This window comes from Culex pipiens, chromosome 2 (genome assembly GCF_016801865.2).
Source record: "Culex pipiens pallens isolate TS chromosome 2, TS_CPP_V2, whole genome shotgun sequence".
Taxonomy (NCBI): domain Eukaryota; kingdom Metazoa; phylum Arthropoda; class Insecta; order Diptera; family Culicidae; genus Culex; species Culex pipiens.
In genome coordinates, this window is record NC_068938.1 from 52201751 (window position 1) to 52273839 (window position 72089).

The 72089-nt window shown below is 39.4% G+C and overlaps 5 protein-coding genes across 7 annotated transcripts in view; 3 read left to right on the top strand and 2 right to left on the bottom strand.

Moving 5' to 3' along the window:
• The window catches only part of LOC120419835 (ethanolamine-phosphate cytidylyltransferase), a 21130-nt gene extending 12203 nt beyond the window's left edge, over positions 1–8927 (top strand). Inside the window, exons 2-7 of one of the 3 annotated variants that reach the window (XM_039582669.2) lie at positions 2319–2456; positions 3215–3327; positions 6641–6707; positions 6774–6886; positions 7197–7736; positions 7810–8927. In XM_039582669.2, coding sequence (XP_039438603.1) covers positions 2319–2456; positions 3215–3327; positions 6641–6707; positions 6774–6886; positions 7197–7736; positions 7810–7955 — 1117 coding nt within the window. In that variant the 3' untranslated portion in view covers positions 7956–8927. The remainder of the gene's footprint in view (positions 1–2318; positions 2457–3214; positions 3328–6640; positions 6708–6773; positions 6887–7196; positions 7737–7809) is intronic. The other 2 variants (XM_039582671.2, XM_039582670.2) reach the window with 2 other exon arrangements.
• A 10020-nt stretch (positions 8928–18947) lies between these two features.
• Positions 18948–33134, top strand: LOC120419850 (venom protease). Its single transcript, XM_039582688.2, has 5 exons — positions 18948–19145; positions 23852–24220; positions 25001–25109; positions 25427–25611; positions 32590–33134. The coding sequence occupies exons 1-5, from the start codon at positions 19043–19045 to the stop codon at positions 33015–33017; spliced, it is 1194 nt and encodes a 397-aa protein (XP_039438622.1). The 5' UTR covers positions 18948–19042; the 3' UTR covers positions 33018–33134.
• Positions 33135–36891: 3757 nt separating this feature from the next.
• Positions 36892–38715, bottom strand: LOC120419852 (claw keratin-like). The gene is made up of 2 exons (XM_039582689.2): positions 38577–38715; positions 36892–37527 (listed from the first exon to the last, which is right to left on the bottom strand). The coding sequence occupies exon 2, from the start codon at positions 37518–37520 to the stop codon at positions 36978–36980; it is 543 nt and encodes a 180-aa protein (XP_039438623.1). The 5' UTR covers positions 37521–37527; positions 38577–38715; the 3' UTR covers positions 36892–36977.
• Positions 38716–40968: 2253 nt separating this feature from the next.
• On the bottom strand, positions 40969–41644 carry LOC120419830 (uncharacterized). The gene is made up of 2 exons (XM_039582663.2): positions 41471–41644; positions 40969–41412 (listed from the first exon to the last, which is right to left on the bottom strand). Exons 1-2 carry the CDS (start codon positions 41616–41618, stop codon positions 41051–41053), a joined length of 510 nt encoding a protein of 169 aa, XP_039438597.1. The 5' UTR covers positions 41619–41644; the 3' UTR covers positions 40969–41050.
• Positions 41645–45995: 4351 nt separating this feature from the next.
• LOC120419853 (uncharacterized) lies at positions 45996–51664 on the top strand. Its single transcript, XM_039582690.2, has 2 exons — positions 45996–46000; positions 51014–51664. Exons 1-2 carry the CDS (start codon positions 45996–45998, stop codon positions 51555–51557), a joined length of 549 nt encoding a protein of 182 aa, XP_039438624.2. The 3' UTR covers positions 51558–51664.
• The last annotated feature ends 20425 nt before the right edge of the window (positions 51665–72089 follow it).

Here is a 72089-nt window from a genome sequence, read left to right on the forward strand (position 1 = left end):
CAACAAATTGTTAAAAAATATTTTAATTCATTCTAAATGGCAATTTTTCCAATCAAATTGGCAACTCCAATACTATCAAAAAAAAAATGTTGAAAAGTGTTACTTTTCAAAACAAGTGCTGAAAAGTGTTGCTATTCGATTCTGTTATTTTTGGTACAGAAAAGTAGGCTATTTCGTCGTTCAAGAATGACAGGAAAAGTAAGTAGTTTCACGACGGAATTGCAAAAAAGATATTTTTGCAATTCCATCGTGAAACTACTTACTTTTCCTGTCATTCTTGAACGACGAAATAGCCTACTTTTCTGTACCAAAAATAACAGAATCGAATAGCAACACTTTTCAGCACTTGTTTCGAAAAGTAATACTTTTCAACATTTTTTTAATTTAAACAATTTATTGACAATATACATGAAAATTCGACTTAAAATTTCACTCAAAGGGTGTTTTTCGAAATTGCAAATAATGTTGTATGGAACTCGTTGCAAAACTTGATTTTTTCAGCACTCGTCGTATTTATCCAACTCGGTGAACCTCGTTGGTTAAATGTACGACTCGTGCTGAAAAAATCCTCTTTTTGTAACTTGTTGCATAAACTACTATTGGCAGATATAATGAGTTTTTTTTTGTTCTTTTTGTTCTTTTTTTAGCCCAATAAATATTTAAAAACGCGTCAAATCTCCAGAATCGGTCGATAAATCCAAATCATATCTCATTGAAAATAATCGTTATAGGGTCATCATTAAATAGTTAATTATACGAGTTCTTGACCATTTTGCTGTCGCTTCGTTAGTTTGTCAACTGTACCTGTAGATTGATACAATCCAAATAATGTGTTAAATTTTCACGGTGAAAAACTCATTTCTATAGAATCGTTTATCGAAAAACAAGCTGACATTTAAGATAGACCATTAGCGCGCGTTTTTGAATTTTTGATTCGATTGTGAGCAGTGGGACCTCGTGGTTACTCTGCAACGTGTTTATCGGAGCCTTTTATTTGATATTTTATTTTTTATAAGTCCTTCTTTTATCATTGGTGATTGGAAGGCACGCCACCGGTTTAGTTCGTTTAAGTTATTGTTTTAATTTCATTACAATCGGTTACGTGATGATCTGTTTTCTTTTCGTTTATATTCGTTGATCGTAATAATTTATTCCAGCTGACAGTTTTAGTATTAACTCATCAAACTATCGATTTTATTAAGAGTAAAGCGTCTTTTATTTACTATTTTTGAAATTTGCTCGCGTTATCTAAATTGTACAAACAGTAAAAATATACTGACAAGTCCAGCCCATAGCACTACTGCTCGGTTGGCACGCGTTCGATTTAAAAAAAACTTTTAAATAATCAATTAACTATCTTTCCGCAGCCGGCTGCTTAAGATTTAAAATTTTCAACCGATAAGCAAAATGCTCATGGTCACATCACTGCCACTCGTGAATCCTGACCTCATACCCATCTACTAACCCCCTCAAAACTCATGTGATACTTTGTCGGAGAAGCAGTCGATTGGGCGGTCTCTATCACTCAAGTATCGGACTAACATTCCCATCCACTTCCCCGTGACTCTACCACTGGTCGTGGCCGGCGCCGGTATTGATCAGCATGATAGGGGCCTTTGAGAAGTTGCGAAGCGAGGAAAGATAGCTCCCACTTATCTTCCACGGCTCGTGGATGTAACTTCTGGAGGTCCTGGTCAATAACGGAGTAGCAACTGCGGGTGGGCACCTATGCTTATGCTTATGCTTATAAACTACTATTGGCAAATATAAATAAAACAACACTGCACAAGTATAATTTTCTTAAAATGTGTAAAAATCTTTGATCAAACTTAAGAAACGACGCCGTATACTATTCAGTACAAAAGACGGCATATGAATAATTACAGGTGCAGAAAACCCGCACTAATTTACGTAATTTGCACTTAAAAGTCTACAGCTGTAATCAAGGGTCATTACCACGGCGTTGGAAGGGGGTAGGGGGCCGTTTGTTTGCAAACGTCAACAGAATTATTCTAGCGTCATTTTTAACCAGAACCAGAACCACAATTTGTTTGCGGAAAATTCGACGCTATTATGACTGTGTACGAATGTGACCTTTCCGTTTCTATTTCGTTGTGGTTCTGCTGCAAACAGAACGCCTTATTATGTTATGAGCTTTTCCCGCCCCATCCACACCATCCCGCCTTGCTCGTTCGCACTGCTATTTTAAGTGCACGTGTCTATTAGGTCATGCGTCACAACGTCTCGAACCGATGTGTCGCGCGCCAATCGTCGTAACCTGAGGAACTAACATTTCCCCTTTTTCCCATTCTTTCCAGCTACGACATGGTGCACTTTGGCCACGCAAATTCCCTCCGCCAGGCCAAAGCCCTCGGCCACAAGCTGGTGGTTGGAATTCACAATGACGAGGACATTACCAAGAACAAGGGCCCGCCGGTGTTCACGCAGGAGGAAAGGTAGGTGTGACCCGCTCAATCGGACCACGTCGGCGACCTTATCTTATCAGCATCGCATGACTTGGTGGTTGCACTTGGAATGGGATCTCCCCTCGCGATGACGACGGTGACGCGCTACCCAAGCCGCCGAATCGCTTGGCCAACAAAGGTTAACGACATTCAGCTTCTAGCGTTTCACGCCGCGATCGTACGATCGATGGCCCAATATCGAAGCCGGAACCGAGTTCGTTCGCTAATCAGGCCTTTGTTGAACTCTCGAACTCTTGTGTGCATGGAATTCTAGACATTTCCTACTAACTAACCGGCCGGCCGACCAACTTGGCGATAATGTACCAACCAAGAAGCTCCAACGAGGCTCTATCTCTGACGAAATCGAGCTCGAGCTTGGTTGAGTGCGGACTTTGCCATCGCATCGAACGATGTGTAGAATGAATTGCGCGCGCTCGCGCGCTTTTTCAGCTTATCGAAGATCCGTGTTTTACGAAAACGGACAAGTTGTGTGTTGGCACCTTATCGCCGCCGAGCTCTTGTACGTTTGCTCTGGACGTTAGGGCGACCAAACGAGGGGTGGCGCGTGTTGTTATCTCCGCTTCGAAATGACTTTACGTCTAGCGCGATAACCAATTTTTTTGGGAGCGTAGATTAGTCGAGGTCGAATCGGTTATGCAATTTTACGCAAATCGAGTGATAGCGGGAGACCTTCTGAGGAATCCCGAAAATTGGTTCAACCTTTGATTTGTTTTTGTGTGTGTTTGCAGGTACAAAATGGTGCGCGGAATAAAGTGGGTCGACGAGGTCGTGGAGGATGCACCGTACGTGACGACGCTGGAAACCCTGGACAATAACAACTGCGATTTCTGCGTGCACGGCGGTAAGTGTGTGAATTGGATAAAGAAGCGGGATTGAACGGGTAGCGCGTGGTGGTGAAGCATGACCAGATTGATATCATGTTGGCAGAATTAGTTGCATCTTTTGTGCGTTCATTGAAAACAAAGGCTCTGTGAAAGATAATAAAAGAAAAGCCCGTTTAAGGAAACGATACTAAGTACACTCAACCCCCGGTGGTTGGTCACTTTTTCGTTTGACACTTTTTTAGTTTGTACCCCGTTGGTTGGTCAAAGTCGAACTAAAAAGTCACTTTTTACACGGCGCTCACGCACGGTATCAAAACAAACGTTTGGTAGTGTGTGTGTGTGAACTCCGTGTAAAAGGGGTGTCAAACTAAAAAGTGACCCCGTTCGTTTGACAACAGTTTTTGTCAAACCATCGGGGTTTGAGTGTACTGAGATCGTACGGATAAAATTGGTTTTGGTTATTTTTATTATTATTAGGGCTAGTGATTTTTCACGGCACAAAAATCGAAATTTCGCGGCATGCCAATTACAAAACATAGGAATTTCACGGTACTCTAAAAACTGCTCAAAAATGAATCAAGAATTAGATTAATTTGGGCAAATTTATAAAAAAAAACCGGCGGTGTCATTCGTGTTTCTGCTCTTTTGATTTTATTGAGATTTTAGAAATTGGATTTGCTAAAATATCTTTAAAACAAAGCACATCCTAAACGTCATATTCATGAAAACTAGGATCAGTAAAAAAATGGTGGTAAAATTTTGTTTGTTTTCCTAAATTTCAGCTATAAGAAAATTTGAGTATTTAAATAAAGTTCAGGCAAAACTTCATAAATAGCAGTTTTTACATTTAGTGATACTTCCACAAAATTATTTTTCATTACAAAATGCTTTTCAAATTTTATTGTAAAAACACATAATTCATGATCAAAATATAAAAAAAAATCACATTAAAGGTAACTTGTTCATTGTTATTTTAATCAATTTTACAATAATTTAAAATTTACAAAGTTTAAACTTTTCCGTAATCCTGTAAGGCTGGTACAAATATTTTTAAAAGTTTTTGTCACCCCCCCCCCCCCCCCCCTTCAAAATTGACCCGAAAAATCAGGGGGCAAAAAAAATATTTTTGCAATAAACTTCAAAATTTCCATGAAAATTCAAGGGCAACCAGCTGAAATCAAATTAAAATACATTCTCCTGCGTTTAAAATTATTTTTAGCATGTTTGGGTTTCTTAAAAAATCTTAAGATTTTTTGAAAATTTTCGATGCAAAATCTTTTTTTTTTCGATACAATTTTTGTTTTTGTCAGATCTTAGATTTTTTGAAAACTAATGATTGCAAAACAACTGAACTAGTGTAAAATGCACTTTAAAACACTTTTTTCATTTAAATGTGAAGATTTTGGCTTGTTATTTAAATTTTTATATTTTTTTATTTTTTTGCCCCCTTCCCCCCCCCCCCCCCCCTTGACCTCGACCAGGGCCGAGGGACAAAAACTTTTTTAAATATTTGCATCGGCTTAATTTTATGGAATAAAGGCATTTTGCTGGAAATGTATAATGTATAATCAACTTTCTGCATTTCGTAAAATATTCTTTTTGCAATTCCGTCTTGAAACTACTTACTTTTCCTGTCATTCTTGAACGACGAAATAGCCTACTTTTCTGTACCAAAAATAAAAAAATCGAATAGCAACACTTTTCAAAATAAATGCTGAAAAGTTCTACTTTTCAGCACTGAAATGGGTGCTGAAAAGTTGAACTTTTCAGCACTTGTTTCGAAAAGTAACACTTTTCAACATTTTTTTGATTTGAACGATTTATTGACAAAATACAAGAAAATTTTACTTAAAATTTCACTCAATGGGTGTTTTTCGGAATTGCAAAAAATGTTGTATGGAACTCGTTGCAAAACTTGATTTTTTCAGCACTCGATGTATTTATCCAACTCGGTGAACCTCGTTGGATAAATGTACGACTCGTGCTGAAAAAATCCTCTTTTTGCAACTTGTTGCATAAACTACTATTTAAACATTATCTTCTACAGATAATTTGAATTTGAATCTGCAATAAGCAGCGATGTATACACTAATGTTTTAAATTACGCGGCATTTCCCAAATTTCACGGTCATGGGCAAATTTCGCATTGCCGCTACCGCCAGCGACCACGCCTGGCAAACGATCGCCCCCATCCAGGTGGGAACGCTGAGTTGTCCGCGGGAACCGTACGCTGCCCAGCTGCCGGCACGGTTTCGCTCGTACTTCGCTGAGGAGGGTGGGATGCTGCTGTTTGCTGCTTCCTCTTTTATTGCTCCTCGAGGTAGTCCGTGCGCTGCATCCACGATAGCTGCTGGTATGGTTACCTCCACAGTTAGCGCACTTGATGCGCGCCTTGGTTTGCTCTGCCTTCTCCCCCAGGTGTGATTCACCGCACTTCACGCAGCGGGGCGGGAGGTTGCAGTTCCGCGAGCCGTGGCCGAATTTCTGGCAACGGTGGCATTTTACTGCTTTCTTTTTAAATTAGAATTGAAACAAGTATTCCACTTTATGCCAGCGATTTTCTCGAATCGCGTTTTTTTTTTGTTTTTTGCACTAATGAAATGTTTGGCTTGATAAAATAAGTTAAGAATAAATCAATTTCAAAATCTAAACATTTGATAATTTGAAATTTTAAGAACAATTAAAAAAAGTTGGTAATTAATATTTTTTCAAATTGATTTCAAATTTGATTTATGATTTTTTTTATTTTAAGATTTAGGGTTTTTGAACATTTTAATCATTTTTTTAAACCTCGCTCTTAAACGCTCAAACTGAACTGTAATCTTTTCTTGGGGGCGATAGATCGTCTTTTCGTGTTCATGATTAGTTCTAGGAAATTAGAAATCAGATCAATATTTAATAATTTAAAATACTATCGTTCAATCAATATTTTTATAAATCTATAAACAAAATCAAGATTGTCGATAAGTAGATGAATGTGACTCATTTTCTATCACCTGATGCAGTCATGAACCCCTCGAGAAACTTACTACCAATCCTGGCGAATGGCGTCGTATGGAATTCCATTCACCGGTTTGACTCAAGTCCTGCCCTGCCAGCACCACTATCGGTGAACACTTGTTTACTACATTTAGTACTGCTTATTGCGCTCTATCTCTCTCCCATAATAGTATAAAGTTCTATCAAATATGGCACCACCTCGCGAGCGCGCGCTCACCCGTTCTTATCAACGGCGCCGAACGTCACTCAAAAATAGCCATCTTGACACACGCGGTCAAGATCGATCTGGGTCAATCAAGAAAATTTCTTCAACTTCTTTGCCTTTTCCAGATGACATCACGCTGACAGCCGATGGCGTCGACACCTACCACTTGGTCAAGACCGCGGAACGTTACAAGTGAGTTGATGGAATGACCTGCCGACGGGGTCTTTGCTAACTGATTGGTTTTGTTTTGCGTTACAGGGAAGTTTCGCGCACGGCCGGAGTCTCGACGACGGACCTCGTTGGTCGGATGCTGCTGATGACGCGGAACCACTTCAAACAAGGTGACCAAGAGTATAGCGTCGAAAAAGATGGTAAATATTTTCGTTTGTGTGTGTGAGACTCTATGATTTTGTTTCTGTAAACTTTCCTCTTTCTGCTCTGTTGAAAGTGACAATCTTTTCTCAAAATTTTAACCAGCTTTTGTCGATACTTTCCTTTTTCTGATGCGCTATACTTATTTTCAAACTACTATGTCGCGTTGATGTAATTAACCCCCCATTGATCATTCATGCACTAACGGAACCCGGACCTGCTTGATCCCGAGCCATCCAAATTCCCCCACCAAGACAAATAACCAGCCCCCTCCTTGTTTTCCCTCCCTTTGCCACTAACAAACCATAGAAGCACTGGAAGCTCTTTTCAAGAAAATTCAAACGAAACTTGACCTCCAAACAGGATCCTCCAAGCTGGGCCAAGACCACTCGGCGCGTAGCCCCTGGACCGGTTGCTCCCAGTTCCTGCCCACGACGCAGAAGATTATCCAGTTTAGCGACGGCAAGGCACCGAAGCCAACGGACAAGATTGTGTACGTGGCCGGTGCGTTCGACCTGTTCCACGTTGGCCATTTGGACTTTTTGGAAAAGGCCAAAACGTTCGGCGACTATCTGATTGTGGGACTCCACACTGACCCCGTCGTGAACGTATACAAGGGCGGCAACTATCCGATCATGAACCTGCACGAGCGCGTCCTCAGCGTGCTGGCCTGCAAGTACGTCAACGAGGTCGTCATTGGTGCGCCCTACTCGGTCACCAAGGACCTGATGGAGCACTTTAACGTGGATCTGGTGTGTCACGGGCAGACAACGATCGCGCCGGACGTGGGCAATCTGGACCCGTACGCCGTGCCGAAGCAGATGGGCAAATTCATGCTGATTGACTCTGGTGAGTGCTGGATAGTCGATAGTCGTAAGGTTTCAAAATTAATCACAACTTGACCTCCCCCCCCTCCCCGCAGGCAACCCCATCACGACCGAGGACATTGTCGAGCGGATCATCCGGCATCGGCTGGAGTACGAGGCGCGCAACGTCAAGAAGGAGAAGAAGGAGATTGAGGTGTTTGAGGCCATGCAGCGGGTGAAGCTGGCGGAAAAGTGCGGTTGACTACCGGCGGACGACTAAGCGCGCCCGCGACTAGGATGACGACGATCGCCTGGTGCGCGCCCGAAAAAAACCCGTTACAACATGCCAGCAACAAGCAACACACCCCCCGCGAGCGCAGCAGATGAGAGTCAAATTGTAGACAAATTGATTTTATTTTATTTACGCGTAGCACAGTCACCCCCCGGAAGAGGTCAGGACTTTTTTTCGAGGCGAGGATTGTGCTGAAAGGATTCAATTGTGCATAGGTTATTTTGTTAGTTATATTTGTTTTGTGTTTAGTTTTGTATGCTATTTTCTGCATCTTACACAGAGGAAGTTTATATTAATTTATGTGAGCACGGCGCCGTTTGGCACTGATCGTGGAGTAACAAAACTTTTATCTTTTATAATATACACGCAAAAAATCCCAAATATATCGCTGTAAGAATCTCGAAACTGCAACCGTTTATTGAGGAAAAGGAATTAACCTGTAGGATGAAGCCAAAGTTGCTAAAACAAACGCTAACCGCTATGAATTATCCTTTGAGTTTCTCCCTAACCTTGCTGTCGCATTTTTCTTTTAAACTACTTCCGTTCGCAACTTCGACTAAAACAACTTATTTTGCGCGAACGTGAAGAGTTATGTTAAACTGGGAAAAATTCCCCTTGTTTTCATTTGAGCGAAAACGAGTGAAATTAATACCCAAGAAAAGCAAAAATACAATTAGATAAGCTAGATTTGTGTATCAGTGTACAGATTATTAGATTATTAGAAATCGAGAGAACAAGCAACATTCATTCCCGTGGCGAGAAGAGGCATTACTGGTAATATCTCCCGAAAAAAGAGTTTGTGTGATATTAGGAGCCGGAGGAACGGGGAAACGGGTTAACGTAACCTATTTCCCCCTGAAACGGGTAGGTAGATTCAAATTGAAGAAAAAAAACAACACAAACACACACAGCCACGGTGTCACACGCGTGCATAATCAAAAATTGAGAAGCGCAAAGCCCCTATTACTCTTCTTCTCTTTAACACCTAAACTCCCATCCATAAAAATATCCCGCGGACTACCAAGCAAGCGAAAAAAGGTGGAACTCCAACTTTGAACAGCTATATCTCGGCTCCCTGTGGACGGATTTTCGATATCTAAACAGCAAAAGATGCGGACAGATCTCTAGATAATGTTGCTTTTTTGAAAAGTCAAAAATAGAGGCGTTTACCCTAAGTTATTCCCGAAACCATAGGAGCAACTTTTTTTCAGCCCTCTTTTTACTACATGTTTTACATGCAGTTATAAATATTCAATGATAATCTATGTCAAATCCATGCCAGAATGATAGATAATGCTCATTTATTATACTCAAGACCATTTTCGGTCCAATGTGGCCACTTTGGAACCGGTCCCAGGTACTCCGGTGAAACCCGGATTACGCTATATTGTGGAGCATTTTCGGGAATATTTTGGTCAAGGCAACATGCATATCACAGTTCATCATTTTCAATATCAAGCTCATTGGTGATACTCAAGTCCATTTTTGGACCAATCTGGCCACTTTGAAACCGGTCCCGGGGTCTCCGGTAAAACCCAGAATATGGCAAATTACGGGATTATTGGAGGACAATTTTTGACAGGGCAATATGGATGTCAAAGATTATCATTTGCAAAATCAAGCTCATCCATGATCCTCAAAACCACTTTTGGACCAATCTGGCCACTTTGGGATCGGTTCCCGGTACTCCGGTGAAACCCGGAATAAGGCAAATTACGGGATTATTTCTGAATAATTTTTGACAAGGCAATATGGATGCAAAAGACCATCATTTGCAAAATCAAGCTCATCCATGAACCCCAAAACCACGTTTGGACCAATCTGGCCACTTTAGGACCGGTTCCCGGTGCTCCGGTGAAACCCGGAATATGGCAAATTACGGGATTATTTCTGAATAATTTTTGACAAGGCAATATCAATGTCAAAGATTATCATTTGCAAAATCAAGCTCATCCATGAAATCCCAAAACCACTTTTGGACCAATCTGGCCACTTTAAGACCGGTTCCCGGTACTCCGGTGAAACCCGGAATAAGACAAATTACGGGATTATTTCTTAATAATTTTTGACAAGGCAATATGGATGCAAAAGACCATCATTTGCAAAATCAAGCTCATCCATGATCCTCAAAACCACTTTTGGACCAATCTGGCCACTTTGGGATCGGTTCCCGGTACTCCGGTGAAACCCGGAATAAGGCAAATTACGGGATTATTTCTGAATAATTTTTGACAAGGCAATATGGATGCAAAAGACCATCATTTGCAAAATCAAGCTCATCCATGAACCCCAAAACCACGTTTGGACCAATCTGGCCACTTTGGGACCGGTTCCCGGTACTCCGGTGAAACCCGGAATATGGCAAACTACGGGATTATTTGTAAATAATATTTGACAAGGCAATATGGATGTCAAAGATCATCATTTGCAAAATCACGCTCATCCATGAACCCCAAACCCTCTTTTGGACCAATCTGGCCACTTCAGGACCGGTTCCCGGTGCTCCGGTGAAACCCGGAATATGGCAAATTACGGGATTATTTCTGAATAATTTTTGACAAGGCAATATGGATGTCAAAGATCATCATTTGCAAAATCAAGCTCATCCATGATCCCCAAAACCACTTTTGGACCAATCTGGCCACTTTGGGACCGATTCCCGGTACCCGGTGAAACCCGGAATATGGCAAATTACGGGATTTTTCCGAATTATTATTGACAGGGCAATATGGATGTCAAAGTTCATCATGTTCAAAATTTAGCTCATCCATGATACCCAAACCCTCTTTTGGACCGATCTGGCCACTTTGGGACCGGTTCCCGGTACTGTGGTGAAACCTTGATTACGCTCTATTGTTGAGCATTATTGGGAATATTTTGGTCGAGGCAACATGCATATCAAATTTCAAAATTTTCAAAATCAAGCTCATTCGTGATTCTCAAGACCATTTATCTACCAATCTGGCCACTTTGGAACCGGTCCCGGAATCTCCACTGAAACCCGGAATAAGGCAAATTACGGGATTATTGCAGGTCAATTTTTGACAGGGCAATATGGATGTCATAGTTCATCATAATCAAAATTAAGCTCATCCCTGATCCCCAAACCGGTTTCGGTTCCCAACATTCCGGTGAAACCCGGAATATGGCAAATTAGTGGATTATTTTTAATAATTTTTGACAGGACAATATGGATGTCAAAATGTATAGTTTTCAAGATCAATCTCAACCACGAATGCAATTTCTTTTTTTTTCGATATGGCTATTTTGGCAGATGACTGCGGCAATACCAAGATTTTTTTCAAATAACGGGGCTCTTTCAGCAAAAAAAAAAATTACTAGCCAATGTGGATGTCAAAATGAAATATGATGAACTTGTAAACTCAAATTGGCTGATCAAAAATTGCTCTAAAAAATTGCAACAATCCCGTAATTTGCCATAATCCGGTTTTCACTGGAGTACCGGAAACCGGTCCTGAAGTGGCCAGTTTGTTTTAAAAGTGGTTTTGGAGATCATGGATGAGCTAAATTTTGAATATGATGAACTCTGAAATCCATATTGCCCTGTGTAAAATTATTCAGAAATAATCCCGTAAATTGCCTTATTCCGGGTTTCACAGGAGTACCGGGAACCGGTCCTAAAGTGGCCAGATTGGTCCAAACGTGGTTTTGAGGATCATGGATGAGCTTGATTTTGCAAATGATAATCTTTGACATCCATATTGCCTTGTCAAAAATTATTCAGAAACAATCCCGTAATTTGCAATAGTCCGGGTTTCACAGGAGTACCGGGAACCGGTCCCAAAGTGGCCAGATTGGTCCAAAAGAGGTTTTGGGGATCATGGATGAGCTTGATTTTGCAAATGATGGTCTTTGACATCCATATTGCCTTGTCAAAAATTATTCAGAAATAATCCCGTAATTTGCCTTATTCCGGGTTTCACCGGAGTACCGGGAACCGGTCCCAAAGTGGCCAGATTGGTCCAAAAGTGGTTTTGAGGATCATGGATGAGCTTGATTTTGCAAATGATAATCTTTGACATTGATATTGCCTTGTCAAAAATTATTCAGAAATAATCCCGTAATTTGCCATATTCCGGGTTTCACCGGAGCACCGGGAACCGGTCCTAAAGTGGCCAGATTGGTCCAAACGTGGTTTTGAGGATCATGGATGAGCTTGATTTTGCAAATGATAATCTTTGACATCCATATTGCCTTGTCAAAAATTATTCAGAAACAATCCCGTAATTTGCCATAGTCCGGGTTTCACCGGAGTACCGGGAACCGATCCCAAAGTGGCCAGATTGGTCCAAAATTGGTTTTGAGGATCATGGATGAGCTTGATTTTGCAAATGATAATCTTTGACATCCATATTGCCTTGTCAAAAATTATTCAGAAACAATCTCGTAATTTGCCATAGTCCGGGTTTCACAGGAGTACCGGGAACCGGTCCCAAAGTGGCCAGATTGGTCCAATAGAGGTTTTGGAGATCATGGATGAGCTTGATTTTGCAAATGATAATCTTTTACATCCATATTGCCTTGTCAAAAATTATTCAGAAACAATCTCGTAATTTGCCATAGTCCGGGTTTCACAGGAGTACCGGGAACCGGTCCCAAAGTGGCCAGATTGGTCCAAAAGAGGTTTTGGAGATCATGGATGAGCTTGATTTTGCAAATGATAATCTTTGACATCCATATTGCCTTGTCAAAAATTATTCAGAAATAATCCCGTAATTTGCCATATTCCGGGTTTCACCGGAGCACCGGGAACCGGTCCTAAAGTGGCCAGATTGGTCCAAAAGTGGTTTTGGGGTTCATGGATGAGCGTGATTTTGCAAATGATGGTCTTTTGCATCCATATTGCCTTGTCAAAAATTATTCAGAAACAATCCCGTAATTTGCCATAGTCCGGGTTTCACAGGAGTACCGGGAACCGGTCCCAAAGTGGCCAGATTGGTCCAAAAGAGGTTTTGAGGATCATGGATGAGCTTGATTTTGCAAATGATAATCTTTGACATTGATATTGCCTTGTCAAAAATTATTCAGAAATAATCCCGTAATTTGCCATATTCCGGGTTTCACCGGAGCACCGGGAACCGGTCCTAAAGTGGCCAGATTGGTCCAAACGTGGTTTTGAGGATCATGGATGAGCTTGATTTTGCAAATGATAATCTTTGACATCCATATTGCCTTGTCAAAAGTTATTCAGAAACAATCCCGTAATTTGCCATAGTCCGGGTTTCACCGGAGTACCGGGAACCGGTCCCAAAGTGGCCAGATTGGTCCAAAATTGGTTTTGAGGATCATGGATGAGCTTGATTTTGCAAATGATAATCTTTGACATCCATATTGCCTTGTCAAAAATTATTCAGAAACAATCTCGTAATTTGCCATAGTCCGGGTTTCACAGGAGTACCGGGAACCGGTCCCAAAGTGGCCAGATTGGTCCAAAAGAGGTTTTGGAGATCATGGATGAGCTTGATTTTGCAAATGATAATCTTTTACATCCATATTGCCTTGTCAAAAATTATTCAGAAACAATCTCGTAATTTGCCATAGTCCGGGTTTCACAGGAGTACCGGGAACCGGTCCCAAAGTGGCCAGATTGGTCCAAAAGAGGTTTTGGAGATCATGGATGAGCTTGATTTTGCAAATGATAATCTTTGACATCCATATTGCCTTGTCAAAAATTATTCAGAAATAATCCCGTAATTTGCCATATTCCGGGTTTCACCGGAGCACCGGGAACCGGTCCTAAAGTGGCCAGATTGATCCAAAAGTGGTTTTGGGGTTCATGGATGAGCGTAATTTTGCAAATGATGGTCTTTTGCATCCATATTGCCTTGTCAAAAATTATTCAGAAATAATCCCGTAATTTGCCTTATTCCGGGTTTCACCGGAGTACCGGGAACCGGTCCCAAAGTGGCCAGATTGGTCCAAAAGTGGTTTTGAGGATCATGGATGAGCTTGATTTTGCAAATGATAATCTTTTACATCCATATTGCCTTGTCAAAAATTATTCAGAAACAATCCCGTAATTTGCCATAGTCCGGGTTTCACAGGAGTACCGGGAACCGGTCCCAAAGTGGCCAGATTGGTCCAAAAGAGGTTTTGAGGATCATGGATGAGCTTGATTTTGCAAATGATAATCTTTTACATCCATATTGCCTTGTCAAAAATTATTCAGAAATAATCCCGTAATTTGCCATATTCCGGGTTTCACCGGAGCACCGGGAACCGGTCCTAAAGTGGCCAGATTGGTCCAAACGTGGTTTTGGGGTTCATGGATGAGCTTGATTTTGCAAATGATGGTCTTTTGCATCCATATTGCCTTGTCAAAAATTATTCAGAAATAATCCCGTAATTTGCCTTATTCCGGGTTTCACCGGAGTACCGGGAACCGGTCCCAAAGTGGCCAGATTGGTCCAAAAGTGGTTTTGAGGATCATGGATGAGCTTGATTTTGCAAATGATAATCTTTGACATCCATATTGCCCTGTCAAAAATTGTCCTCCAATAATCCCGTAATTTGCCATATTCTGGGTTTTACCGGAGACCCCGGGACCGGTTTCAAAGTGGCCAGATTGGTCCAAAAATGGACTTGAGTATCACCAATGAGCTTGATATTGAAAATGATGAACTGTGATATGCATGTTGCCTTGACCAAAATATTCCCGAAAATGCTCCACAATATAGCGTAATCCGGGTTTCACCGGAGCACCGGGAACCGGTCCTAAAGTGGCCAGATTGGTCCAAACGTGGTTTTGAGGATCATGGATGAGCTTGATTTTGCAAATGATAATCTTTGACATCCATATTGCCTTGTCAAAAATTATTCAGAAACAATCCCGTAATTTGCCATAGTCCGGGTTTCACAGGAGTACCGGGAACCGGTCCCAAAGTGGCCAGATTGGTCCAAAAGTGGTTTTGGGATTTCATGGATGAGCTTGATTTTGCAAATGATAATCTTTGACATTGATATTGCCTTGTCAAAAATTATTCAGAAATAATCCCGTAATTTGCCATATTCCGGGTTTCACCGGAGTACCGGGAACCGGTCGTAAAGTGGCCAGATCGGTCCAAACGTGGTTTTGGGGTTCATGGATGAGCTTGATTTTGCAAATGATGGTCTTTTGCATCCATATTGCCTTGTCAAAAATTATTCAGAAATAATCCCGTAATTTGCCATATTCCGGGTTTCACCGGAGTACCGGGAACCGGTCCCAAAGTGGCCAGATTGGTCCAAAAGTGGTTTTGAGGATCATGGATGAGCTTGATTTTGCAAATGATAATCTTTGACATCCATATTGCCCTGTCAAAAATTGTCCTCCAATAATCCCGTAATTTGCCATATTCTGGGTTTTACCGGAGACCCCGGGACCGGTTTCAAAGTGGCCAGATTGGTCCAAAAATGGACTTGAGTATCACCAATGAGCTTGATATTGAAAATGATGAACTGTGATATGCATGTTGCCTTGACCAAAATATTCCCGAAAATGCTCCACAATATAGCGTAATCCGGGTTTCACCGGAGTACCTGGGACCGGTTCCAAAGTGGCCACATTGGACCGAAAATGGTCTTGAGTATAATAAATGAGCATTATCTATCATTCTGGCATGGATTTGACATAGATTATCATTGAATATTTATAACTGCATGTAAAACATGTAGTAAAAAGAGGGCTGAAAAAAAGTTGCTCCTATGGTTTCGGGAATAACTTAGGGTAAACGCCTCTATTTTTGACTTTTCAAAAAAGCAACATTATCTAGAGATCTGTCCGCATCTTTTGCTGTTTAGATATCGAAAATCCGTCCACAGGGAGCCGAGATATAGCTGTTCAAAGTTGGAGTTCCACCTTTTCCTCGAGCATGGGAGTTTAGGTGTTAAAAAGTTAACTTTGAAAAAGTAAATGCTAAACTCTCCTTTTAGTCGGCTGAAAAGCAGTAGAAAAAAAACCTCAAATTATGAGCGCGCGGCTTTCGTTGAAACTTTGATCGCTGGGACATGGTCCCAGCGGTTGGAGTTTTAAGGGGGGTCGTGCCGTAGGTTCTTAATCGCGACTACTTAAACTATTGTGTTATCAATCAAGATTTTGTAACGTTTCTTAAGGCAAAAATATAAAACACTTACGCTTCTATGAAAATAATCGACTTTTAGTATGTTTATAAAATTGAGAAATTCTGTTTTTGGTCACGGGTAAGTAGGGAAAATTCTCATATTTTTGGCAGCTTGCTCCTGAATCCATCAAATTAGCTGATTTTCACTATTGAAACAACTTATTTTGCACAACTTTTTATAGAAACTTGCTATCTCACTTCCTATAGAGCTTATTATCACTCGATTGAAAACGCTTTTTATGAGCTGTAATTGAATGTCAAAGTGCTGATATGGCAACATTAAAGGCACGCTGGAATTAGATGCTGTTCCCATACACAGTAAAAAATAGTGTCAATTTGGCAGATGCAATTTTGGAAGGTTGAACACGACCTCTTCAATGTTGTAATTTTACCTCAACTTACTGGAGCGAATCACCCATAGGGTTAAAGTACCACTAATAAAATCAACAGCAACAAAAATTCGAATTTGTTGAGATCGTTCTTATTTGTCTCTAATTATTTTACTGCATTTTAATTTTTATTAAATTTTCGTCGGTGAAGTATGCCATCAAACCCTTTCCCCTTCCAAATCCGGATATCTAGGAGTTCTCAGGCATCTCTATAGGATATCCAATCATCACATCCCTCCCCACTTCCCCTGTCAGTTGCAAAGTAACCGCCGATCTTACAAGTCGCATTCTCAACGCCAGTCCGCAGTTTGTGTGCGCGTTGCCGCTTTTTTAAAATGTGCACCGTAGACAAAAACAGCGTGGTTCTGGTTTTTTGTCAACTCCAAACCCAACCAAGCCCAAAACTTGTAAAAAAAATCCTCACAGACCTTCAAGTAAACCAAGATAACTTGCGAGCATTGCAATTATGCAATAGAAGAAGAATAGCCGTGTTGCAGTTCGCCGACTCAGCAGTGGCCTCGTCCATCATCGACAAACCTCTGGTATATCAGGGTTGCAAAATCCCGATTTACCTGGACAACAACGCTACGGAAGTTCGTGTGCTTGACCTACCTCTAGGCATAAGCAATGACGACGTAGTAAAAGTGATTAGTAAATACGGCGAAATTTTGACCATCGCCAACGACCGCTGGATTAACTTTTCCCAGGAATCCCAAATGGAGTTCGGAACCTGTGGATGTTGCTGAAACAGCCAACGCCGAAATCAATCACTGTAAACAATGCTGCTGTAACAGTGACGATTATAGGCAAAAAATCACTCTGGTAACAATGTTCTACAAAGTTGTAGAGCAGACAATTACAAAAATTTTGATATATAGACATAAGGGGTTTGCTTAAAAACATCACGAGTTATCGCGATTTTACGAAAAAAAAGTTTTGAAAAAGTTGGTCGTCATTGATCATGGCCGTTCATGGTTACCCTTGACAGACACAGACGACAAAACAAAGAAAAACGCAAAAAGTAACTTTTTCAAAACTTTTTTTCGTAAAATCGCGATAACTCGTGATGTTTTAAAGCAAACCCCTTATGTCTATATATCAAAATTTTTGTAATTGTCTGCTCTACAACTTTGTAGAACATTGTTACACTCTAAAAAATAACCCTGCAAAGTTAGAAAAAACACGAAATTTTAAAATGAAAATTTTTGTTCTAAATGAAAAAATGACCCTTCTGGGTCAATGTAGATTCGAAAAGTACATTAAATTTCCCATTTAATGACATGTTCCAAAAATTTTTACAGTCGTGTAACGGAAAATGGGAGAATTGTTAAAACTTTTTTAGTGTTTTTTTTCGATGAAAAATGCGTTTTTTCGGAATTCTGAGTAGGGGAACAGCATCTTATTCCAGCGTGCCTCTAATGTTGGCAGGTCAGAACTTTGACATTCAATTAAAGCTAATTAAAAGCGTTTTCAACAGAAATCGAGTAATAAATAGCTCATTAAGAAGTGAGCAAGCAAGTTTCTATCAAAAGTTTTGCAAAATTAGTTGTTTAAATAGTGAAAATTAGCTAATTAGATGGAGTTAAGAGCGAGTACTTAACCTGCCAAATATACGAGAATTTCCCCTACGCTATCAAATCGGGCATCTAATTTTACATAAAAGTCCCTTTGACACCAAATTTCTATCTCATCACCGTTTCAGGCTGCAAATTATTGAAAAACACCTCTTTTTTCGCATGTTCAAAAATGGAAGGGATCGTACCGCCCCTCCGTCACGAGATATCAAAAAACGGATCTCGGATTCGTGATCAGGGACAAAAGTTACCCCTTAGGACAAAGTTTCACGCAAATCGAAGAGGGGTCGGGGCAACTTTTCACGATTTCGTGTGAGTTGGTAGAGAATTACACCCATTCAAACATTAAATCAAGCTCATAGTTAAGTAAAGAGGAAGGTTTTTCCAAGGGCGACAACCTACGGCCTGGTCCTGCATTAGAAAATCCAATAATGTCTCAATATTGGCATCGTGCAGACGATAAACGCCCAACAGGGAGGGCATCGTTGCGTATCTTCCTAAATTGAAAAAGATCAAACGTGCATATTGTGCATATGTAATCTAAAACCATAAAGCCCAATTTGCAGGTTTCATTATCAACTAGTTGCGAGACAATGTTGTGATCTTGCAGAAAAATGAGCAATTGAAATAAGCATCCCTCCCTCGCAAAGCGCTTTACGCCACAACCAGCCATTTACCTTCGGGTGGTCGCGCTTAAATCGTTGGCGCGCGCGCTTTTGGACAGGTGGAGACATCTATTGTTTGTTGCCCCCATCATTGGCGAGCACCGTGCGTGCGTGGGTGACTTACCTGCTGTGAGCTTCCTCCCATCATCATTGATCATCATCATCACCATTTCCATATGGAAAATGAGAGTGAAAATTCAACTCTCGCTCGACTTGTGGTTAGTCTTGTTCTAGATTCGATTGAAGTTGGTCGCCCGCGATCCGCGAGTGTGCTTTTTGGACTGGCTATAAAATTTAAAAAAATTCAAAATGTGGAAGATGATTAGCAGATTCAACAACGCCAACGGTGGAATCCGGCTGCAACTGCTGTTTTGCATTCTAACAATCAGTCTGGAACTGCAACAAGTTTACGGTAAAAGTGAAAGTGATTTGGAAGGGTAGTTTTTGGCTGAACAGCCAGTCGTTGCCGGCTAAAAGTTGTTTTTGACAATGGACACTTTTTTTTCGGCGAGGTAGTTAATGACTGCACTTAGAATTGGTGCTCCAAAACGAGGCCAACCGAAACCATTTGTGAAAAGAGGACATAGTGAAATGTGTTTTTATACGGACTGTGTCAGGAATTGTGGGGATTGTTATGAAAAGTGAAGAAAAAATAGTGAATGGGAATTTTGTTTTAACTGCCACCTGACATTTGCGGAATGAATGCAGAAATAATGCTCCGATATAGAATTTTGTCTTGAATATAAAAAAAATATCACATGTTTATAGAAACGAGATTAAAGCAATCAAGTATAAAAACATTTCAGATTCTGCCAAAAATCTTAGAAATAAGAATGAAACTATTTTTTGCGCATTTAAATCAACTAAATTATTTTAAAAAATCGAAGCGTTGATGCAAAAGGTTCAATCCACTTCCAAAAATGTGAAAAATTTAAATTACATTTTCTGTTCAAGTTAAAATTGGGAAGATTCAAGGAAGATCTGTTCAAAGTTGAAAATAATACTGTTGGATCTAACCGGGACGTGGTGTAGGGGCAAGCGTGGTTGCCTCTCACCCAGTCGGCCTGGTTCGATCCCAGACGGTCCCGGTGGCATTTTTCGAGACGAGATTTGTCTGACCACGCCTTCCGTCGGACGGGAAGTAAATGTTGGCCCCGGACTAACCTAAAGGCTAGGTCGTTAGCTCAGTCCATGTGTAGGAGTCGTCTCCCTGGGTCCTGCCTCGGTGGAGTCGCTTGTAGGCAGTTGTACTCACAATCCAAAGGTCGTCAGTTCGAATCCCGGGGTGGATGGAAGCTAAGGTGTAAAAAGAGGTTTGCAACTGCCTCAACAATCAAGCCTTCGAACACCTAGTTTCGAGTAGGAATCTCGCAATCGAGAACGCCAAGGCAATGCTGTAGAGCCAAGCTTCCCTGCACCGTGCGGTACACGCGGTTCAACTGTACCTCGGGTTTGCTTTGCGCCTGCTTTGTTCGGTTTACACCCGTACCCGACTCACACGAACCGAGGGTATTTTGGTTCATCGTACCAGCACACCACGACACCTTCGGTTTGCCGCGTCGGTTTTGTGTCTGGCACTCACCCATGGCATGAACCCGGTATATGAGCCAAGGTGCTTCACTCGTTACGAGCCGAGGGACGTGCCGTGGTACGCGCTGGCGGTACAAAACGGGTTCAATACCACGACACGTACCACGGCACGCTGTGTTCATGCCATGGGTGAGTGCCAGACACAAAACCGATGGGGCGAGCCGAGAGTGTCGTGGTGCGCTGGTACGATGTACCAAGATACCAATACAAAAATGGGTTCAGGCACGTACCGAAGCTAGAAAACCAAACCCGCGGTGTGCGTTGGCACTGGCGCATGGGAAGCTTGTGTAGAGCGAATAATTTGATTTTTTTTATTTGATTCGTTTGAGATGGAATGAATTCCCATCCTTTTTTGTTATTGTTGGAAAATCGGAGAGCAAAATATTTAAGTTTGATATATTTGAGTTTGATATATTTGATATATTTCATTTTAAATATTAGCATTTCTCTAGATTTTCCCAAAATGCAAAGATTTTCATGAAACTTTTTCCATTGATTCCTTTTGTTTGAATGATTTGATTCTTCATACAAGTCTCTATACAAATTTGGGGACTGTAAAAAAACATGAAAATATGTAAAAATCTGTGTCTCTAGAAAGGATTTCATTTTATTTTAAACATTTTATCACATAAACTCAATTTTGACAAAAAAAAATTCCAAATAAGTGTCCAACCTCCTTAAAAAAAAATTCGATAAGTTATGATTTTTTTTACAATTTTGCTTTTGTTGATCCGACCTTTGGTTGCTGAAATTCATTCTTGCAAAGATAAAAAAAGATCAAAAATTTGACATTAAAAAATAATTGATGATATCTAGGAAACCATTGATCCAATTTTCAATGTTAAAAGTGAAACCTCGGTGAAAATTTCTCAACACCCAAAAAAAATCAGATTTTTTTTAATCTTGACTTTTATTTTAAAAGGGGCCTAAATCATATTATTATATTGTGTATTTTTTATATCTTTCAATACCACTTAAATAGTAGTTTATGCAACAAGTTGCAAAAAGAGGATTTTTTCAGCACGAGTCGTACATTTATCTAACGAGGTTCACCGAGTTAGATAAATACGACGAGTGATGAAAAATCAAGTTTTGTAACGAGTTCCATACAACGTTTTTTGCAATTCCAAAAAACACCCTTTGGACAGAATTATAGGACAAATGTCCATGCATTGACTCAATGAATCGTTCAAATCAAAAAAATGTTGAAAAGTATAACTTTTCCTAACAAGTGCTGAAAAGTTCAACTTTTCAGCATCCATTTCAGTGCTGAAAAGTAGAACTTTTCAGCATTTGTTTTGAGAAGGGTTACTATTCGATTCTGTTATTTTTGGTACAGAAAAGTAGGCTGTTTCGTCGTTCAAGAATGACAGGAAAAGTAAGTAGTTTCACGACGGAATTGCAAAAATATATTTAAAGCCCAATCTCAACATAACCTGCATTAATTTTGTTTTCAAAAATTAGGCAAAATAAAATTACTTATAATGCAAAAAAGTTGTACCAGCAAACGAAATTCGTCGAAATATTATTTTTTGAACCATAGATCAGTGATTAACTTTAAACTTGAAAAAAATAATACTTCTGAGCAATTCCAGTTCAAATCGGGATTTTTTTGGTACTTTTGTACCCGACCCTCTCCGATTTCAATGAAACTTTATAGACGTGTTATCTTAGGACTTTATAGGAGACATTTTTGTGTATATGGAGCCAATTGTACTCGGAAATAACATTTTAAAAGGGCGTTAGTTATTTAAATATTTGTGTAGTATGTAATTTAAAAATTATTATATCTCAAAGCCGTTGCATCGTATCAAAAAGTGGTCCAAGACAAACTTGTAGGAAATTGGACGGGCTTTCTGAAAACAAATACACTGAAACAAAAATTCAAGCCGCTTTTATGAGATTTTTAGAATTTTAAGCTTATGAGTTAAATTTTAAGGTGCATCAATCGGATTCAAACGTTATTTAGAACTTCCGAACCCTCGTCAAATGGACAAGGACGTTCTTCAGGGCGGGGCTTGTCGACTCAAGCTGAGGGACCTCGCGCTCGGCTAGCCAACGCAGAAATGGGTCACCGAAGCTCAGCAGAGCTAACACCTTCCAAATGCCTATGCGAGTTATTTGCATGTTATAGAATATAGATCTAAAAAAAAAATACATGGAAACAACTCAATTTGTAAGAAGCGGCCGCGTGGTCCCGTTTGGTTGGTTGAACACACACACACACACACACACATGTTAAATTTTAAGGTGATCTCATGATTTTTTTCGTTCAATTTTTTTGAGGAGCCTACACAGAAAAAAATATGTGAATTTACTCGACACGGAAAAAAATAATCACATGTAAACTCAGTTGATGTAAACTTGAGATTCGATGTAAACGGTTGAATCACACGTAAAATCATGTTTTTTACGTATAACTTGTTGCAAATTTACATCAAATTGCATGTAAATTTAAATGTTCAATGACGTGCAAAAGTGTTACATCATAAATGATGTAACATTCGGAAATATTTTTTTGTGTGTAGATGTCACAAAAAGACTCACGAAAAATGCAGGATGGTATGTCTATCCTAAAATACAAAAATCATATACTAAAACTGTTTTTTTTAAAGTGGTCTAAACGTCAAAATTTTCAAAAACCGATAGTAGGAATCGATTCTGTAGACATAAAAGTCTCCATATTGACCATTGTCCTATGTCCAATCCTTGTAAAGATACTGCGGTTTTAAAAATAAAAATGATGAAAAAAATGGTTTTAGACTTGATTTTTCAATCTCGTAAATATTTTTACCGGAGAGCTAGTCCAATTTCTCACAAGTTTGTTTTTGACAGCATTTCAATTGGATGTGAAGGCTTACAGATATAAGCTTTATTACATAGCTCATAACTGAAAATAGAATATTTTTTTCAGTGTGGTAGAAACCTGGATATTAAATAAGCCTACGTAAATATAGAGTTATCTACACACAAAAAAAAATCCGAATGTTACATCATTTATGATGTAACACTTTTGTACTTCATTTAACATTTAAATTCAAATGCAATTTGATGTAAATTTGCAACAAATTAAACGTAAAAACATGATTTTACGTGTGAACCAACCGTTTACGTCGAACCTCACGTTTACATCAACTGAGTTTACATTAATTTTTCCCGTGTCGAGTAAATTCACATATTCACATGAATTGCGTGTACGTACACGAAAAAGATTGAGGTTAAATTTTGTACCCTCCAGCAAAACAAATGGCGTGCTAGTGTGTGTGAGATCGGGCTTAGATAATTCTTTTAAAACGAGTCAAAGACAAACTTATGAGAAATTGGACGTTAAAAATATTTACGGTACTGAAAAATAGAATAGAAATGGGCAAAAACCACCAAAAATCTTTTTTTTCATCATTTATATTTTTAAAACCACTGTGGTTTTGAAAAAGTAATCTGGATTTCTCTTTTTTTGTAAAATTCACCTCATATTTTGAGAAGATTTGAGTTTTTTTTTTTCAAATCCCCTGAAATCTTTTCTTCTAGCACATTCCATCGTGGAAAGCGAATCCACCGGAACCAGCAACTCGGCAGCGTTCCGCGGAGGAACGACAGCTTCCGGCTACGAACCCAAGTCCTTCTACCGGATCAGCTGCCCGGGCCAAAGCGAGTGCGTCCCACTGGCCGATTGTCCCGAGTTGTTGCTGGAAACGGCCCGCCAGTGCTACCGGGGGGACTTTTCCCTTTCGTGCGGGGTGAACGAGCTGGAACCGCACGTGTGTTGCCCGAGGACACCGAACCGGTTCGACGACGACCGGAACGGCGAGAACGTTGGTTGTGGCAAGAGTATCGTCCAGGGTGACTACTACAACGGGCTGGGAGCGTTCCCGTTTGTGGCGCGGATCGGGTTCAAGAGTAAGTTGGGGAGTTCTAGATCTCGGGGTCAGTTTTGGCCGAAGGTTGTCAGACCAAGTAGCAGATCATATGGGTTACACGTGGTTATGTAAATCAGAGCTCAAATTGCCGCTGAATAATTGCCATTTTACAACGGTTTTCTCTATTGTGTGAAGCTAGGAACTTCATTGAACATTAGACCACCATAATTCACTGCCGTGATGGCTGGCATGCCCGGCATGGGCTTTGTTGTCTGCTGGAATGTTGACCGGTAAATTTGCATAACTGTATCATGTCAACAGTGAATTTATGGTCTATTGACGGAATTAGGTGCAATTAAATTTGCGTTTTATGTGTTTTGTTTTTCAGACAATATTTCCTAGATTTTTTTTAAATAGTTTTATCCAACTTGTTTTTCAAGATTTTTACAACTTTTGATGGTATCTATAAATTTGTGCATAAATAATCAAGTCTTAAGACAAGACTGAATCTTGAAGACTCATACTTTTGACACTTTACAAACAAAGTTCCTTATAAATCATTATCAGCTCTAGAACTACATTTTGTTCTTTTAAACTGTATTAACACAATATTCAAATATTCTTTTCTTCTTAGATAATAGCATGATCTTGAAAATAATACTCTTAATCAGGATTTTGGAATACAATGAACATTATCAAAATTTGAAACCAAATCAAAACAAAGATTTTAGTCACGCTCTGAAGTATATAATTTGTATCATTTTCACAGTCTGTTTACTGCAATCTTTCATCGCATATTTTCCCAAACCATTTTCGCCAGATACCAAAACAGGATCGTTCATCTATCCGTGCTCCGGTTCAATCATCGCCCGCCAGATAATTCTAACGTCCGCCCACTGCGCCCTGGCCAAAGCGGACAGCCATCGACTGTAAGTATCTGTAACTTTTTCCCCCCTAGTCCTACTATCTAATAAAATATGTCATGACCAACCGTCGCGATCGTTGCGTAACGTGCAAATAATTGTAACGGTGGCGACCCAGTCACATGGAAAATTTGCGCGATCGTTCGTTATGATCTACATCAAAGAGTGGGGTGTAAAGGGAAAACCCCCCGAAGCCCATTTTCAAGGTTGATGGGGATTTAAGTACAGCCTCCGACAAACTGGGAGATCGCCATCAGAGCGCGCTGTCACGAAATCGATTCTAAACGCTTTGCATTGATGTCCGTCCATGTTGTTGTTTTCAGGTCTTCGGTGAGAATTGGGGACTACGACACACGCACCGATCCGGACTGCGGAAATACCGGGTTCTGCGCACCGGCAGCCATTAATCACGCCGTCAGCCAAATTATTGTCCACCCGGATTATGTGGACGGGCAGTATCACCATGACATTGCACTGCTGATTCTGCGATCTCCCATCAACTACACAGGTAACAATTTGGAATCAAACCTTTCAAAAATAGTTTTAAATTTTAAACATTTCTACTATTTCATGAAAATTAATATTTAAAAAAATATCCTGTTAACCACGTCGTGTTGGAATTACCATTATCATGCCTTACTTTTTTGCTCATCTCTTTAAATCAAATTTTAGGTCTGTTTTAGAATCAAAAAAATGTGGCGATGATTCAATTTGTAATGCAATTTACGCAGCTTTTTTTATATCGCATTTTAAGTAAATTCGAGCTAAAAAAATATTTTGTTTACTTTTTCGAATTACAACGCTTTGTGTTATCAGTAGAGTTAGTGAAATTTCACGATTTCGCGGACAGCGTGAAATCCGCGATATTTTGCTTTGTCCGGAAAATCCCGTAAAATTTTATGTTTGTGTGAAAATGTTACGATTTTTCTCAAAATATAATATCAAACCCAAAAAGGAATAAAAATAATGTTATGAACAACTGTAAAATTGAGCAAGTGAATGCCCTGGTTTAATTACTAATATAGGGTTAGTTTACGGGAGCGAATGACCCATTGCAAAGTTCGCCTAATAAAATAGACAGCAACATAGGGTTAGTGATTTTTGACGATTTCGTAGACGGCGTGAAATTCGTGAAATTTATCAATTTTCCAAACCATTTTTTTAAATAACTACTTAATAAATATTTCATCCAAAAGAGTATTAAGAAAAAAAAATTAAAAAAATAAAAAAATAAAAATTTTTTTTATTAGATTTCAATTAAAAAGATGAATATCTATATATATAAAAAATTTCGACGGTTTTGTTCGAACGCGAATCAATTCAACACGGCACGTCAGATCGAGGTGGTCTTTGTTGCGTTGGGTTCGTATAAGTCCAAGGAAGGTTCTTACGCCAAAAAGTAACAAATTTGGCCACTCTGGAACCGATTCCGGAAAATCTGCAGATTGTATGGGAAAAGCTACGTAAAATCAAATTTTGATCACAGGAGGCTGAATAAGCAAAAATGTTAAAAACGTCAACAAACGAAAAAAGGCAGAACGAAGTTTGTCGGGTAAGGCTTGTATATATATATGAGCAGTTCTCTACGGAATCGGTCTTTTTTCTTTAATTTTAATTTTTGTATTTTTTAATCCGGCTGAAACTTTGTTGGTGCCTTCGGTATGCCCAAAGAAGCCATTTTGCATCATTAGTTTGTCCATATAATTTTCCATACAAATTTGGAAGCTGTCCATACAAAAATGATGTATGAAAATTCAAAAATCTGTATCTTATGAAGGAATTTTTTGATCGATTTGGTGTCTTCGGCAAAGTTGTAGGTATGGATATGGACTACACTGAAAAAAAATGATACACTGTAAAAAAAAATTGGTGATTTTTTTATTTAACTTTTTATCACTAAAACTTGATTTGCAAAAAAACACTATTTTTAATTTTTTTTATTTTTTGATATGTTTTAGGGGACATAAAATGCCAACTTTTCAGAAATTTCCAGGTTGTGCAAAAAATCTTTGACCGAGTTATGAATTTTTGAATCAATACTGAATTTTTCAAAAAATCGAAATATTGGTCGCAAAAGTTTTTCAACTTCATTTTTCGATGTAAAATCAAATTTGCAATCAAAAAGTACTTTAGTAAAATTTTGATAAAGTGCACCGTTTTCAAGTTAAATCCATATTTAGGTGACTTTTTTGAAAAAAGTCGCAGTTTTCCATTTTTTAAAATTAGTGCACATGTTTGCACACTTTTGAAATAAATATTTTTGAAAAGCTGAGAAAATTCTCTATATTTTGCTTCTTGGGACTTTGTTGATACGACCTTTAGTTGCTGAGATATTGCAATGCAAAGGTTTAAAAACAGGAAAATTGATGTTTTCTAAGTCTCAACCAAACAGCCCATCATTTTTCAATGTCGATATCTCAGCAAGTAATGGTCCGATTTTCAATGTTAATATATGAAACATTTGTGAAATTTTCCGATCTTTTCGAAAACAATATTTTCAAAATTTTCAAGTCAAGACTAACATTTCAAAAGGGCCAAACATTAAATATTACGCCCTTTTAAAATGTTAGTCTTGGTTTAAAATTTTTGAAAATATTGTTTTCGAAAAGATCGGAAAATTTCACAAATGTTTCATATATTAACATTGAAAATCGGACCATTACTTGCTGAGATATCGACATTAGAAAATGGTGGGTTGTTTGGGTGAGATTTAAAAAACATCAATTTTCCTGTTTTTAAACCTTTGCATTGCCATATCTCAGCAACCAAAGGTCGTATCAACAAAGTCCCAAGAAGCAAAATATAGAGAATTTTCTCAGCTTTTCAAAAATATTTATTTCAAAAGTGTGCAAACAAGTGCACTAATTTTAAAAAATGGAAAACTGCGACTATTTTCAAAAAAGTCAGCTAAATATGGATTTAACTTGAAAACGGTGCACTTTATCAAAATTTTACTAAAGTACTTTTTGATTGCAAATTTGATTTTACATCGAAAAATGAAGTTTAAAAATTTTTGCGACCAATATTTCGATTTTTTGAAAAAATCAGTATTGATTCAAAAATTCATAACTCGGTTAATGATTTTTTGCACAACCTGGAAATTTCTGAAAAGTTGGCATTTTATGTCCTCTAAAACATATCAAAAAATAAAAAAAATTAAAAATAGTGTTTTTTTGCAAATCAAGTTTTAGTGATAAAAAGTTAATTAAAAAAATCACCAATTTTTTTTTTACAGTGTATCATTTTTTTTTTCAGTGTAGTCTGTATCCATACCTACAACTTTGCCGAAGACACCAAATCGATCAAAAAAATCCTTCAAAAGATACAGATTTTTGAATTTTCATACATCATTTTTGTATGGACAGCTGCCAAATTTGTATGGAAAATTATATGGACAAACTAATGATGCAAAATGGCTTCTTTGGGCATACCGAAGGCACCAAAAAAGTTTCAGTCGGATTAAAAAATACAAAAAAAATCGAATGACCGAAATCCTAGAGAACTGCTCATATGTCAAGTTGATATGAACCATTTGAAGAAATGTTCAGATTTTTGAGTTTTTTAGAAACTAACTAAATTTAGTAATATTTTCATTCGCTGTATTAAAAATTTTACTGCTATTTTATTTGAAAGGTATAGTTTTGAAAGAAATTAAAAGAATCAAGCTTTGTTTTATTCAAAATAAAATGAAGAGTATTTTTTATCTTTGGAATCACATTTTAAAAACATTTTATTTATTTTTGGGCCTGTTTAATTTTAACGATATTTGTTTATTTGGGTGGATGATTCACGTGAAAGTTAAAAGTGCTACTTTTTTGTTTTGTTTTCTCATTTAGAATAGAAATTTAGATTTTGTTATAAATTATGTTATTTTTACAAATTAATTTTAAATTTATTTTTTGAAAAGTGAGCTAAAACCTTTGAAAAATATGTTTAATGGGCTAAATGTCGCAGAAAATTCAATTTATTTTACTCATTTTGACTGGACAAGATTGTTAAATCTTGCTTTGATATGAAATTCAATAAAATGTAAAATGATATAACAGAAGCAAATTAGCGAAAACATTTTAGCTTTATTAGTCGAATATTAAAAGAGCAGTTCAGTAAATGAGAATACGCGTGCCCTACATTTTGTTTCAAAATATATATAGAGCCCATCCATAAACCAGAAGATTTTTTTTTTTTGTTTAAATTAGGCTGGTACACATTTTATTTTAAGTTTTTGTCCCCCCCCCCCTTCAATGTTGAGCTGAAAAATCATCGGGCAAAATTTTTTTTTTATAACATTTCAATATTTCAATGAAAATTTAAGTACAATCAGTTGTGTATATTCGCAAAAAGTTTTTTTTTTTTGCAAAAAAATTTGTTTTCGTCAAATTTTTGAAAACTAATAATTGAAAAACAACTGAAAAATGTTAAATTCATTTTAAAACACTTTTTCCATGCAAATGTTGAAACTATGGCTTGTTATTTCAGAATTTATAATTTTGATATTCACCCCGGTTTATGGTAAAAAAAGTGTCCACGAGGTTCATGGATGGTCCCTAAGAAAGTTCATTTTTCGTGTGATTTTAAAGCCTTTCCTCAGTTGAGCATGAGCATGAGCATGAGCATGGTTGACTGCCAATGAGCTGCTACTCCGTTATTGACAGATCAGCTGAAGTTAAACAATGAATCAAAAATGATCAGTGGGAGCCAACCATCCGTTCACTGTTTAACCCCTGAAGATCCCGACTTTATTAGTCAATACCGGCGCCCTCCCAAGAAGCCTGCAGTTCAACAAAAGGGAGGAATGTTAGTCCGATAGTTGAAGTTGCAGACTCATCATGCACATAGTTTTTCGCTATATACTTGTTGATACCGCTTGAGACCGTTGAATCCACAGCATCTCCTTCAAGCATCACGTGATTATTTTTTTTTTTTGGGTTAGTAGGATAAGGTATTGGCTTTTCGATGCCTCCCGAGCTACGATGCTATGGGGAGGACTTTCATAACAAACCCGTCGGCGAGCCTTCCGAGCAACGATGCTATGGGAAGGTCTTTCTAATTAGCACACCAAAACACTCGCGCACAGGTATTTAAATACTGAATAAATGTAATTTTTCATCACGATTACCCAGACGACATTGATGATATAGGAAGGACTTTTTTACAGTCATTTACAGTAACACTTAAACTTATTTTAATGCAACAATTCACACGACGTCGTGCCTCCCGATCAACGATGATGTAGGAAGGACTTGAGCAAGCCAATCAGGAAGAAACACGAAATAAAATTCTTTTCTTTTCACACACAATGCCACATAATTGACCGCGCGTCACCACTCAACAAATTGAACTGATTTTTTCTGCTTGTGGGCAAGCCAACCAGGATGAAACACGAAATAAAATTCTTTTCTTTTCACACACAATGCCACATAATTGACCGCGCGTCACCACCCAACAAATTGAACTGATTTTCTTCTGCTTGTGGGCAAGCCAACCAGGATGAAACACGAAATAAAATTATTTTCTTTTCACACACAATGCCACATAATTGACCGCGCGTCACCACCCAACAAATTGAACTATTTTTTTCTGCTTGTGGGCAAGCCAACCAGGATGAAACACGAAATAAAATTCTCTTCTTTTCACACACAATGCCACATAATTGACCGCGCGTCACCACCCAACAAATTGAACTAATTTTTTCTGCTTGTGGGCAAGCCAACCAGGATGAAACACAAAATAAAATTCTTTTCTTTTCACACACAATGCCACATAATTGACCGCGCGTCACCACCCAACAAATTGAACTGATTTTCTTCTGCTTGTGGGCAAGCCAACCAGGATGAAACACGAAATAAAATTCTCTTCTTTTCACACACAATGCCACATAATTGACCGCGCGTCACCACCCAACAAATTGAACTCATTTTAAAGCCTTTCCTCAGTTAGGTGAGAAAGGCAAAATTTATGTTCCAGAAATATCTTTTAACTAACATATCCATTTCATGTACGTTAAACAATGTTTTAATTTGAGACATTTATATTACATTATTATTCTTTAAAAGGTCGAACATTCGAAACATTTGGAGTAAAACAAACCAGAGGCTTCAATTTGCTTCTAAATCACTTCACCTTGAAAACCACCATCACTGCCTTCATGGCAACACAATTTTCTGTAAATTGTTGCTCATTTTGAAAGAATTTATCGAAGGTTTTTTAATTTGCAGTTGTAATGCATAATGCTCTATTTTTATTTTTGTTGTAGAGGTTTTCACTGAAACAAGAATATTTTAACAATACATAAAAAGATGGTTAGATCATAGTTGAACCTTGTAAAAAACTATAAATTAGCGCTTATTTTTTTAAAATTAAATTGCTTTCATATAATTGCATTTATTAAGTGATTCGGCAAAAAAGGAAACAACACATTTCATCTTAGTGTTGATTTTTGCGTGTAATGGGCATTTTTATTTTACGGGTTGATGTTATGATTTTTTCAGACGATAGATAAGTCGATAGCAAGCCTTCTGTCAAGTTCAGAAATTGATTTTAGTTGATCAGAATTTGTTTAAGTATTAACCCATTTCACCTTTTTAATCCTGATATCCATTGCTTATGTGAAGAATCTTATTTTTGTCTATTTTTTTCTTTAAAATTTAAATAGTGTTCAAAAACAAGATAATAAATACAAAAAAAAATTAAAGCATTTGTTCTCGTAATGGGGAAATCAATCTAAAATTAACTGTTATACAAACTTTAAAACCCAAGAATATATTAAAATTCTAACTCTCAAGCCCTCAAAAAATATGGAATGGCAATTTAACTCGCTGGTTCTCGGGCATGACTTAAGCAATCGAAACAATTATTTTTTCTAGTGATCCAAGAACTTTGCAGAACTCAATTTGATTAAATCTATAATTTTTGCGATCAAAAACATCGTTCCAACTTTTTTTAACGAGTGAAAAAAAATCGTCGAAAATTCCGCGGAGGCAGTCGTTAAAAAAACAAGTTGGAACGATGTTTTCGGTCGCATAAATTACAGATTTGTTCTAATCAAGTTCTGCCAAATTTTAGAATCATCTAGACATTCTCAGAAATCACTGGAAACAAGAATCGTCCCGATTGGTTGAGTTGAGTTGCCCGAGAACCAGCGAGTTGAAGTTACCGTGCCAACTTTTTTTGGGAGGCTTGGGCGTTCCAGTGTTAAAATATGGCATTAAATTTATGTTTAAGTTTAAAGCCTTTCAATGTTCATAGAATTTTCAAAGTACCACTGGGTTCATTGGAGATGACCTGTCAATGTCGGAAGCAACCCGTACACGGAAGCTAACCATTTCGAGGCCCCTCTCTGTCCACTGACCGTGAAAACGTATTTTGTCCAACCATGTAGGGGGACCATCCCACCGCGCACTGTTCTCATGCGTGTCACTAATTAAGCACCACAAAATTAGAATAGCCAAACGTTTTTCACCTATAGCTAATGTCTATTGTGTTTCAGTGGCCGCCCAACCGCTTTGTCTCCACCGAAGGCGCCAAGATCTGACCGTTGGCCGGCGGGTACAAATCATCGGCTGGGGTAAACTGTCCACCAGCGGAACCAAATCGCCCGAGCTGCAATCGCTGGAGGTGCCGCTGACGTCCTGGGACCAGTGCGTCCGTGCGTACTCCTCCACGGGAGCGCTCCAGTCGACCAAATCCATCGAGGGCGAATGGATGTGTGCGGGGGGTGAAGGTCGCGATGCGTGCCTGGGCTTTGGAGGGGCACCACTCATCATCCGCGATGGAGCTACCAAGAGGTACGCCCAGATCGGGATCATGTCTTTTGGAGCGGAAACTTGTGGCGCACTCAACATGCCCAGCGTGTACACCTCGATTGCGCATTACGCGCACTGGATCGAGTCTAACACGCCGACGACCTTTGTGTGATTTTTGATGGAGCAGTCGGGGCCGGTGATAAGTTATTATGTGCGTGTTTTTACTATATTTATATGGATGATGATGATGAATACGTAATAATAAAGTGCTAATTCTACCAGTTATGGACTCGACATTGTTTCATTGTTGACTTTTTTTTTATGTTATTTCTTTGTATCTGACTTACTTTATGCAAGGAAGCAATAAAAAGTTAGATTTCAAGTCACTATTTAAGAAAATAAATAAATAAGAAAAATAAAGCACTAACACATGATATTTCTATTTTATTTTATTTCTTTCATTTCTATTTTCGATAAAATGTTCTAATAAATCAATTTATATTAACTTTTCACTCTTATTTCACAAAGATGGATTGACCTATCCAAATAATTATCCGGATAATGCTACTTCCTTAACATTTTAATATGAAATACCTTTATTTTTGACCCTACATTTGTTCAAAAACAAACTGAAAATTGAATATTTTTATGCTACAATTTCAAAGGCCGATTTTCAAAACTTTAATTCAAGAAATTATAAAATCCAAATGATGGTGTTTCACAACAGAGTTTGATTTTTATTTTCTATTTTAAGGATTTTTCTTTAATTTGGGCTTACGAAATAAAAAGTGAAAATCTTTATCTCAGATTTCAGTCCATTTGGTCAATCCAGTCCTGAGATATCATGGAACTTGTACATAAACATTGGGTTTCCAGAAAAAAATGATTTGTGTGGCAAATTTTCAAACTTTAATCTCATGAAAACATGAAACATCTTAGTTTACCATTCAGAATTGAATTTATGTTGGGCTGTTGAAACCATTTAAACAATCAAGAATTCCGATTTTGTCAAAATTTTTACAACCCTTCGTTTGACACTATCCCAAAGTTTTGCCTATCTCTTGAAAATTGTGAAAAACCTTCTAGTTCAAACTGCGATATCTCAAGAACCACAAATCGTAGAAGGTTGATATAAATATAATCTTAAAGAAAAATGGACGTCATTTTTTTTTATTAAGCATTGTTTTCAGTGTGAGTTGTGCAAATGAAGGCCTGATTTTCATGATAATCGAGATTCTGGCTTGTTTTGATGGTATGTATCAATAACCACTAAAAAACTGAGATTGATCAGAAAATTTCAACAAAAAGATTTCAATTTTGCACCATGAACGTATGAAAACCTATGTGGTGATCACAACACATTAAATAAGTCTGAAAGCTAAGTGAACTAGTTGATGCGCCTTGAAGTATACTTCCGTTAGTAAAAGTGGTGAATGGTGTTGGGCCTATTTAAGAGCGTATATATATATATTTTCAAATACAACTGTGGGCCAGCTTTTTTTTATTTTAAGAAATTGCCTGCAGATTATATTAATGCATGATTCGAAATCCGGTCACTTAGTAGCATATCATTTTCGTTATAGCTGACAAAAAATCATGTAATAAGTTGGAAATGTTGAAATATTATCAGGATGTAGTATTAACAGTCGGTTTTAAGAGAATGCATGCAAAATATGTCTTTTCTAACAGTTTTTTATCAGCATTTGAAAATTAAAATGACTTGTTGTGCTTCGAAACCCGGACACTGATTCGAAATCCGGACACTTTTGCTTCGAATTCCGGACACTCGTTTTTGCTAATAAATCGCACAAATTTGGACTGAAATGTTAGTGAATGGCATTCTTTAGATCTCAAATAAGCTGTTAACATCAAAACAATCGATATTTTATATACAAATTTGCTAGAATTAAAGGAAATCAAAACCATAAATTTCTGCTTTGCCTTCCCGGTGCTTCGGACGCCTATGAAATATTTCACGTGAAATGTTTCGCATTTTTGGTAATCTTATAATTTTATTTTATTTAATTGTTTTGACATTAACTACAGCGTTCAAACAAACTTTAAATGAAAGTTGATGTTAGAATTCATCAAATAACACAGTTTTGACATTCATAATGCGAACTTATATCCAAATAATTGATAAAACAAGATGAGATTCGAATCATGACGTTATAAATATTTAAATTAAACACTGTTAATCACACTCACAATCAGAAATAATGATTAACGAGAATTGTATTGAAACGTAAAACTTCAAGTAATTTATTTCCTTTATTAGTTATTTGTTACATCCAATCATTCACTTATCTTCTCCCGATAACAACCGCTGGTGGTGCTTCCACAATGATCGTCGGATCGTAGTAATAATCATCGTAATAGTACGGGCTCGGGAAGAATCCTCCGCCATAGAATCCGTAACCTCTCCCATAACCGTAGCCTCGTCCATATCCATACCCTCTTCCGTACCCAAACCCTCTTCCATATCCGACGCCTCGTCCGATTCCTCTGCCAATGCCACCAAATCCTCGACCGATTCCACCAAATCCTCGTCCTCCACCGAAACCACGTCCTCCGCCACCAAAGCCACCACGCCCTCCACCACCTCCAAAGCCACCGCCACCGCGTCCCGCGTTTCCTGGTGTGGCCAAAACCACCAGGATCACCAGAACTAATAATATGAACGTTTTCATAACTGCTTTTATAAAAGATGTAATGTTTCCCCTTCAAGCACTGGCGAAAGAATGTTATTTCGTCGCAACAATATTTGCGCTAATTTCAACCAGGAGACTCCTGTGTACGTGTTCTAGGTGTCATTCCTGGATGATAAAAGCGCTAATCAGTTCGCACAATTACCAGGATGAATGTGATAATCAATTAGTCAAATCGAATCACTGCTGAGTCGGAATTCCCAAGCTGATGGGGATTTTCTTTCGTTTTTGAAACGTGTTTCTGTTGGTGAATCTTCAATTTATTGCACTTTTTGAAAACAATTCAATCACTTTCTACCAACGATGATGGTCGGCGGCGCAAACACTGCTGGGGACTCCACTATAACCGTCGGGTCGTAATATCCCCCGTAGTCATAAGGTCCAGGTGCATACACCAGCGGTCCAGGTTCGTAGTAGTATCGTGGACCCCAAGCTCCAAATCCGAAATGTGGCGTTGGTGCGCTGGAGCTTGGTGTAGCAAACATAGTTACAATCAGCACTAGGAGTAACTTGACTAAGGAGTTCATTCTTGAGAGTTATATGATATTCTTCCAACAGCTGATATCGTTACACTGACGAATCTTGGATAAAACATCCAAACTTAAGTTTTTTGTCAATGTCACCAGCCAAAGGTGTTAATCACTAATAGTTATATAGCTCTGCTAATTGGTGATGATTTCGCGAAACCATCTTGGGACAGGACTTATGTATTATTAAGAGTACCGTCAGTGGACTGAACATGGACAATACATTGTCTTTCCTGATCTAAGTTATTGACAGACAGGTTAAACAGTGATTCAAAAATGATTAGTGGTAGCCAATCATCCCTACACTGTTTTACCTCTGAAGCTTCCTAATTTATTCGTCAATACCGGCGCCATCCCAAGAAGCCACGATTATCTCGACGACCCAAACCGTCAGCGTGCCTTCCGATCAACGATGATATAGAAAAGACTTTTTTACAGCTGAAATTTTAATCACTTTGACCATTTAAAACCATAATTCACGAGTTAATGTAACAATTCACACGACGCCGTGCCTTCGGATCAACATTTGAATGCATTTAACCATTAGGATTAAAAACTTTTTTTGTCACACATACAATTCGTGCTTGCCATTTCATTAGGGCACATAACTTTTGTAGACAAGAGTGTGTCCCTTTCACACCTTATGTAAAATATCATTTGAGGGAAAGGGATACACTATTGTTTACAAATGTTTTGTGCCCTTTTGAAATGTTAGGCTCCAATTTCGGCAACTAACCGTACGCCACCACTTTACTAATTGAACTGATATCTTAATAACTATTGTCATCAAAACAAAAAATAAATAAAAATGTTATCGAATTCGTTATCGTTTTATTATAAATAAATTATCACATTCTGAGTCATTCGCTCTCATTCAATCGGTAACTTTCAAACTGCTTATCCGTGATGATGGTGATGATGACGATGGCCGTATCCGTATCCTCCATAGCCTCCGTAACCTCCATATCCACCGTATCCACCATATCCATATCCACCATGATGGTGTCCATAACCTCCGTAACCTCCATAACCTCCCGGGTATCCTCCGTAGAAACCTGGTCCTCCGAATCCACCTCCGATCAGTCCAACACCAACACCGATTCCACCGAATCCAAACTGACGCTTCTGACGGGCGGCCTGTTCACCGGTCACTTCCTGGTCGTTGACCTGCGCCAGGTCTGCGGCGGCAGGTTCAAGCGCACCATCGGCAACCAGCTGCTGGGGCTGTTCAACTTCAGCAGGAGCAGGAGCGGCGGCCACGGACTCATCAGCCAACGGTTGAGCATCTTGCTTGGCCACGACTTCCGCTGGGGGATCTCCAGCTGGGACCTGCAACAAAATGTCACTATCCTGAGGCATCGGAACTTGGTGATATTCCTGGGGGAACGCGATGGCCGACCCGGCGAGGGCCACCAGCAGCACGACGTACGTAGGGTTCATCGTTTATCTGAAAAGAATGAGATATATTTATTAGTATTTAATTTATTTAATGAAACTATAGCACTTACGTACAATTTTAAAACAAAAATATTTTTTTTAAATTTGTTTTCGATATCAAAGAAATTAGGAATCACAAATAATCAAACATAAGCTAGCAATAAATAAGAATAAATCCGATTTTTTATAAAAGAGGATCAGTATTTTTTCATGAAAATATTTTCAAGATATTGTTGATTGGACAAAATGGGCTAATTTCATAACATTGTTAAAAAAAGAAAAAATAATAAAGCAGCGAACATAAACTTTAAAAATATTTCCAACATCTTAATTATGCATGAAAATCAAGAATAAAAATGTATCTCATAGCCAGATGATCAGTTATTCATTTGTGAAAAAATGACTGTTGTAAATATTTTTTTCTATTATGCATCAAAACTTGTTAAAAGCCCTGCTTGATTTAAAATCATTTATTAACATTTTTTTAGATTTAACTCGTTGTGTAACAAATTTGTATTTTTTTACTTTTGTCATTATATTGTCTTACACTTTTTATTTAATTTCAAGACATTAGTTTTGAAGTAATGTAATTGTATTTTAGCCTTTATTATACAGCTGTTTATTTTTTAAATTTGATTGAAGAAAATAAAATGAGTGTTTTCTTTTAGAAATTTCAACGAAGTAATCGTTGAACATAATTCCTGTTGGTTTCATTCGTATGTTCACAAAATATCGAAGTTTTTAGTTAACTTAAAACTTAAAATCTTTAAATGATTCCCAATGTTGCAGTTAGTTACTATGAAGAACATAGAAAAATGCATTTTCGGTCGTTCTAGATGATTACACTATCTTTTTCTTTGAAATTTAGAAACTGTTTTGAGTTTTTTACTTTTTATGAGGTATATCCATTGATTCGTAATCAGTTTTTTGTAAAGTTTTTAAAGATTTAATTCAAATAATTCAGAATTCTTTTACTGAGCCAACACATGTCCACAATTTTCTTCCATCACTAAACACTGTTTTCACCACTCAACTCATGTCCTTTTTCCAACCACTCACCTATGAGTAAACTTAAAATGTAGAGTATATCCAATCGACAGAGTTGTTTCAATCTCAAGCTTCAAGCTGTGACTATACGCTTCTCCCGGTTTCGCGAGCCTTTATATATTTCAAGTTCAAGAATCAAGTCTCAAGCGGGCGCGCGCGCTCCTCCAGATCCAAAAGAAAAAGCTTCTCGAATCAGAAATACCAACACCACGAAAGAACCAGCTAAACTTTACTATCGAAACCTAAAAACCGGCCGACCGTTCAACGATCAACCCCATTCGTCACCCTCCCCGGGTTCTGCTTCTTGCTTTTCTTGATCTTCAGACTCTATAGAAGTCGTCTTATCTCGCCAAGTCAAACGGAAGCTCAAAACAACAACAGAAAAAAAAGCACACAATGAAAGCTTATGACTTGTGTCATTCATTCATCCAAGAGTAGCCTTTTGTCGCCGGTTTGTGGCGGTGTGTGGCGCGATAGGGTGGTTCATATTTTGAACAATCTGGTAAATTTTGTTCACTCATCTTAAGAAGAATAATGAAAGAAAAAGATTTAAAATAATAATGAAATATATGAAGAAACAAGAAACAAGAAACAAGAAACAAGAAACAAGAAACAAGAAACAAGAAACAAGAAACAAGAAACAAGAAACAAGAAACAAGAAACAAGAAACAAGAAACAAGAAACAAGAAACAAGAAACAAGAAACAAGAAACAAGAAACAAGAAACAAGAAACAAGAAACAAGAAACAAGAAACAAGAAACAAGAAACAAGAAACAAGAAACAAGAAACAAGAAACAAGAAACAAGAAACAAGAAACAAGAAACAAGAAACAAGAAACAAGAAACAAGAAACAAGAAACAAGAAACAAGAAACAAGAAACAAGAAACAAGAAACAAGAAACAAGAAACAAGAAACAAGAAACAAGAAACAAGAAACAAGAAACAAGAAACAAGAAACAAGAAACAAGAAACAAGAAACAAGAAACAAGAAACAAGAAACAAGAAACAAGAAACAAGAAACAAGAAACAAGAAACAAGAAACAAGAAACAAGAAACAAGAAACAAGAAACAAGAAACAAGAAACAAGAAACAAGAAACAAGAAACAAGAAACAAGAAACAAGAAACAAGAAACAAGAAACAAGAAACAAGAAACAAGAAACAAGAAACAAGAAACAAGAAACAAGAAACAAGAAACAAGAAACAAGAAACAAGAAACAAGAAACAAGAAACAAGAAACAAGAAACAAGAAACAAGAAACAAGAAACAAGAAACAAGAAACAAGAAACAAGAAACAAGAAACAAGAAACAAGAAACAAGAAACAAGAAACAAGAAACAAGAAACAAGAAACAAGAAACAAGAAACAAGAAACAAGAAACAAGAAAACTGAACCACCCTAAACAGGTATCACGGCGTGTTGAATTGTTTACAATCTTTAGTAACGAAACCGGTGAGAAGCTTATTTACTGAGCATACAGCAAAATAAGTCCAAATCGCAAGATGAGCTGGCGGCTTGGGAAAAGGGAGGGCCGAGTCACAGACATCCGAAAAGAACAAGAATGGGAACGACAAACTATTATTGCGCCATGGCTCTGTCAGCGAGCCGGCAAACAAGTTTTCAGGGGGTTTCCCGAGGTCACCATTCCGGTGACCGTGCGTCCACGCACAAAACTCACAAAGGGGATGGTCGTCTTCTCTTTCTGGGATCTATTTCTGGTAATTTCGGTTTTAGCCTGAGGAAATCGTTAATTAATTTACGATGGCGTCTGATGGTTCTAAGAGCCGAAATCACAGACATTGTAAATTTGACCATAAATTATACTAATTATGACAAGATTTCTTTCAAGAGAAATCATTTCATAAATAATAAAGATAACATGATTTTTTAAAGACTTTGTTGAATTGTTTTTATACATCAAACTGGAGTATCCCTTGATATTACTTATTAGATTTTTTTGTATTTTTTTTACAAATGAAAAAAATAGTTGAATTATTAAAAATTCGAATGAAAATTTAATAACAAGGTTTGCCCAGAATCCAAATATTTCGTAAATGGATTTTTTCATATGAAAATTTAAATCAAGAAGTCCACAAACTGGAGCAAATAGGAACAGTTTGTTCTGTCTTTGTTTTATTTTTTATGATTTAATTTAATACAAATTCAGAGCTTTAAAATGTGTACATCAATTTTGAACTTGGAATTTTTGGCACTTACTTCGAGATTGAAACCAGCAACCTCTGGATTGTGAATTCACATTGATTTAATAATATAAGCGAAAAACTGAGCTTTCAATCACTATCCTTTAACAACATTTTTTCACGTCGTTCAGACTAGTTAACTGCACACATATTTGGTAACATTAGAATATTGTTCCGCCAAGAATATCAAACAAAAAAAAACTTATTTCATAATATCGGATTTATTATATAGCCTTTTAAAGTTCTGGGTTCGCTGCCATCTTCATCATCATCAATCACTCTCGATAACTCAAAAGGGTCTTCTATAGAAAGGTGATCCAGGAAAAAATCCCCGGCTTCCAATTGGGTTATAAGGGTCGTTGTACAGCTGTTGCTGCTGCTGCTGCTGGAATCCATTGTATAGGCCAGTGTTGTATCCTCCTGCCAAAGGGTTGAATCCGCCGGAGTAGCCACCTAGCCCAACATTGCCATACAACCCGTTGGAGTAAATTCCAGTGTTGCCGTACAACCCGCTACCATACCCTCCAGTAGCATAGGGATATCCACCGACGGAAGAATATCCGGATAATCCGTTACTGTAGGAATACGGATAACCTCCAAGTCCTTGTCCAAATCCGTTGCTGTACGGATAGTATCCGCCGATACCAGATCCTGGAATAAAGCAAATCATATTAGAAAAGTCCCTACAAGTCACACTCATAATTCTAACCAAGCAACTGTCTAGATTTTCGACTCAAATCCAAAAATCGCTCCTCGGCCGCCTCCGTCCTTTTTGGTCCGGAAACATCTTCTTCGTCTGAAGCAAAGCAGCAGGCAGTTCCTAGAACTAGCAAGGTTACCAGCGTTGCAAACTTCATTTTTGGTTTAAATTTCGTCGATTTTAGCCACTCAAAACACTTGTTCTCAAACTGTTCAACTGAACTACTGACTTTTCAAACAATTTCATGGGACTTTATATAGGTCCGTAGACACGGTCCTAACTTACCTACCAAGTTCAAGTTTGAGCATTTTTATGAAACAATGTAATTGTTGTCCCCTCCCGAAAAAAAGTTACTACACCCTGGACCATCGCACTTGGTTTTGCATATTACCACTTGCAAAGTACACATGACACACGGGAGACAATTGACAACCAAGTGTTAGAAGAGGTATATGTGGTCCGAATTGGCCGGTCCGGCGAATTGAAGTCAAGGGACCGGACCAAAAATGAATGGACCATTCATCTGCTGAGGACAAGTGATATGTGACATCGAAGGTAATAAAGTTATACAATGAAGTTAATGACCTCTGTGCTATGTAATGCATTTGTTTGACGTTTTATGACTAAGAGTCGGAATCTTGTGATTTGGTTAGATTAGGCGAATTTTTTCAATATGTACTTAAAAATTCACTGGCTGACTTAAAATTTAATGAATGTAATCCTCATTTCTACATTTTTTAGAACTTTGTGACAAATTTGTCCGTTCTTAGAACAAAGTATGATGCTGGAATATGACATTGGGGCCATCTAATCATTTCTGGGCAGCTCATAATCGAAGATGTTTTCGATTGATAAAAGCCATTCAAAAGCTCTACTAAACTTAAAATTTTCATAGAATTCGATGAAGGAAGATTGTTACAAGCCATATTGATTAATGTTTAATAGACTTTTTACAACAAATGCATGAGTTATGCTCAAGAATATTTTTTATACAAATAAATTTTCTCATCTTTTTAAAATTACTTTTATGTATTTCAAAAGTTTTCAAAAAATACCATAATATTGCACAAAAAACAACGAAACCATTCAGTAGGTATTTCACCAAGAATTGTGTAGACAAGTCACACTGACACGGGATTTTATTTAAATTTTCCTAAAACACGATCAAAGTTCGATGTTGCTTGCAATTTGAAATTCAAAAAGCATAAATTCAAAAAGCATAAAAAACCAAACTGGAACATGAATGAGTTAAATTCCAGCCAGAATGATAGATGTGGTCTTATTCGACTTTAATTCAAATGTAACACCCAAAACTGGAGTTATAAAGTTTCAATACCCATTTCATCTCGAGATTTGTTAGAAATTATCTTCCAAGCAGAGCAATTACCTATCAAAACCGGCATTGGATTTTATTTTTATTTTATGATTTGGCTCGAACTCTGTCGGGCCTTCCCTATGACCAAAAAAGCTATTTTGTGTCGTGGGCCAAACATTCTATACTACACCCTTTTGAAATGTTAGTCTTGATTAAAAAAATCAAAATAATTGCTTTCGAAAAGATCGGAAAATTTTGAAAATGGAAGGTTGTTTAGGTGAGACTTAAAAACATTAATTTTCCTGTTTCTTTTTCTTTAAGCCGCTGTATCTCAGCGAAAGTCGAATTTTCAATTTTTCTGAACCTTAAATAAAATATTTTTAGTTATTAGTTTTCACTCATGGTCACTGTTTTTAAAAATCGAAAAACTTCAAATATTTTGCAGAACTATATCTTGAAAACGGGACCCTGTATCAAAAAATCTGTACAGTAATTTTCGATTGAAAATTCAGTTTTACAAAAAATAAGGTCAAATTTTTTCACCATTTAAAAAAATCTCTAAAATCAAAAAACACGGATTTTAGGAAATTGAGTTTTTGTCAAAAAAAAAGTTTATCAAAAACCGGCAATTTTTGTGTTCCGTGTACATATGTTTTCTGAAAAGTCCTCAACAATACCTACAACTTTGCTCAAAACACCAAATTGATCAGAAAATTAATTCTAAAAGATTTTCGAATACCGTAAAACGGGGTGACTTTGATAGGTTTGCGATTTTTCCGCAAAATGAAGAGTACAATTTAAATACGTACGGAATGGTTTAGAATCATACTGACCGTGGTAGAGAAGTGTTCAAAGTACCTCAAAAAGAACTTTTCATAAAATTTTGGAAAGTTTAAAAAGTTAGTTAACTATAGTTAAGAAAATGTTGATGAAAGTCATTATTTTAAACTTCTCAAAGTGTCATGATTTTCTCAATGAACATGATTTTAAATCGTTAAACGGAATGCATTTTCAGATTCATTGGACAATTTTCCATTAGGAGAAGGTTAAATAAGTTTGTAAATAATAAATAATATGTGTTTTTGAAACACAAATAAAAAAAATCTCCAAATTTATAGGCAATTTCAGTTGAACAAATTTCGTGTAAAATGTAAAAACTTGTGATTCGTGCTTCGAATTCAGTATGAAATGCAATTTAAATCGATAGTTTTATAAACAAACCTAGATTTAACAAATTTCTGGCAAAATTCCGACTTTTTACCTAAATTTTACCTAAAATTTATATGTATTTTGTTGAAAAGCTTATAAACTTAGTTAACTAAATATAAACATGGATTTTTTTTCTTAAAACTATATCAGCTACTTTAGTGATGGTACATTTAACGTACAAATAAAGTTTGAACATCTCAAATATGATTTTAATAAGAAAAACTATGACTATCAAAGTCACCCCGGAAGTTTAGAATTTTTAACGTAACTATTTTTATAAACCTATTGAAAAATTTTTTTTCCAAAATAGTGCATGGACTTGGTGTGGCGTACCCCAGTACATGTTTTAGAAATAAAAATCTTGGAAAAAACCTTTCCTGTTGGAAAATATTCCAAAAACAAACTGAAATCCTATCAAAGTCACCCCGGTTTACGGTATTTACGAACCATTTTTGTATGGACAGCTGCCAAAATTGTATGGAGACTTGTATGTGTGAATCAATGACACAAAATAGCTTCTTTGGTCATATGGAAGGCCCCCACAAAATTTGAGCCAAATAAAAAAATAAAAATGGTCGATATCGGCTGATTTCGCTGAGAATTACTAAGCTCCTAAAAAATATGTTTTCTGTAATTGTTTCTTGGAATACAGTCCAGATTCGATTATCCGAAGCCTCGATTATTCTAAGATTTGATAATCCGAGGTTTAATTATCCGAAGGTTTGTACGGGATTTATGATAATCCAATAATGAACCAAAAATAAATTGTTTCGTATTTCTTTAATTCCTAACTTCTAACATGGAAATAAGAAAACTAATTAGTCTAACTTTTCTCAATGCTGAATCTGTCCATGCTTGTCTCCAAAACCATGAATGCTAATTTTTTTTATTTGCACTGTGTGCTCGCTCAAATTAGTCTTTAAATCATCACGACCATGGTCTTGCGTGTTTGTGACATTTGGTAATACCCCAAAAGAACTTGCTCACGCAACCGACCCCCGGTAGGCCTCCAGAGCGGTATTCGATACATTTCCTGCAGATAGCCCTGACAATGTTCGTTGCACCGACCGGTTCATAACTTTTTACCCAAAAAAAAAGTTGTCTCTACCGGCGTAAAACAAAACACCACCTTTTGGAGACCAATCTCACGTTACCACTCTTCCACATAGTTCGAATCCTTGAACGAGATCCAACCGGAGCACTGAACTATGACTAAGTCCAGCCAGAAATGGACATGTTTATTATATAATTTTATTAATTTGTTTTTGTGGTTCTTCAGTACCGAACCCGGCACTTCAAGAAAAACTTGTTTTGAACTCACGTGAGTACTCCGTACTATGGAATCCACAACTGACCAGTTCTAGTTCCCGGTTCTCGAGGTTGTAGAACGTTGAGAATGGAGTCTCTTTCGCTCCATTTCTTACGAGTTAACCTTGCAGATTCTCGGTCAATCAATTTAACGTTGGCTTAAAGTGCCCTTTACAGGAATAACCCTTTTTACCTTCAGTTGATTGCTTCCTCTATGGCGTGCCACATAATTAGCCCTCCTATCAAAGGATTGCTGAAAGCATCGAAATTGCTGGACAAAAACAGCCCGGTGTTGTTTTTCTAACGCAGTCATTAAAGTTTGCGGAAGATTTGGCTGGTTTAGTGCTTTCCAGTAGAAACTAGTTTTATGACGATTCGTTAAATTGGCGTTTTTCCCCAACATCATCTTTGTGTAAACAGCTGCCAACAGGTTTGGAAACGGCACAAAAGATGACTTTTGAATGATCTTCCCAAAATAGAGAAAATTAATTCGAAAAGCGACAGGTTTACTCTTAAGTTGTTTTTGAGATCTTTTTGTGTTCGAAAAAAGATTTCCGTTCCAAATAAGGAAAAAAGGAATTGAACCTGGGGTATTTTAGCAAGTTTTCTCCCAACTCGAGCCAAATTGGCACAAAAAACAGCAATTTGTCTAACACTTCCCATTAAATGACACACCTCCTACTGTGAAAAAGATCAACAGTAATGGGGTGAGATGGAAGAAATCTTCCTAAACAAACAAAATGTTATAAAATCGCTCTTCTCTATTCATTACCAACTAAACCAACAAACTAACAACTGAAATATTCGTTTTACCCCACTGGCCCCAGCCATATCATCCACCTCTCGCAAATGGCAGACGTTCGTCTCGTTGATTGTTGGCAGTTCATCAGCGATTTAACGCGCCAGTTTTACTTCCCCAGACAGGCCGCAGCCGCAAGGCAGGTTCGTTGTTTACCCCCATCCGTTGAAGTCTTTTCGGCATAGGGTCTCCGTCGCTTAGTCATAGTCGCTAGATTTTGGAGGGATTTCACGTGAATTACCTGCTCAAACGTGATCCCCCTCCACGATAAGGTTCAATTTGATACCACAAAGAGAAGACTTCCTCAAAGTGGAATCACTTCTTGGAACTTTTGATACAAAATTGAAAATGGAGGCACCATCATCACTATCACCCCTCGAGGAGGAGTACCGGTTCTGTCAAGCTCAAAATCTCAATGTCATCAAGGTGTAAACATCAAGCGAACAAAAAAAGATCCGTTGCTCACGGCGGGAGTGAATAAACTCTCTTGCTAAAGTTTTTTTTTCTGTTCAGATGAGGGGTGTGGTGGTGGTGGCCGACGTTGCTTTTGTCGTCAGATTTACTCTACCGAAGAGCCGGTGGACCGGAATAAGATGAAATAGTGGATCATATAGATGAAATTTGGCAGGTTTCTGGTTTCGGCGCTTTCGAGGCCAGACTATGCAAATTTTACGAGACTGATTTGTATCGACTTGAATGGAATTGGATCTTCCGATGAGGAAGTGGAAGATCGGTGCTAATTTATTTGATTATTTTTATTCAATATTTATTACTTATTAACTACTTACTTATTTCGATGGTTTCTTCAGTCCCTCTATTGCGGTCGGTGCGCTCTTTATCTCGAAATCCTCTCTTGATTAAACCTTTCATACCTCAATGTCACAGTGTTTTTTTTTTTTATTTGCTCCAAAAAAATTACCTTTGATGATATTTCCAGTTCCTTATAACTTTTTTTTATAACTTTCCAAGCCACTTTATTTTGGAAAATGAATTTTTGAATGATATTTATAAAGTAATCGTTTGTTCTTGTTTGCTAGACGTGGTCATGTTTCTCACCAATAGCTGGACTTCAGAAAAGTTATTGTAAATTCACTGATTCTTCTCTTTTTCGATAGTGCCTTCGATATCGATGAAGAGCCGATGGCAATATTTAAAAACAACTGGTACTGTGAATTCTTGACATTTATCACACGAAAACTTTTTGAAAAACCTTAAAAAAGGCAATTGATTTCTTAATGTTGTGAAATACAGCAATTCTCTCTGAAATTTAGATTCGGCTTACTTGTGTTTTAATTTGATTGAATTTGATTTGTGAACAATTATTTTGCATCACTTAGCAAATCTCTTAAATTTCGCAAGTTGCTTCGAACAAATTTAGGAAATTTCCTCAACATTTCGAAGATGTTAACTACAGGGGTGTTTTTTCCAACATATAGTATTTTTAAATTGCAAAATAACTCTATACTTTTCAAACAATTTGTCCTTAAAATACCTATAACTTGTAAATGGAGCATTTTATCAAAAATGCAAATTTAATATTGCATCTAAAAGTCAATTTTGGAATTTTCTTTGACAACAATTTATTTATTTTTTATAAATCTATATAAATATTAATATCAAATATAAATATAAACGAACATAAAAAAACTTATTTTAGGGAATTCAACTGTTAGTAAAAAGTCAATTGAAAATTGTGTTGTTTTTGTGTATATTTTTTTTTCTTTAATGTTTTATTCATAACCTAAAACTACGCAAATGCTGATCGATTAAAAAACCCATTCTCAAAGTACAGGTTTTTAGAATATTGGCTGATTTTAGCGTTACGAACTATATGGATGACGCCCTACAAGGCATCTATTGCATAAAAGAAAAGAGGGGATTAAAAATGAGTTTCTATTGGCAATAGAGCGTCCAATTTCCCGTCCCGGTAAACAATCCTTGGAACTCTCGGGATTTTCCGAAAAAAAAATATTTCCCGTTTCTCGGGAAATTTGTAAATTTCCCGGTAATTCCCGAAATCCATGCGGAAGTATACTTTTTCCTAACTTTTTGTCACCAATGTTTTGGAAATTAACAAAAAAAAATAATGAGAGGACCTAATTTGATTTTATTTATTACAATCTACTGTTCATATTGAACTAATCGCCTTGTCTGTAAATTTCATGCCAAGGTTTATTTCAGATAATATTTATATTTATAGCATTAGAAAGAAATCTTGCTTATTTGTAGGGCAACAAAAAATACGCTGGTTATGGAATGAAAATAAACTTTTTATTGGTAACTTTTTTTTAACGAAAATTGTTGTGATCCCTTCACTGCCCCTGATCGCATAAATGTCCCATATGCATTTTCATCGATTTCAAGTTATTGATGCAGTTTGGTTCAAAATTGTGTGCTCTTTCAAAAGAGCCTATAACATCCAGTACTTTGTTCTAGAAATCAGGAGGAAATCCAGTTTTTTCGCGAAAACTTAACACGTAGCCTTATGTATGGGACAAACTTCAAATACGTTTTTCTCAGCTTGCTGTTTTTGCATATGGGACATTTATGCGAACATGGGCAGTTCAGGCCAAGATGAAGATTGAGATGATGATTTTTTAACATTTTTGTTTTCCGTGACCAAATTGGATGAAAATTTAATTGATATCATTCAAGTTTTCTAAGAGGGTTGTGCTAGAAAAAAATGTTCAAACATAAAATTCGAGAAATTACAGTTTGAAGTTAAAAATTTAAATGGCAGAAGAGCTACAGCATCGTAAGAGGGTTTAGTTTAAACCACTTTTTGCACTATGAAAATTCTTTGAACCTAAGTCATTTATTAGGCTGAATACCTTGTAACAAAAACCATACTGTACATGAAATCATAGAAAATCATTAAAAACAACTTCGTATCATATCAAAGGGCACCATATGCATCGCTTCAAATATTTGAAAACTTTGAGTTGTGATTTTATGAAATAGTGTTTCAAGTAACAAAACACGAGAAGTTAGATTTTTAAGGTAAATTAAATAATTATCTATTTATTTATAAGCTACCATAAGACATGTTCCGGAAAAAGTTAATTGACATGAAAACCATAATTTCTGCTTGATTTTTTTCAATTCAACTTTATGTGATAAAAAAAGACTTCTCGACAAAAAATACGAATGATCATTTTTGGAGTACAATTTGAAAGACAGCATACAAAATAAGAAAATTTAATTTTTTTCGTAATATTGCATGATTTTTTACAAGCAGTCAAGCCATAAATTGATCCTCACACTCATTTTGACCATTAAAGTAACAATTCTATACAGTTTTGTTGAACTATATTAATCAGAAGCAGGATCACACATATTTTTGATAAATTCTGGAGCAACACGAGAAAAGGGCGGATAAGCATTTTGACAGTTTGAACTATTTTGCTATTTCTCAAGCTTCAAGGAACTTTTTCTCAAAATTCAAAGTGGGAAACAATAGCTGGCCTCCCCAGCTACCGTTTAACATATTTGGTATTGTAAAATAGTTGCCTATTGTCTAAGAAATTGCAAAATTGTAGCAGCTGTCAAAATGCTTATGCGCTCTCTTCAAATGTTGCTCCAGAATTTAAAATTTACCGGGAATTCTCAGGATTTGCTAAAAAAATCCCGTTTCCCGGGAATTTTGTAACCCCGGGAAATTGAACGCTCTAATTAAAATTTACAAATTCCAATCACTTGAAGCGTTACTTGCTATTTTCAATCAAAAATATTTCTTCACATTTTGAAAATATGTAATTAAGAAATTTGGTTGAAAATATTTAAATGTTTTTGTTTTTTACCAGTTGACCAGTTCAGATCATATTTTCCAAAAGCTAAAATTATTATCTATATTTATCTAATTGGGGTTTGAAAATTCGACTAAAATTTACAGTGATACAATATTTCCCAAAAAAAAAATAGAAATGCCAAAGGTTTTATCAAGTTTGCTAGATAAAAGCCCAATGGGCACCTAATGTTGACTATCAGCACTTTTACGCTCAAATAAAACATATTCAACTGACATCAAGTAAATAGCTTGATAGGAAATGAATATGCAGGTATCTCTCAAAAGTTTTGCAAAATAAGTTTAAATTTTGAAAATCACCGATTGGAAAAAGAAAAAAGGAACTATTTTCGTGTTTTTTTTTAATTTTGGATAACGGAATTTTAGTACATTTGTGTGTCAAATACTAACTTATTATTTTATGATTTTTAAATCTCATTTAGTCAGTCCTAAGTTAATCATCATAAGCCCAGCATTGAGATAGGTCACGTAGTTCAAAATCTCGAATCCGTTCCTTCCTGCTTGAGAACAGTGAAACCAAAACGAACGGAAACGAAACCTACAGTCCGCCTTTTTAAGTATCTTCTATAATTACTTATATTTAATAGTAATTAAGTTAACCGTAGATTGCTAGCAGGAATTGAAACAAAAAAAAATAATCTTATTAAAATTTTAACATCAGGTTTTAAAAGCAAAATAAAACTAAGAACATCAAAAAATAAATATTTCTGAGCCAAAAAGAAACTGCAACTCACAATCCAGAATCGCATCTTATCTTGTCCCAAACTCGCGCCATAAATCAACTTCAGTCAGCTTCCGACGATGATTCCCAAAAAAATGTACCCACCCGCCAAAATCAACGCAGACAAAGCGTGGGAATTCCCTTGTTTCGCGAGTTCAAGTTGCTGCTCACGAAGCGTAAACAACGCTTATGACTGCTTAAAATTGCGTTTCGGAACTGAATGGTACACCTAGCAGTGTTTTGGTTGTGAAATTGACTTTTCTTACGGATTTCAATGATGGTTTGGAGTTAAAATACATTACTTCGCTAGGAATTGGCTTAGAATGAATAATGATAATATAATCAGAGTCTAGATGCCGCTGATAAAATTGTAATTTAACGCTTTGGCTTCCCAGAGGTGCAATTAAAACTTTGGCACTATATAAACGTAAAATTTCATGGAACAGTTCCAAAATCCCCTTCTTTTCCCAAAAGGTCCGAGAGTCATCTCCAGCTATGACGATCGTCAGTACCAAAGTTGCGGTACTTTTCCTGCTACTAGTTTGTATAATCCTTCAATTAGCACACCGAGTCAAGTGCAAAAGTGTCAACCAGGAACGCACGTTGTCCCGCGAAAAATCCCCGCAAGATGGTGACGTCGGCGATGAGTCCGGTAGCTTCGAGGTGTTCAGCGAGGATAGATCCGAAGGGTCGCCTACCAAATCGGAGAAGAACATTGAAGTCCGGGGCGTTCTGAAGGGTGTCTTTGGTGCAGGGAACGGCGGGGCTCGCAGCGGCGGCGAGGGTTGGGATCAGAGGAGACGTGAGGGAGGTGGTGGCAGGGATTATGGTTACGATGACCGACGGCGTCGTCCAAACGATCGTCGGAACGAGCCGTGCTTGGTGGTGAGGGAGGAGGATGGTCACCATCATCATCATAATAGACACCATGATGGGTGAAGGAAGAATTGTCGTAATGAGAGCTCACGGTGAGAACTGAGGTTTACAATGTATTATCCCGTTTTAGGTTATATATTGTGGTAATAAAAAACATTGAATAAAAGTTGCGAATTGTTCTCTCTGGATAACGAAAACAATTCATGTCCTAATACACAAACATTGCTACACACAGCAAAAAATCCGATGGTAAAATCGCATGCAAAAGCATGCACATCACCTTCGTCAAAATAAACACTTAATATTACACACTGCATGTACATTTTTTGCAAACACAAAAAAAAAGTTGCACCCGACGGGATTCAAACCCAGCACCAACAGTAAGGACTGGCGCCTTAGCCCACTCGGCCGCATATATGAGCTTGACATTTCAATCAAGTAGGTTTCCCATACTGATGGACTACATATTTCAGAGTGTAAAATCACATAAAATTGCATAAAATAATGCAATATTTATTTTACACCCAGGCCTTTTACACGCAGCTAGATTATTACTTTTTTAGCTGTGTAAGCTTATAAGTATGACTAAGGCTACCAACTCTTGCTAAGCAAAAGTCAGTATACTTTACTGATATGACACCATGGTATAACAAAAACTGTCAACGAATTATTTAGATAAATTTGGAATTTCGGAATTGACAATATTTTTGTTAAACGTTTAAAAGTTTACGATATGTCAAGTTTGCTTTTACGATTAATATCGTTGTCAGTGTTTTCACGAAAACATTTCTAGAGTTTTTATTGGAAAGGTCCTATGAATACAAGCACAACACAAGGTTTTCACAAGCTTCAGAAAGCCTTTGGATCTTTGATTTGATGATGAATTTGAAATGAACAATTATTGACAATCAAGTTTGAACTGAGGAAAACCCGGGAAATTATGCAAGTTATCCCTTTTAAATCAAACAGACAGTTAAATAAAAATGTCTAATTAGCAAAAGCTTTGGCCCAATAAAAAAAGCAATGAAATTTTTAAAAAGTTGTTCAAATTCCGTACAAATTTGTATTATGCGAAAAATTCCGTCCAAAAATTACGGCCTGTTAAAAATCCGCGGAGAGGGTCGAAAATCCGTAAGGAAAAAATACGTACAGTTGGTAGCCTTAAGTATGACACATAAACTACTGTAAAATTATTTAGAATTTTTAAATCCAAGATGGCGGTCAAAATGGTGGAGCCGAAATGTTGAAAAAATGCATTTTTTTATTTAAGAGGCCATCGAATATTCAAATACTAAAATGAGGTTGCAAAACTCGAATTTTATGTTAAAAGTAAGAAAATGAAAAACACGATTTTTTTTGTCATGATTCGATTATCCGAACTCCCATATAATCCTTCGGATAATCGAAACTTCGGATAATCGAGGCTTCGAATAATCGTGTCTGGTCTGTATCCAATTTAAAATCAAAAAGTACAGTAAAGAAATTTTGAAAAAATGTACCGTTTAATAATGGTGCCCATGCGAATCTGAACCATTTCTGAAAATATTTTTATGGAAAAGTTAAGAAGCAACCAACACTCAATATTACGCCGTTTTGGAATGTCAGTCTTCATTACAAATTTTCAACCAGCATTCATTTCTAAATGATGTTTTTTTTTTCAACAATATGTTGTTCAATGAATTTTGATTCACAAAGTTTTTTAAAACTTGTTTTCCCTTTTAAACTCTACTTGATTGGGATTCCCCATCTTTGACCTTCACATAAAATTTGAATATTAAATTTATTTTTGATACTTTATTGCACGAAATCGACACTACTAATCTTCAAACAACAACAACATCATTCCTTTTCTCTATGACTCTGACTTTTTTGTGTTTAGGTATGATTCAGAAACGTTGTAAGTTTACGAACTCCTCAGGACAGACCTACTCGTATATAAGAGGTGGTCGCACCTCACCGATCATCACAGTTCAAAACAAGATTCGTCCTTTGAAGGAAGCACCTTAGACAAAGTAGTTCAAAGAAGAAAAAATGAAGTTCGCTTGTGGCATTATCGTCCTCGGAGTCCTGGTGGCAGTGTGCAGTGCCTGGCCAGTCGAGGGAGACCAAGTCGTTGAAGTAGTTCAGCTGGAAGATGTCGCATCGGCTCAACAGCAGCAGGAATCGGTTGATCGAGTCAAGAGACAGTTTGGATTCGGAGGATTCGGAGGTGGATATGGAGGTTACGGAGGATACCGAGGCCACCGAGGACACGGACACGGAGGATATTACGGAGGCCATGGACACGGGCACGGAGGGTATGGTCACGGAGGATACGGCCACGGTGGATATGGCCATGGTCACGGTCATGGACATCATCGCGGATAACTCGATAAAAACTAATGCTAATAAAAAAATACGCTTGATATTTATTGTTAAACACGAATTATATAATTGCGAAAGAACCACATTCCTTTCCCCTATTGATAAGATTAAGATTCGAAAATTTCAAAATTTAATTATTGAATCATAATAACAACGACGTGCTTCACTATAAAAACTGGTCAAAAATCAAATTTTCAACCAGATTTACTCATTATGATCAACAAAAAATAATAATCATAAAAGTGAAAGGGAAAATAATTTTTGACAGCTATCATCCCAGTTGAAAAGATTGAAGGAAATGTTTTGTTTTTGAAACACATTTGTAATTTTTTGTTTGTTTTGTTCTTTGGTAAAACTTCTTTTGTTTTTTGTCGCCTGAAACATAAACAAATTCAATGATAAAAAAATGCCGAATTTCGAAAATTGAATTCTTATGAAAAAAAAAATAATAAAAAAAATCGGCAAAAACACCTACCGCTTTTCCAAAGACACTGAATTGATCAGAAAATCCATTCAAAATATACAAATTGTCGAAGCCAAATAAAAATCAAATTTGAATTTCCCGAAATCGGTAAATTTTATACAGATCTCATTTCTTTGTTTTTAAAGAAACAAAAACAATTAAAATTTATTCAAAATATGTTTCGTGAGATAACTTATCAACTACAAAAACCCTTACGTATGTTAAATTAATCATTCTACCGTAATCAAGGGTGACATTGGATCTGAGATTGGGTCATACAAAAATGCTGAAATTTGTTTGACCCAATGTCACCTCTGATTACGGTGCTATTTTTACTATCAATTGATTAAAAAATACTTTATGATCCCTTAAGTTCAACTGATCGTATTATTTTAATGTTCATGGGATTCTTTTTGCATAGTATTTTGGACATTTTTATGTCTTAAAATGGCAAAACATGAACATTTTGAAATATACATTCAACCTAAGAAACCACTACGTTTTCATTCATTATGCAAAACTAAGCATTTGTGATAAATATTCTAATTTTTAATTCAACAAAAGTAATTCTTTTTTATTCTTGGCACTCAAAAGCACTGCTCCCACTAATTGCTTCAATGACATAAAATTACTACGTTTTACTTAAGTCGCACGTGGACAATTTTTTATTACAATTAACTTGCTCAATAAATAAATATAAACGTTCAATTTCACGATTCACCTTTCACACTTCTCCCCTCAAATCATCCACCTCGTCCAGCGACGGCGAAGGTCTCCGGGTCGCGTCCACAAATCCACATCCAACCCGGCCCAACGGGGAGTTCATGCTGATGGCCGGCCGATTGGAACCCCCCATCTCGAAGCCAACGCCCAGCAGCTGCAAAATGTTTCCGAAATCCACAAACCGTCCACTTTTGCCACCAGCTCTGCTAAACTGGGCCACCCGATGCCGGAGGGTTCGCACCTGGGGATCGTCTCGTAGTTCCGAGCTGGCCAAGGCTTGGTCCACGATTCGCAAAACTTTCTCCCGCAGCTGCGGATCCAGTCCGGACGGCGGGGGAAGGCACCTACCCGGTGGGGACATGGTGATGAGGCACAAGATAAGCACTTGGACCGTTGAGAAGTGGTGATTTATTGCCATTATGTTTTGCGGATGTAAGTTTGAGATGAACTACTGTTGGGAACATGTTTTTTCGGGATGTTAGTTTTATACTGTCCATTTTCGTGGGTGTCATTACACTTTTCATTACCTGCCTAATTGAGTGTGTTAAAAGTGTGCATATTACGTGACACAGGCAAATGGATGTGTAAAAGTTACAATTTTAAAATAAATTGTTAAATTGACTTGACTAAGATACATTGTAATATTAAACTCTTTAAATCAGAATCTAATGAAAAATTACTTAGTTAGCAAGAAATAAAAACACAAATAAATAACTATTAAAATTAAGATCAAATGTTTTTTAAGCACCAACTAAATTTGAATAAAGATCAAAAATGTATCAGCTTTTGAGTAATCTCAAGTTTCGTATTTCCAGTCTGTTCTACGTCATGACTGATCCAAATTTGTTTACCGGCTTCCAAACAAAACCAGAATCTGAAACCGGTGAGTCACACCTGTTTGTTTACCAACAGCTCGTGTCTCCATCAACTTCGTAGTATCCTCCATCGAGCATCACCACGTGGTGATTTGGTTCATTAAGTCAGAGTTCTCAATCATTTGGCTGCGATTCAAAAACAACAGCCTCCCCTTCTCACGTAATCAGCAGCATCATTGGGTGTTTCCCGGCGTATTATGCTATTTTGGCCGCCAGTGGCGTTATTCAAAGAGGCTTTGCTCAGTATTGGGACTGATTGTTAATTTACCCAAATTGTTTCAATCACCTTGCATTGTTTAATTCTCCGTCCTTTTCAATCTTCTTCTAAGACACTAGTCATCTATCCACCTATCAGTTTCATTTCTTTCTTCTAATTTGTGAGTTTAATTTCACCGAAAACTACCGATAAAGCCCGTAAATTATTCAAAGAGGGGCTTATTATATACTATTGATTGAAATTTTGATTAAATTAGTTTTATGTAAAAATGTAAAAAAAGCATTACAAAACGTTCACATTGATTCATTAAAAGGTCTTTATTTTTTTAAATAAATATTTTATTGAACACTTTACTGAAAAAACTGTTTTTAATTTCAATATCTTTTGAATTTATGGTTGTTTCATTTAAAATTGTTTTGTTTAAGAAGTGCAATAAAAAAACATTATTTATCATTATTCAATGAAGTAAAAATTTTAAACAACAACTTATACAATTGATTCTTGTTTAATTTCATGGTACTTTTTTTTAAACGCTTATAAACCATTCTGGGATTTGATTTTTTGTTAAAAATATAATTATATAATAAAATGAAGGGCTCCAAATACATTGCTCAATATCGCAAATTTTAGCAATAAATTTATAAAATAGTAATCAGAAATGACTATTTTACAGTTCTTAATACTTAATTTATTTAATTATTTTTAAAAGTTTGAGTAAGTAAAATATTTAATTTTGTCTAGTTTTTGTTTATTTTTGGATTTAGTTGATTAGAGAAAAATAAAATTGATATGAGAAGACCTCTTAAATATATATTTGGATTTATAAAATATATAATGACCAATTTTTTTTAAAGTTTTATTAGGATGACTTGAAATTATTTTTTCAACAGAATAAATTACATTTGTTCAAATAACTAAACAAGATATTATTCATGCACTATGTTTTTCTAAACTTATTTTGTTTCCTTTATAATCATTTGCAACTCCACTATCTGGGGATTCCCCCAGCTTCGACCTTCACATAAAATTTGAATATTAAATTTATTTTTCAAATTTTATTGCACTAAATTGACACTACTAATTTTCCATAATCGGCCAACAACGTCATTCCTTTTCTCTGTGACTCTGACTTTTTTGCGTTTAGGTTATGATTCAGAAACGTTGTAAGTTTACGAACTCCTCAGGACAGACCTACTCGTATATAAGAGGTGGTCGCACCTCACCGATCATCACAGTTCAAAACAAGATTCGTCCTTTGAAGGAAGCACCTTAGACAAAGTATTTCAAAGAAAAACAAAATGAAGTTCGCTTGTGGCATTATCGTCCTCGGAGTCCTGGTGGCAGTGTGCAGTGCCTGGCCAGTCGAGGGAGACCAAATCGTTTTTTTTTTTTTTTTTTTCATAAAGTTATTTTTATTAGGTCCTTTTCGGTACTGGGACCTGGTTAGGACCGAGTCGGCTTTTGTAATTACATTTGACTTAATAATTACAGAGGATCTTGTGTGTAAATGTTAGTGGGAGGGAAGCCGATTACCCGCGGCCTACTCGGGGTTAGTAGGGAAGGGATTGATGTTAAAGACAAGGCGTGGGAAGGGAAGGGGGATTGTGTAGGGGTCTTGGTTGGCTCTGCTGGCCTTTGCGTTTTGTCCTCAGCCGCAACTCGGTGTCCAGCTGCTGGGGCGTTCTTGCTTTGCTTCCGGTGCAACCAGAAACGACGGCTTTGTGCGAAGGCGAGTTATACTAACAGAAGGAAAACTAACTGAAGGGAAACTAACTGGAAGAAAACTAAATAGATATTTTGGAATCTGAGAGGAACTGATAGATAGGATAGAGAACATCAAGGTCTAGTTGAGAGAGCGCGTCTCGCATCGGGATTTCTGGTGGTCTTCCTCGGGCCCTGAGGGTATCTTTCAACTTAATTCTGTGAACATGGTGATCTGGACACGCCCATACGAGATGGTCGATGTCCTGATAACCCTGCCCACAGTCACAAAGGTTCGTATCACTCATGTTGATACGGTACAGATGAGCCTTGGACGAGTAATGGTTCGACATAAGGCGGGACATCGTTCTGATGAATCCACGCGTCAAGTCCATTCCCTTGAACCAGGCTTTTCTTTGCACCTTAGGTCGTATGGAATACATCCAACGTCCTTTGGTGTCGTCGTCCCATTGATTTTGCCAATCCAGAAGCGCACGCTGCCTCGGAAAACCGTAGCATTCTTGTAGGCTAATTGGCCTTTCATAAATGTCTCCACTCTCAGCACCCTTCTTGGCGAGCAAGTCCGCTTTCTCATTACCCGGAATCGAGCAATGAGCGCGGACCCATACCACCGTGATGCTGAAGGACTGAGCCGCCAGGTTGTTTAAAGTCTTACGTATTTCCGTGAGGAAAAACGTAGACTCCCTGGTCGGCTTCAGAGACCGGATAGCCTCAACAGAGCTAAAGCTATCGGTGAAGATGAAGTAGTGGTCAGGTGGCATGGTCTCGATGATTCGCAGTGCGCAGTAAACCGCGGCTAACTCTGCGACGTAAACCGAACTCGGGTCCTTCAGCTTAAAGAACAGCTGATAAGATTCATGATAAACACCGAAGCCCGTACAGCCGTCGAGCTTGGAGCCATCGGTGAAGAATCTGTTGTTTGGAGGAACATGGTTGTACTTTGATGCGAAGATCGACGGTACAACCCCCCGCAGAAGATGGTTTGGGATACCGCGAGTATCGGCTTTCATGGACGTGTCGAAGCCAATCAGGGTGCTGCTGGTTAACGGAGGCGTGCGCTGTACCGTTGTGCTCGGGCTCCACTCCCACGATGACATAAAGTCATAATATAGAAGCATGCGCCGAGACTCAACGTGAAGGTTCAGCAACGTTTCCAAGTTGTCAATTACCAGTTTATTCCTGTAATCACACCGGATCAGGAACCGATAAGACAGTTCGTAGTAACGAGTTCGCAGAGGCAATACTCCCGCCAAGACCTCGAGGGTCATGTTGTGAGTTGAGTGCATGCATCCCAAGACAATGCGAAGACTTCGGTACTGTATCCGCTGGAGAACCAACAAGCGTGATTTCGCAGCTGATTGGAAGCAGAAACTGCCATATTCCAGCACCGAGAGTATCGTTGTCTTGTACAGTCGAAGCAGGTCAGAAGGATGAGCACCCCACCGGTTCCCAGAGACGCTGCGCAGAAAATTAGTTCTTTGCAGGCACTTTTGCTTCAGGTAGTTGATGTGCTTCCCCCATGTTCCCTTTTGATCGAAGATGGTACCCATGTACATGAAGTGGTCCGACTGCTCGATAGTCTTTCCCGAGAGAGAAAGATTGAGCTGCGGCGGTTCATGCTTCCCCGTAAAAACGACCAGTTCCGTCTTCTCCGGAGAGAATTCAATACCCTTTTCAACTGCCCAATGGGCCAAGTTGTTCAGGGTATCTTGCAAGGGTTCTAGCAGATCGGCTTCCTTCTTGGCAGCGATTGAAACCACTGCGTCATCTGCGTACTGTATAAGGGTGCAGTCTCCGGTCAAGCAATCATCGATATCGCTGACGTAGAAGTTATACATGGATGGACTAAGGCGTGAGCCTTGTGCCAAACCCATGTAACTTATCCGGGTGATTGCCAGATCACCTTGCACAAAGTGCATGTGTTTTTCTGACAACAGGTTGATGAGGAAGTTGCACATCGTCGGATTGAGACCGCTCCGCCGAAGCTTTACTCCCAACACCTCGATGGAGACTGAATCAAATGCACCCTTGATGTCTAGGAAAACAGAAGCCATTTGCTGTTTTTTACCACGGGCTATGTCGATCCCTGTGGCCAGCAAGGCTAGACAGTCGCTTGTTCCCTTGCCTCTCCGGAAGCCATACTGCGTGTCTGACAGCAAGTGCTCTCGTTCCATCCATGGTTCGAGGCGGTCGAGGATCATCTTCTCCAGCAACTTGCGTAGACACGACAGCAAGCTGATTGGACGATACGAGTTGTGGTCGGACGCCGGCTTACCGGGCTTTTGAATGGCAACCACCCGGACCTGTCGCCATTCGTGTGGAATTACGTTCTGCTCCACCAACGTGTTGAACAGTTTCAACAGACGCTGCTTGGCGACGTCCGGAAGATTCTTCAGCAAGCTGAACTTGATCTTGTCCGGACCAGGAGCAGTGTTGTTGCCCGTCAATAGTGCTATGGAGAGCTCTACCATCGAGAAGGGAGGATTAGAATCGCTCCCATCAACAACGTCGAATGATGGTTGTGTCGGCACCGAGTCCGGGCACACCTTCTTGGCGAAATTCAATATCCACTTGTCCGATTTTTCCACACTCTCGTTCGGAACGGAACCTCTACGCATGGCCCTCGCAACGCGCCACAGTGTGCTCATGGACGTATCTGCTGGTAGTCCTTCAACGAACTCCCGCCAGTACATTCGCTTCTTCCGCTTCAGAGTATTACTGTACCTGCGATCAAGAGCTCTGTACTTTTGGAAGTTCGCTCGGATTCCACACTTGCAGAAGTCCACATAAGCTTCTGACCTGGCCGCCGAGAGATCCGTACACTCCTTGTCCCACCAGGGAAGTGGCGGGCGCGTTCGGATGTATGGTCCCGGGACGGGTTTCGTCTGAGCTTGTATAGCACTGTCATAGATCAAGTTAGCCAAAAACGCATATTCTTCAAGCGGTGCCAACCCTGCTCGCAACTCAACTCCAATGGAGACTGCCTCCGCGTACTGTTTCCAGTCGATATTTCGCGTCAGATCGTAAGGCATCTCCACCGTTGTCGATTGCTGTGGGCCATGGCTAACCAGAATAGCGATCGGCAAATGATCACTGCCACGAGGATCTTGGAGCACGTTCCAGTCACAGAGAACTGCCAGACTGTTGGAACAGAGCGACAAGTCGATGGCACTCGCCTTCGTACCGGACGTGGTTGACGTTGGTGGTGTTGCAATCCGCGTAACTTGCTTGTCCCTGTTTAGGAGGGTCATCTGGAAGTCGTCGCAAAGTTCATGAATCAGATATGCTTGAGGGTCTGTCTTGTGACTTCCCCACTCGGTGCTGTGAAGATTAAAGTCACCCAGAACTAGTCGCGGTGCCTGCAACAGCTCAAGCATACCCCACAACTTTTGTCGAGTTAACGACACCTGTGGGGGAACATAGACGGACACAATGCAAGTGTCCAGTCCTCTGATCCTGGCCTGTACTGCGACTGCTTCGATTCCTCCTAGCTTCGGGAGCGTGACCTTTCTAAAAGTGTGGCATTTCCTGACCCCAATCAGTACGCCTCCACCTCTATTTGGTCCTGCCCTGCTCTCTGTGATGATGTTGTACCCCCGGAAAGCTGGCGTCTCATCTCCGATAAGAAACGTTTCGCTCAGCGCAAACACATCACAGTCCCGTTCGAATGCGAATTGTTGAAAATCGTTTAACTTGGGGGTTAAACTTCTACAATTCCATTGTAGAAAGGAGATGCCGTTTTTCGTTTTTGGTGTATTACCCATCAAAGGAAATGAACGACAAGAGGGGCATCGTGCTAGCAAGCTGTTTCCCGATGTGTCTAGCGAGAGGCTCAAACCGCTTTATGATTAAACGCGTCGGTTCACTCACAAAAGAGCACAGCCATTCCACGATTGTGGAAAAAGGAAGGACTCCTTTGAAGGCATCGGTGATCGGATTCGGTTGAGGAACCGGTTTCAGGGGGATCTTTGGCAGCTTGGGAACGGGCTTCAGCGGCTTGGGAACGGGCTTCGGTGCCGGCTTCGGAGCGGGCTTACCCGACGGACCGAAAGGAAAATCCTCCTCGAAGTTCAACGAGTCACTTTCCTTACCCTTGCCGCCAGCGGCTTTTTTGGACTTGGAAGCCTTGTTGCGCTTCGGGTTTGGCCCGGAAGAGTCACTTTCCTCGTCTCTCTGGAAGAGGACCTCCACATCGGAATCTTCGTCCCCCGAATCTTCGTCCGCCAAAGGAGCGAAGCGATTGGGGTGGGTCACCTGACTAAGGATTTCCGCGAAGGACTTCTTGGAGCGTTCCCTCAAGGATCGCTTCATCTTGTCCTCGCGCTCCTTGTACTTTGGGCACTGACGAGTTTTGTGCGGTTCCCCGCCACAAAGCAGGCATTTTTCAGCCTGCTTTTGGCAATCCGCGTCCTTGTGGGGGCCGGCGCACTTTGAGCATTTGCTCTTGTTGCTGCAGTAGGTCTTGGTGTGTCCCAACTGCTGGCAGTTTTCGCAGCACATCACTCGCGGAACGTACAATCGAACTGGAAGCCGAAGCTTGTACAGCTCAATGTAGTCCGGCAGAGCTGACCCTGCAAAAGTCACCCGGAACGAGGCAGAAGGAATGAACTTCTTCTGGCCACCCTCGGTGGTGACGTTGCCCAGTTGCCGGCATTCGAGTACCTCCACAGCTGGAAGTTTAGGGTTCTTGAAGCGTCCCACCGCCCTTGAGAGGTCGACAAGCGACAGACTGTCATCGGTCACCACGCCGTCGATCTCGACTTTGTGGGCCGGAATCCAAACACGGTACTCAATGCTGAACCGCAGATCAGTTACGATCTGATTAGCTTGCACCGCGGAGTTCACGATCACGCGGAGCTTGCTCTTGTTCAGCTTGGTACATTCGACCACCCCAGGATAGTGCTTCTGCAAATCCTTGGTGATCTGTACAAAGTTTAACGGCTTCTGTTTGGGCCGGAAGAAGACCACCCATTCCGTTTGCGATCCCTCTTGATACTGACGAGGACGAGGAATCGGTTTTTGGGAATGAGGATTCAGGAGCGGGGGGGGATTTGGATCCGGATTCGGCACTGGTGTTTTAGGAGGAATTGGATCTGGATTGGGAGGAATTGGATCTGGATTGGGAGAAGGAATTGGGTTTGGAGTCAAGGGAGGAATCGGTGGTTGAGGGGGAACCGGATTCGGATCTGATTTAGGACGCTTTCGCTTCGTCCTCTTAGACCCGTCCGTGGATCCCCCTTTACCGTCAGCATCCTTATCCTTCAGGAAGTGGTCCCTGTTGGTGGTGTTTGAAGGAACTCCCGAGACAGAGTCCTCCATTTCCACGTCCTCGTCACCATCAATGGTTGAATCGAAATCAGATTCCTCGTGTTCCGACTCGGTCGGATCCATGATTGAGGAAAAAAAACGGAAGAAAACTAATCAAAACCAAAAATAAGACTAAAATAACGCAGAAGAAATGAGAAAAAAAATCTAACAGGAAAAAAAAACTATGAGAAAAAAAAAAAAAAAAACTAAAAGCAAACAAAAAACTCGCCTTTCGCACTCACCGCCGAACTGGCCGCACTGGCTGCCGCCCGCAGCGGGATGCGCGGGAAGCTCGTTTGCGCGCGCTTGTTGTTGTTGTTGTTGTTGTGCTGCCTGCTGCCAGCCACGCAAACAACGGGGTTGTCCCCGACCTGGCCCGGCCGAAAACCGGTCCGCCGACCGCAGTCGACTCTCCGGGGCCGATTCCACCGACCAACGACCGTCTCTCGCCTCAGCCGCCTCCGCGGCCGCTGCTGCTCACTCCTCCTGCTGCTGCTGCTCGGATGCAGGAACTCGTTCCTCCTCCGCCGCTGCACCGCCGCCGTGTCCACGACGACCAGACTGTGGCCTCTCCGACCACCGGAACGAGCCTGTCCGCTCGCACACGCCTCGGAATCGCCGTGAAAAACGCGCCAAACACACCGCGAAAAAACACGACTAACCGCTGAGACTTCTGCCGGAGCAATGAGACCAAATCGTTGAAGTAGTTCAGCTGGAAGATGAGCAATTCTCTACAAAACCGGCCGATTTCGACCATTTTTATTTTTTGTATTTTTTGATTTGGCTCAAACTTTGTGGGGGCCTTCCCTATGACCAAAGAAGCCATTTTGCATCATTAGTTTGTCCATATAAATTTCCATACAAATTTGGCAGCTGTTCATACAAAAATGGTGCGTATATATTCGAAAATCTGTAACTTTTGAAGGAATTTTTTGATCAATTTGGTGTCTTCGGCAAAGTTGTAGGTATTGTTAAGGACTATTTAGAAAAAAATAGGTACACGGAAAAAAAAATTTCCCGATTTTTTTATTAACTTTTTTTTCACAAAAACTCAAATTCCCAAAATACGTATTTTTTGATTTTCGAGATTTTTTGATATGTTTTAGGGGACAAAAATCCGCAACTTTTGAGCTATAGAGAAACATGGTCAAAAAATCTGCCGCCGAGTTATGATTTTTTGAAAAACTGGTGATTTTTGGAAAAAATCGAAATTTCATACATAAATTTTTTTTGACCTCATTTTTTAATGCAAAATTGAATTTGCAATCGAAAAGTACTTTACAGATTTTTTGATAAAGGGCTCCGTTTTCAAGATATAGCCACCGAAAGTTTGATTTCAGCGAAATATTTGCAGTTTTTCGATTTTTAAAAATAGTGACCATGAGTGACCATTTCTAAAAATATTTTTTTTGAAAAGTTCAGAAAATTTTCTATAAAATTGTCTAAGAGACATTGAAGATTGGACCTCTGGTTGCTGAGATACAGCGGCTTAAAGAAAAAGAAACCCGAAAATTGAAGTTTTCTAAGTCTCACCCAAACAGCCCACCATTTTCTAATGACGATATCTCAGCAATTAATGGTCCGATTTTCAATGTTAATACATGAAACATTTGTAAAATTTTCCGATCTTTTCGAAAAAAATATTTTGAAAAAAATTAAATCAAGACTAACATTTTAAAAGGGCCAAACTTTGAATATTATGCCCATTAAAAATTCTAGTATTGATTTAATTTTTTTCAAAATATTTTTTTCGAAAAGATCGGAAAATTTCACGAATGTTTTATGTATTAACATTGAAAATCGGACCATTAATTGCTGAGATATCGTCATTAGAAAATGGTGGGCTGTTTGGGTGAGACTTAGAAAACTTCAATTTTCGAGTTTCTTTTTCTTTAAGCCGCTGTATCTCAGCAACCAGAGGTCCAATCTTCAATGTCTCTTAGACAATTTTATAGAAAATTTTCTGAACTTTTCAAAAAAAATATTTTTAGAAATGGTCACTCATGGTCACTATTTTTAAAAATCGAAAAACTGCAAATATTTCGCTGAAATCAAACTTTCGGTGGCTATATCTTGAAAACGGAGCCCTTTATCAAAAAATCTGTAAAGTACTTTTCGATTGCAAATTCAATTTTGCATTAAAAAATGAGGTCAAAAAAAATTTATGTATGAAATTTCGATTTTTTCCAAAAATCACCAGTTTTTCAAAAAATCATAACTCGGCGGCAGATTTTTTGACCATGTTTCTCTATAGCTCAAAAGTTGCGGATTTTTGTCCCCTAAAACATATCAAAAAATCTCGAAAATCAAAAAATACGTATTTTGGGAATTTGAGTTTTTGTGAAAAAAAAGTTAATAAAAAAATCGGGAAATTTTTTTTTCCGTGTACCTATTTTTTTCTAAATAGTCCTTAACAATACCTACAACTTTGCCGAAGACACCAAATTGATCAAAAAATTCCTTCAAAAGTTACAGATTTTCGAATATATACGTACCATTTTTGTATGAACAGCTGCCAAATTTGTATGGAAATTCATATGGACAAACTAATGATGCAAAATGGCTTCTTTGGTCATAGGGAAGGCCCCCACAAAGTTTGAGCCAAATCAAAAAATACAAATAAAATCCATTTCCGGTTTTGGTAGAGAATTGCTCAGATGTCGCATCGGCTCAACAGCAGCAGGAGTCGGTTGATCGAGTCAAGAGACAGTTTTTTTTTTTTTTTTTTCTTCATAAAATTATTTTTATTAGGTCCTTTTCGGTACTGGGACCTGGTTAGGACCGAGTCGGCTTTTGTAATTACATTTGGCTTAATAATTACAGAGGATCTTGTGTGTAAATGTTAGTGGGAGGGGAGCCGATTACCCGCGGCCTACTCGGGGTTAGTAGGGAAGGGATTGATGTTAAAGACAAGGCGTGGGAAGGGAAGGGGGATTGTGTAGGGGTCTTGGTTGGCTCTGCTGGCCTTTGCGTTTTGTCCTCAGCCGCAACTCGGTGTCCAGCTGCTGGGGCGTTCTTGCTTTGCTTCCGGTGCAACCAGAAACGACGGCTTTGTACGAAGGCGAGTTATACTAACAGAAGGAAAACTAACTGAAGAAAAACAAACTGGAAGAAAACTAAATGGATATTTTGGAATCTGAGAGGAACTGATAGATCGGATAGAGAACATCAAGGTCAAGTTGAGATAACGCGTCTCGCATCGGGATTTCTGGTGGTCTTCCTCGGGCCCTGAGGGTATCTTTCAACTTAATTCTGTGAGCCTGGTGATCTGGACACGCCCATACGAGATGGTCGATGTCCTGATAACCCTGCCCACAGTCGCAAAGGTTCGTATCACTCATGTTGATACGGTACAGATGAGCCTTGGACGAGTAATGGTTCGACATAAGGCGGGACATCGTTCTGATGAATCCACGCGTCAAGTCCATTCCCTTGAACCAGGCTTTTCTTTGCACCTTAGGTCGTATGGAATACATCCAACGTCCTTTGGTGTCGCCGTCCCATTGTGTTTGCCAATCCAGAAGCGCACGCTGCCTCGGAAAACCGTAACATTCTTGTAGGCTAATTGGCCTTTCAAAAATGTCTCCACTCTCAGCACCCTTCTTGGCGAGCAAGTCCGCTTTCTCATTACCCGGAATCGAGCAATGAGCGCGGACCCATACCACCGTGATGCTGAAGGACTGAGCCGCCAGGTTGTTTAAAGTCTTACGTATTTCCGTGAGGAAAAACGTAGACTCCCTGGTCGGCTTCAGAGACCGGATAGCCTCAACAGAGCTAAAGCTATCGGTGAAGATGAAGTAGTGGTCAGGTGGCATGGTCTCGATGATTCGCAGTGCGCAGTAAACCGCGGCTAACTCTGCGACATAAACCGAACTCGGGTCCTTCAGCTTAAAGAACAGCTGATGAGATTCATGATGAACACCGAAGCCCGTACAGCCGTCGAGCTTGGAGCCATCGGTGAAGAATCTGTTGTTTGGAGGAACATGGTTGTACTTTGATGCGAAGATCGACGGTACAACTCCCCGCAGAAGATGGTTTGGGATACCGCGAGTATCGGCTTTCATGGACGTGTCGAAGCCAATCAGGGTGCTGCTGGTTAACGGAGGCGTGCGCTGTACCGTTGTGCTCGGGCTCCACTCCCACGATGACATAAAGTCATAATATAGAAGCATGCGCCGAGACTCAACGTGAAGGTTCAGCAACGTTTCAAAGTTGTCAATTACCAGTTTATTCCTGTAATCACACCGGATCAGGAACCGGTAAGACAGTTCGTAGTAACGAGTTCGCAGAGGCAACACTCCCGCCAAGACCTCGAGGGTCATGTTGTGAGTTGAGTGCATGCATCCCAAGACAATGCGAAGACTTCGGTACTGTATCCGCTGGAGAACCAACAAGCGTGATTTCGCAGCTGACTGGAAGCAGAAACTGCCATATTCCAGCACCGAGAGTATCGTTGTCTTGTACAGTCGAAGCAGGTCAGAAGGATGAGCACCCCACCGGTTGCCAGAGACGCTGCGCAGAAAATTAGTTCTTTGCAGGCACTTTTGCTTCAGGTAGTTAATGTGCTTCCCCCATGTTCCCTTCTGATCAAAGATGGTTCCCATGTACATGAAGTGGTCCGACTGCTCGATAGTCTTTCCTGAGAGAGAAAGATTGAGCTGCGGCGGTTCATGCTTCCCCGTAAAAACGACCAGTTCCGTCTTCTCCGGAGAGAATTCAATACCCTTTCCAACTGCCCAATGGGCCAAGTTGTTCAGGGTATCTTGCAAGGGTTCTAGCAGATCGACTTCCTTCTTGGCAGCGATTGAAACCACTGCGTCATCTGCGTACTGTATAAGGGTGCAGTCTCCGGTCAAGCAATCATCGATATCGCTGACGTAGAAGTTATACATGGATGGACTAAGGCGTGAGCCTTGTGCCAAACCCATGTAACTTATCCGGATGATTGCCAGATCACCTTGCACAAAGTGCATGTGTTTTTCTGACAACAGGTTGATGAGGAAGTTGCACATCGTCGGATTGAGACCGCTCCGCCGCAGCTTTACTCCCAACACATCGATGGAGACTGAATCGAATGCACCCTTGATGTCTAGGAAGACAGAAGCCATTTGCTGTTTTTTACCACGGGCTATGTCGATCCCTGTGGCCAGCAAGGCTAGACAGTCGCTTGTTCCCTTGCCTCTCCGGAAGCCATACTGCGTGTCAGACAGCAAGTGCTCTCGTTCCATCCATGGTTCGAGGCGGTCGAGGATCATCTTCTCCAGCAACTTGCGTAGACACGACAGCAAGCTGATTGGACGATACGAGTTGTGGTCGGATGCCGGCTTACCGGGCTTTTGAATGGCAACCACCCGGACCTGTCGCCATTCGTGTGGAATTATGTTCTGCTCCACGAACTTGTTGAACAGAGACAACAGACGCTGCTTGGCGACGTCCGGAAGATTTTTCAGCAAGCTGAACTTGATCTTGTCCGGACCAGGAGCAGTGTTGTTGCCCGTCAATAGTGCTATGGAGAGCTCTACCATCGAGAAGGGAGGATTAGAATCGCTCCCATCAACAACGTCGAATGATGGTTGTGTCGGCACCGAGTCCGGGCACACCTTCTTGGCGAAATCCAATATCCACTTGTCCGATTTTTCCACACTCTCGTTCGAAACGGAACCTCTACGCATGGCCCTCGCAACGCGCCACAGAGTGCTCATGGACGTATCTGCTGGTAATCCTTCAACGAACTCCCGCCAGTACATTCGCTTCTTCCGCTTCAGAGTATTACTGTACCTGCGATCAAGAGCTCTGTACTTTTGGAAGTTCGCTCGGATTCCACACTTGCAGAAGTCCACATAAGCTTCAGACCTGGCCGCCGAGAGATCCGTACACTCCTTGTCCCACCAGGGAAGTGGAGGGCGCGTTCGGATGTACGGTCCCGGGACGGGTTTCGTCTGAGCTTGTAACGCACTGTCATAGATCAAATTAGCCAGATACGCATATTCTTCAAGCGGTGCCAACCCTGCTCGCAACTCAACTCCAATGGAGACTGCCTCCGCGTACTGTTTCCAGTCGATATTTCGCGTCAGATCGTAAGGCATCTCCACCGTTGTCGATTGCTGTGGGCCATGGCTAACCAGAATAGCGATCGGCAAATGATCACTGCCACGAGGATCTTGGAGCACGTTCCAGTCACAGAGAACTGCCAGACTGTTGGAACAGAGCGACAAGTCGATGACACTCGCCTTCGTACCGGACGAAGTTGGCGTTGGTGGTGTTGCAATCCGCGTAACTTGCTTGTCCCTGTTTAGGAGGGTCATCTGGAAGTCGTCGCACAGTTCATGAATCAGATATGCTTGAGGGTCTGTCTTGTGGCTTCCCCACTCGGTGCTGTGAAGATTAAAGTCACCCAGAACCAGTCGCGGTGCCTGCAACAGCTCAAGCATACCCCACAACTTTTGTCGAGTTAACGACACCTGTGGGGGAACATAGACGGACACAATGCAAATGTCCAGTCCTCTGATCCTGGCCTGTACTGCGACTGCTTCGATTCCTCCTAGCTTCGGGAGCGTGACCTTTCTAAAAGTGTGGCATTTCCTGACCCCAATCAGTACGCCTCCACCTCTATTTGGTCCTGCCCTGCTCTCTGTGATGATGTTGTACCCCCGGAAAGCTGGCGTCTCATCTCCGATAAGAAACGTTTCGCTCAGCGCAAACACATCACAGTCTCGTTCGAATGCGAATTGTTGAAAATCGTTTAACTTGGGGGTTAAACTTCTACAATTCCATTGTAGAAAGGAGATGCCGTTTTTCGTTTTTGGTGTATTACCCATCAAAGGAAATGAACGACAAGAGGGGCATCGTGCTAGCAAGCTGTTTCCCGATGTGTCTAGCGAGAGGCTCAAACCGCTTTATGATTAAACGCGTCGGTTCACTCACGAAAGAGCACAGCCATTCCACGATTGTGGAAAAAGGAAGGACTCCTTTGAAGGCATCGGTGATCGGATTCGGTTGAGGAACCGGTTTTAGGGGGATCTTTGGCAGCTTGGGAACGGGCTTCAGCGGCTTGAGAGGAATCGGTGCCGGCTTCGGTGTCGGCTTCGGAGCGGGCTTACCCGACGGACCGAAAGGAAAATCCTCCTCGAAGTTCAACGAGTCACTTTCCTTACCCTTGCCGCCAGCGGCTTTCCTGGACTTGGAAGCCTTGTTGCGCTTCGGGTTTGGCCCGGAAGAGTCACTTTCCTCGTCTCTCTGGAAGAGGACCTCCACATCGGAATCTTCGTCCCCCGAATCTTCGTCCGCCAAAGGAGCGAAGCGATTGGGATGGGTCACCTGACTAAGGATTTCCGCGAAGGACTTCTTGGAGCGTTCCCTCAAGGATCGCTTCATCTTGTCCTCGCGCTCCTTGTACTTTGGGCACTGCCGAGTTTTGTGCGGTTCCCCGCCACAAAGCAGGCATTTTTCAGCCTGCTTTTGGCAATCCACGTCCTTGTGGGGGCCGGCGCACTTTGAGCACTTGCTCTTGTTGCTGCAGTAGGTCTTGGTGTGTCCCAACTGCTGGCAGTTTTCGCAGCTCATCACTCGCGGAACGTACAATCGAACTGGAAGCCGAAGCTTGTACAGCTCAATGTAGTCCGGCAGAGCTGACCCTGCAAAAGTCACCCGGAACGAGGCAGAAGGAATGAACTTCTTCTGGCCACCCTCGGTGGTGACGTTGCCCAGTTGCCGGCACTCGAGTACCTCCACAGCTGGAAGTTTAGGGTTCTTGAAGCGTCCCACCGCCCTTGAGAGGTCGACAAGCGACAGACTGTCATCGGTCACCACGCCGTCGATCTCGACTTTGTGGGCCGGAATCCAAACACGGTACTCAATGCTGAACCGCAGATCAGTTACGATCTGATTAGCTTGCACCGCGGAGTTCACGATCACGCGGAGCTTGCTCTTGTTCAGCTTGGTACATTCGACCACCCCAGGATAGTGCTTCTGCAAATCCTTGGTGATCTGTACAAAGTTTAACGGCTTCTGTTTGGGCCGGAAGAAGACCACCCATTCCGTTTGCGATCCCTCTTGATACTGACGAGGACGAGGAATCGGTTTTTGGGAATGAGGATTCAGGAGCGGTGGGGGATTTGGATCCGGATTCGGCACCGGTGTTTTAGGAGGAATTGGATCTGGATTGGGAGAAGGAATTGGGTTTGGAGTCAAGGGGGGAATCGGGTCTGGAGTCAAGGGAGGAATCGGTGGTTGAGGGGGAACCGGATTCGGATCTGATTTAGGACGCTTTCGCTTCTTCCTCTTAGACCCGTCCGTGGATCCCCCTTTACCGTCAGCATCCTTATCCTTCAGGAAGTGGTCCCTGTTGGTGGTGTTTGAAGGAACTCCCGAGACAGAGTCCTTCATTTCCACGTCCTCGTCACCATCAATGGATGAATCGAAATCAGATTCCTCGTGTTCCGACTCGGTCGGATCCATGATTGAGGAAAAAACGGAAGAAAACTAATCAAACCAAAAATAAGACTAAAATAACGCAGAAGAAATGAGAAAAAAAAAAACTAACAGGAAAAAAAAAACTATGAGAAAAAAAAAAAAAAAACTAAAAGCAAACAAAAAACTCGCCTTTCGCACTCACCGCCGAACTGGCCGCACTGGCTGCCGCCCGCAGCGGGATGCGCGGGAAGCTCGTTTGCGCGCGCTTGTTGTTGTTGTTGTGCTGCCTGCTGCCAGCCACGTAAACAACGGGGTTGTCTCCGACCTGGCCTGGCCGAAAACTGGTCCGCCGACCGCAGTCGACTCTCCGGGGCCGATTCCACCGACCAACGACCGTCTCTCGCCTCAGCTGCCTCCGCGGCCGCTGCTGCTCACTCCTCCTGCTGCTGCTGCTCGGATGCAGGAACTCGTTCCTCTTCCGCTGCTGCACCGCCGCCGTGTCCACGACGACC

What these genes read in the sequence shown, in the direction of transcription:
- LOC120419850 (XM_039582688.2), top strand. Translation starts at nt 19,043, where the DNA reads ATGTGGAAGATGATTAGCAGATTCAACAACGCCAACGGTGGAATCCGG. An exon ending in GGAACTGCAACAAGTTTACG is followed by an intron (nt 19,146 to 23,851) that starts GTAAAAGTGAAA and finishes CTTTTCTTCTAG; the next exon opens with CACATTCCATCGTGGAAAGC. An exon ending in GGCGCGGATCGGGTTCAAGA is followed by an intron (nt 24,221 to 25,000) that starts GTAAGTTGGGGA and finishes CATTTTCGCCAG; the next exon opens with ATACCAAAACAGGATCGTTC.
- LOC120419852 (XM_039582689.2), bottom strand. Translation starts at nt 37,520, where the DNA reads ATGAACCCTACGTACGTCGTGCTGCTGGTGGCCCTCGCCGGGTCGGCC.
- LOC120419830 (XM_039582663.2), bottom strand. Translation starts at nt 41,618, where the DNA reads ATGAAGTTTGCAACGCTGGTAACCTTGCTAGTTCTAGGAACTGCCTGC. An exon ending in AAAATCTAGACAGTTGCTTG is followed by an intron (nt 41,413 to 41,470) that starts GTTAGAATTATG and finishes GCTTTATTCCAG; the next exon opens with GATCTGGTATCGGCGGATAC.